Source organism: Eulemur rufifrons, chromosome 7 (assembly GCF_041146395.1).
Source record: "Eulemur rufifrons isolate Redbay chromosome 7, OSU_ERuf_1, whole genome shotgun sequence".
Lineage (NCBI taxonomy): Eukaryota > Metazoa > Chordata > Mammalia > Primates > Lemuridae > Eulemur > Eulemur rufifrons.
The window spans coordinates 13,958,254-14,030,342 of NC_090989.1; the positions used below are offsets into that span (position 1 = coordinate 13,958,254).

Consider the following 72,089-nt stretch of genomic DNA (forward strand, 5'->3'; position numbering starts at 1 on the left):
TGTTTTCACTTTTAACATATGGAATATGCAAATATTTTATTAGATTTTTATTTAAAGATTTAATTTTTGGTACTATTGTGAATGTTACTTGTCAAAACAAATAACAAATTCCAAGTGTATTTATATAATGATATTGTGTCTGACAACCTTCCTAAACTCACTTGTTCATTTATTAATTGTAGGAACTTTTATGTGTCAGTTTGTCTTTCTTTAACATAGACAATCACATAGTTGGGGAATTAAGACAATTTTATTTCCACCTTTCCATTCTGAATGTCTTTCATTCCTTTTCTTTAGTGCAGTGCCTAGGATTTGCATTATGACATGGAATATGTGGTGGGAGGACAGCCTAGCCTTGTTTCTGATATTCAAAGAAAAGCATAAAGTTTTGCAACATTTAGTATAAAATTAGCTGTAGGATTTTTTTTTTTTTTAACAGAATCTTGCTCTGTCACCCAGGCGGGAGTGAGTGTCATCATAGCTCCTGGGCTCAAGTGGTGAGTGTCACCACACTCCGCTAATTGTTGTGTTTTTTATAGAAATTGGGTCTCGCTATGCTGCTCAGGTTAGTCTCAAGTCCTGGCCCCAAGCGATCCTCCCACCTCACACTCCTAAAATGCTAGGATTACAGGCATGAGCCACCCCATCTGGCCAGAATTTTGTCATCTTTAATGGATACAGAAAATCTCTTCAATTTCTAGTTTGCTGAGAATTTTTAATATGCATAGATATGGAATTTTGTCAAACGCTTTATCTACATCTATTGAGGTGACATCTTTCTTTTTTAATCTGTTAATACAGTAAATTATATTGATTGCTTATCTCATGTTGAACCAGATTTGGATTCCTCAGATAAATCTAATGTGGATATGATGCACTATTCTTTCAATATATTTCTTGGTTCCTCTTGTTAATATATTGTTCAATGTTGTTGAGTCTATGCTTATGCAAGGTATTGGATTGTTATTTTTTTCCCCCTTCTCCTATGTTTGGTTTTAGTATTAAGGTAATGGGGTCGGTCTCAAAAAATAACTTAGGAAGTATTCCTTCCTGTTTTCTTTCCTAGAAAAGATTGTATAGTTTGGGTAATATTTACTCCTTGAATGTTTTGTAGAATTCACCAACTATATATCTGGGTCTGTAGTTTTATTTTTTGGAAGGTCTATAAACATGAATCCAATTTAGTTAATATACATAGAATTTTGTAGTTATCTATTTCAACTTTAGTGGCTTTGGATAGCTTGTATCTTTCAAAAAATTGGTCCATTTTATTTATGTTGTCACATATATGGACATTGAGCTATTTATAGTTTCACTTATTATTTTTTAATTTCTGTGGGGTCTTTAATGATACTTCCTTTTTACTTTCAGGTAATTTGTTTTATATCTTTTTTTTTCTTGGTGTATCTGGCCACATATTGATCAATTACATTGATCTCTATAAATCAAGGGTTTTTGCTTCCTTTTTTTATTTCAAAGTATTATGGGGGTACAAATGGTTTTGGTTACATGGATCACTTTTGTAATGCTCGAGTCAGGGTTAAAAATGTGCCCATAACCCAGATAGTGTTCACTGTACCCACTAGGTAAGCTTTTGCCCATCCCCTCCAACCCCCTCCCCCTGCTTGATTTCCTTGAGATTTACTTCCCTCCATGCATATGTGTGCTCATCAGTTAGTTCCAATTTAACAGTGAGTACATATAGTATTTGTTATTCCATTCTTCAGATACTTCACTTAGGATAATGGTCTCCAGTTCCATTCAAATTGTCGCAAAAGGCATTAAGTCATCTTTCTCCATGGCTGAGTAGTATTCCATGGTGTGTTTGTGTGTGTGTGTGTGTGTATACACATACCACATTTTGTTAATCTACTCACGAATCGATGGGCATTTGGGTTGATTCCACATCTTCGCAATTGTGAATTGTGCCACAATGAACATTTGTGTGAAGGTGTCTTTTTGATAAAATAACTATTCTAGAGTTTGGCCTAGGCAAAGAATTTAAGAGGAAGACCCCAACGGCAATCACAGTAACAACAGAAATAAATAAATGGGTCTTAATTAAATTCAAAAGCTTCTACACAGCCAAGGAAACAATTAACAGAGCAAATAAACAACCTACAGAGTGGGAAAAAATATTTGCAAGCTATACATTTGATAAAGTTCTAATAACCAGAATCTACAAAGAACTTGAACAAATGGCCAACACATACATTAAAAAATGCTTGATGTCACTAATCATCAGGGAAATGCAAAGTAAAACCACAATGAGATATCGTCTTACCTCTGCCAAAATGGCTATTACTAAAAAGTCCAGAAACAATACATGCTGGTGTGGATGCAGAGAGAATGGAATGCTTACACACTGTTGGTGGGACTGCAAATTAGTACAACCACTAGGGAAAACAGTATGGAGATTCCCCAAAAAACTAAAAGTTGACCTACCATTTGATCCAGCAATCCCACCACTGGGTGTTTACCCAAAGAATCAAGTTTTGATTTCCTTGTTTTTTTCTCTATTGATTTTCTGGGTTGTGTTTACTTAAACTCTGATTTTTATTATTTATTTATTTAGTTTACCAAAAACTTAAATTTTAGAGTTGAGGAATTTTTGTATTAATATAAGTATTTAATACAAATTTTCCTGTAAGTGCTGCTTTAGCTACATCCCAAATATTTTAGTTCATTATATTTTCATTTAGCTCAAAATCTTTTAATTTTCTTTGATTATTCTTATTCTCATTTGATTCATTTGTTATTTATATGTGTGTTGTTAAATTTTCAGATATTGGAGCATTTTCCAGATATCATCTTATCATTTTTAAATTTAATTTCATTAAATTTATTTAATAAATCTGAAAGAATATAATTTACATAAGCATGTCCTGAATGAAATTAAGGTCCAGAATATAGTCTATCTTAGTTAATGTCCCTATGCACTTGAAATAATGTCAGTTCTACTGTTGCTTGATGGAGTGTTCACAAGTGCCAATTAGATTAGGTTAGATTTTAGTGTTTTTCAGGCATTCTCTATTTTTGCTGATTTTTCCATTTACTTATTTTATTAATTACTGAGAACAGATTGTTGAAATCTAAAATTAAAATTATGGAATTCTTTATTTCCTCTTTCAGTTCTACAAATTTTTTCTTTACTAAATTCGAAGCTCTCTTGTTAGGTGGTTACATATTTAGAATTGTTATGTTTTCTCTAAGGGAAAATTAACCAGCATTTTATATTTAATGCTATTTATTCTTTTTTAATTTTAATTGACATATTTTAATGATATATAATAACTGTACATACATAATAATGTTTCAATACAGGTAATATTAGTGATCAGACCAAGGTAATTAGCACATCTATCATCTCAGACATTTACCATTTCTTTGTGTTGGGCTCATTCAATACCCTCCTCCTATATTCTTTATAATATTTCATGAATTTAAAGTTATTTTTTCTCACATTAAACTAGCTACTTCAGTTTTCTCTTGGCTAGCATTGATATGTCATCTTTTTTCTCTCTCTTAGATATGTCTTTATATTTAAGGTAAATTTCTTATAGACAACTTATAGTGGTAAATTGCTTTTTTTAAATCTAAAGTAATAATGTCTTTCTTCTCTGTAGTGCATTTATAATGTTCACTTTTAATGTTATTGGTATACTTGAATTAAAATCTATCTTTCTAGTTTTCTCTTTGTTCCATCTGTTCTTGGTCACACCACGTCCCACCACTATTTTTTTCTGTCTCCTCTTAGGCTAATTGTGATTTTTTTAATAATTCCGTTTTATCATACTATTGAATTTTTATTTATGCATTTGTAAAATATTCATTATTGTCCAACTGTAGTACTTGGATATTATAAAAGTGTACCTACAATTCCTCTCTCCCATCGTTGTGCTATGGTCAAATATTTAACCCCTACCTAAGGTATAAACACTGAATATGTTGGAAATATTTTTGCTCTGGAAAGTTAGGGAATATAAAGAAAAAATGAATTTTATTTTCCCTTAATCTGTTTTATTTTTAACACTCTCTTTTTCTTTTGCATAAATTCAAGTTTTTGTCCAGTATCTGTGATGTCTTCAGGAGGAGGTAGCAAGCTCATTAAGTCTATGTTCCTGTGTCAGGATTTAGAAAAACCTTTTGAGAGAGGATCCATGGAGGAACTATATGCCTGCTTGTTACCTCACACCAACGGGAGCAGGCAGAAAAGAGACAACAGGTGTGAGCTGCAACAGAGATATATGCCCTAGACTAAATTTGTAAGCATTAAAAAAAATACTGTTGGCTGCTTTACTTCCACTTTGCAAATCTCATGCACAATGTTTTGGTGGGTCATGATAACAAGGAATTAAGCAGGGAAGTGTACACTTGGAAATGTAGTAACATCTTGGAGAAGTTGACAAAATACTCACTATCAGAGATATGTTCCATATAAGGGAATATTGGGAATACTGTGGGAAAGAAAGGTAGTGTGGGCTAAATTGTGAGAGGCTTGACTACCCTCCTGTGTTTGCCCCTTCAGATGATGGTGGTTAGCGTGCTCACCTACAGAAAAATGAAACAAGGGAGATGGATAATATTCATTCCTTATTTTTAAATATATTCTTCTTTTGGATTTTAAATTAATTTTTCTCATTCACAATTATTTAATAATTGGTATGTCAGTCTATTAAATGCGAAAACCAAATGAAACATATATTTAAAAATAGATGATAATTCTGGATAAGGAATATTAAAGGCAACGTCACTTGAAAATGACAAAAATCTAGGCAAGAATGACAAGAATGATTTACCTGATGCAACGTAGCATTATACTCATATTTTAAACATAAAAATAGCTGTAAATATCAACTTTAAATATAGAAAGATTATTGAAAACAAAGGTTGATCCTATGAAATTATAATTGAATAAATTCAAAGAAAAAATATCTTCATGCATGTTTGAGACTACCCGTAATAACAAAGAAATGGCTTAATAGTACTGTTTTTCAGGAAAGTCGCATTTTCAAAGAGAATGAAGCTTGTGTGTTGTGGTTTGCCACACCCTTACCTGGGGAGTATAAACGTCCGGTTGCAGACAGTGACATTCATTCTCCAGAAACTCACCTTCAACATCAGACCAAATCCACAACCTCTGACACAATGAGCTACTATTACGGCAACTACTATGGTGGCCCTGCCTATGGCCTTGGTGGCTTTGGTGGCCTGGGCTATGGCTATGGTTCCATCTATGGCCTTGGAGGCTATGGTGGTTATGGCTATGGCTACTTCCGTCCCTCTTTCTATGGAAGATACTGGTCTTCTGGATTTTACTGAAAACATTGGTTATTTGTTTGAAACTCAGAATGTCTGTCTAATGTTTTTCATCTAATACTTTTATTTTTCAAAGACAATATCATCATGCATTTGGAACTTTTTGGGTCAGTAGGCATTCATGTCTCTGATCAAGAGTCTGATCATTCTGCCCATGTATAGTAAACTTTTCTGGAAAATAACTGCACTTTATTCTGTTTTCCTTCTGTGATATATTTTGGACTGACTTTTGAATAAACTTTCTTAATGAACATTATGTATCAAGTTTTTTTCTTTCAATTATTTTGAAGGACTAGGGTTTTCTTTTAATGTTTTCCAAAATTTTAGTAATATTTTTGCATTAAAAGATATTTTTCCATGGAATATATTTATATCATATTTATGTTTGCTTAGAAATGATCCTCATGGTTAACTCAAGCATACAACTTGTTCAGATGATTTTTTAAATTGATGCTATGTGTTTTATATGGCATCTCATAAAACCAAATAAATTCAGACATTCCTAGTACTTATGAAAATTATGTCTTCATCTACGATATTTTCAGTTTGCTGAAAATCTATTTTCTCTTTGGCCTAATGAAGTTAGTAAGACTATAGGCCCTATAGACATTTTTGGTGCTATAGATCAGATAGATATTGCAATTTTTTTGAGCTCAGCAAGAAAGTAATGTCCTTGACTTGTAGTTTATTATCGTGTGTTTCACTATCAGTTTCCTTCTTATATAATTCAAATGTGGGGAAACTTTTGCTTAATACCCTTTTCATGCTCCATAAAAGAAAGAGAATCTGAAAATTTATTGTATTTAGCATTCTTGGTTATCTTGTTATTGTAGCATATACAAATAAATTTTTGAGACTAGGCCCTTTTTACTTTATGCTCAGTTAAAACTTAGGCATTAACCCTGAATTAGTGTTTCTATTTTTCCCTAACTCTGGTTTGAGTACTGGTTTTTGTTCCTACTTATACTTTGATCTGAACTCAATTTCAGAAGTAGGTCCTTGATTTTTGCCTGTGTCTTGGTTTCCCTGGGTACTAACGTCACCTTTGAGTCTTACATAAAGATGTCCCCTGACATCACTTGCAATAAACTGGGTGAGCTCCACGGGCCTTTGTGAGTCTCCAGTGGCTCTCGCAGGTCCTGTCAACATTGTGCTTAAGATAAAAATATTTTTAGTATAAAGTTTGTTCTCAGTGCTTTTGATGCTCTTGTTAAATTAGGAATGCTTACAGAGCTGAATCACACAGATTCTACTGAGAAATTGAGCTTTTTAATCAATCCTAAAGTACAGCTAACCAGTGACTTTATTTGAGGAAACTCAATAGGCCTTTTTAAGGCTACTTATCGTTTAGAGATTCATATGAAAATATTTACAGATAAAATTATTTCATTTCTGAGATTTGCTTAAAAAGGATACAGTGTTTTTTTATTTATCTTTTTTTTAATTTTTTTATTATTTTTTATTATTATTTCAGCATAATGTGGGGGTACAAAAGTTTAGGTTACGTATATTGCCCATACAGTGTTGATAGGGAAGAGGGCAGGGGTATAGAGGAAATATTGGCCACAAGGCAGTAATTTCAGAACATGAGCTATGCATATGATGGTTCCCTTTACTATACCATCTATATTTTTACTTATTTTTTTTTTGTTTTGTTTTTTGAGACAGAGTCTCCCTCTGTTGCCCAGGCTAGAGTGAGTGCCGTGGCGTCAGCCTAGCTCACAGCAACCTCAAACTCCTGGGCTCAAGTGATCCTCCTGACTCAGCCTCCTGAGTAGCTAGGACTACAGGCATGTGCCACCATGCCCCGCTAATTTTTTCTGTATATATTTTTAGCTGTCCATATAATTTCTTTCTATTTTTTTAGTAGAGATGGGGTCTCGTTCTTGGTCAGGCTGGTCTCGAACTCCTGAGCTCAAGCAATCCGCCCTCCTCGGCCTCCCAGAGTGCTAGGATTACAGGTGTGAGTCACCGTGCCCGGCCAATTTTTGTACTTAAATGTTTTTATAATAAAATTATAAGACAACATAATACAACAACTAAATGTTGTCTTGTGTGGCATGGGAAATGTATAGCACAAGGCTTAATGACTAGAGAGAGAGAATCAATAGAAGTGACTTTGTAACAGAGGCTTTATCTTTGCTTCGAAAAAATACATTTGAACTAGTTAAATAAAAGAATATTGGATCAAGAGAACAGGATGGCATTGTTAGGGGTATGAAGAAGAGAACATAGCATTTATGAAAAAGTGGAGAAATTATTATTTGAGAAGTATTGAATTATCAAAAATGATACAACTTACATGAGGCTTTAACTGACTTGTAAAGAAATTTGTTTCCTTTCTATTTGGTAGATTTTGAGGAGAAAACAGCAAAAAAAAAAAACCCCGCAAAAAACCCTGAATTTAGAAAATCACATTGGTATTTAGACACATTGCCTCCCCACCAAAAAAAAAAAAAAAAAAGTCTTCAGCCACATGGTCCCAGTTGGAGTGTTTGTGTGTGTGTTTCAAATTTAAAATAATAAGATAAAACAAAACTATGCAGTATAAGATATTTTTTTTGCAAGGCCAAACTTTAGTTAAAACAAAATAATTTATTAAATTTTATCTAATTTAATTAAAATTAGAATTTATTCTTTTTTGTTTATTTTGAAACCAACAAATCAAGAAAATAAAATGATATACCAGTGTTATGACTTAGCAGCTGCATAATTTGTACCATCTACATATGTTTTATTTTTGCTTAAGTTCACTTATTAGCTAATGGGCAATAATTTATATTATACGTATTTCAATAAAAGAACATTTTCATTATCTGTGTTCCTGGTCATTATAACTATTTATTTCATGATCATTATTGACCATAATTTTATCATTTATGAAAAGGAATATTAAAATGATTCAATATCACTATCAGATATGCTAATTATACCACTCTTACATTTCAAAGTTAAGGTATCATGCAGGCAAATATTTTTTACCTTATGGTTTATAGGTATTACCCAAATATTCATTTTATTCACCACAAAATATCTCAAAATTGGCCTTGTGCAGCTGAGGAGAACATTTGTAATTGGAGTCAATAATGTTCCAAAACTGGACTTGGAGTGAAATATTTTTATCGTTAAGGTAACATAACTTCCAAGGTTGCCTTATGGTACCTTCCATTGTGAAATACAAATTTTTTCAAAATGTCTTTTTGTTTTTATTGTTCTTAAAAACTTTTCACTCCAAAATTATGGGCAACTGAATACATATCAAATGCCATGGACTTCTGTACAGTGTCAAAACACATATGAGGACCTTGCTCATTTTTTTAAAAAAAGGCAATAGTCCTTATGCTCTTTACGTTCAATAGGAACTCTTCCTGTCAACTTATACTTACTTCAAAAATTATCTTTAAATGATCAAAACAAAAAACACAGATTTGTAATGCTCCTATTTTTCTTTAATGGAACATAAAAGTGCTATTCTTTTACCATGACACATCTTGTGTCCATCTTTTCCTGTCCATACCTGTTAGTAAAAACTCAATGTCAGCCCATATCATCCTTTACCACAATTATTGCCAAAGTATCTGATTCATCTCTGCACTCTCCAAATCTCCACATACCAGCCAACCTTCACTCAAAACAAATATTTCCAAAATGTCCTTTTTTATACCCCTTTCCTGGCTAAAATTTATAGAATGACCTTCCCTAAGCAAAAACATTTTCAACCCGTAATTGGGCCTATGCCATCTGCTTTTTCCGTAGCAAGATGAAATAACTTTCACATACTAGGTATTCAATAAAAATTTGTTTGACTGAATATTTTCACTTACCTATAATCCATTCCATGTGCAACCTAAAATTAGAGTGTTCCTTTTTATGAGTAACTAATTCCTACTAAGTAAAAGTTTAGGAGTTCCAGTTTTAGCTGTAATATGGGAAGACATAAGAAGTTGTCACTCTGGTCCTTACCAATAAGACAGTGCCAGACAAACTAAAAATCCATGACTTTTCTAGGATTTAACAGAGAATTCAGTTTGCAGGGAAAACCACTGTTCTAAAATCTGAAGAGCTGGGAAAATCCAAGGAGTCACAGCTGGGATGTGCTTATCAAGAGAAGGATCTTCTGAGTCATAAACTGGTACAAACACCCCATAATATCCTGAATTAAAAAAAAAAGGTAAAAAAAATAAAAATAAATAAAAATTTGAAGGTATTGTTTACCTTTAAAAAAAAAAAAAGAATTTTGACAAATCGCTGGAGGCTAAATGTGGATTAACGAAAAAGTGAAAAACTCCCGGGGTCTAAGTCATAGGGAGGCCCCTATAATTTCCTGGGCTTTATCTATAGGAACTTCACTGGGTTCTCACTGTAAAGATTTGAAAAAAATCCCTTCTTTTCCCTGGCGGAAGCAGGGGAAGAGCATTCCTTGTAAACACCGAGAGCCTTCTCCCTAACTGCAGAGGTCTACACTGTAAAGAAAAAGACGTTATTAGAGCTTTGTCACAGAGCCTGGGGGGAAAATGAATTTTATTACTCCAGTTTCCTCTAACTTTCCCATTTCACCAAAAGCAGGACTGAGAACTTAAGTGTTTGCTTAATTTCTGTCTTCAAACCTTATGCAAAATATTTTTTCCAGCCTAAGGAAACCCAAAACTATGCAAAAAGGGGAATTCTTGGAAACCCACCTCAGCCTACCTACATTGTCAAAATCAGATCTCCAGGAGACATGTGTTTCAAAGGGAGGGTAATATTCTGGGTTCAATTATGTCCCCTAAAAAGATATTTTCAAGTCCTGAACTTGGGTCCCTATGAATATGAGCTTATTTGGAAATAGAGTTCTTGCAGATGTAATCAAGTTAAGATGAAGCAGTACTGGATTAGAGTGGGCTTGAAATGTGTCCTGTTAGGAGAGTGATTACACACACACACACACACACACACACACACACACACACACGGAGGGATGGATGTCATGATGACTGAGGCAGCAACTGGAATGGTTGGTTGCAGCTTTGAGATAAGGAATGGCAAGGATCGCCAGCAGGGCTGAAGAAGTTTCTTGGTTCGGAAATTCTAGCCTCTAGAACATTGAGAGAATAGATTCTGTTGTTTAAGGTATTCAGTTTGTGATAATTAGTTACAGCACCCCTAGGAAACTAATATAACTAGGATTGGCTATATTGTCACAAGGCTTGAGTATTTCCTACAAAGTTTGTCTTTATAAATTAGAGGATGAACTGTGGTCACAGAGGAAAAGCAAATAAAGAAATTTTTTAAAAAATCCCACCTCTTTCTGAATAAATTCTGTCTTTAGTGTTTTTGGATTAATTTTAGTCACCCATAAGTTTTTGAAAGACAAGGAGGTAGAAAGATGATATTTAAAATAGACAAAACCTGAGGGTAAAGAAAACTAAAGAAAGATGTCACTTGGCAATGACAACAATATCAGGAAATGACAGAAATAATCTACCTATTGCAGGAGCACCTGATAATTACATTTTAACTGCAGAAATATGTGAAATTATAATCTTATGACAACAGGAAAATGAAAATTGAAATATTTTCAAAGGAAAAATAAAACATTCCTTGCATCTTTGGCACTACTCTTAGTAAGAAAGGAATGGCTTAATAGGACTGTTTTTCACCAAAGACGCGTTTTCAAAGAGAAGGAAGCTTCTGTGTTGTGGTTTGCCACAGCCTTAACTGGGGAATATAAAAGTCCGGTTGCAGACAGTGACATTCATTCTCCGGAAACTCACCTTCAACATCAGACCAAATCCACAACCTCTGACACAATGAGCTACTACTATGGCAACTACTATGGTGGCCTTGGCTATGGCCTTGGTGGCTTCGGTGGCCTGGGCTATGGCTATGGTTCCATCTATGGCCTTGGAGGATATGGTGGTTATGGCTATGGCTACTTCCGTCCCTCTTTCTATGGAAGATACTGGTCCTCCGGATTTTACTGAAAACATTGCTGTCTGTGATGACTTGTCTCCCTGATCCAGAATTCATCACCCAAGCTGGCTGATTCCCTGATCCAGAATTCCTCACCCCTGCTGTGTTACCAACATGAAGATCTCTTTTTTCTCTTTTCTGTGATATTTTTGGGCATGTTATCCAATAAACATTCTTTGGGAACATTCTAAACCTTGTTTCTTTTATGTTGGTTCACCTAAATTCACTTTTATTCCCCAAATTTTAACATATCTAAGTAATATAGTTCATTGAAACATATTTTCCCCATAGAATTATCTACTTCCTTAAAACAAATCTCAAAAACCTGTAGCCAGTAACTTCTTCATTTTATGCAGTATGTGCTCAGATGTTGCTCCCTTTTTGATTTGATACTCTATAGAACCAAATATATTTAGACATCCCTAATTCTTATGCATATATGGACACTATATCCACATACTATTTAGTGTAATATAACATCTATTATAATATAACCCCAGTATTTCAGGAGGGGAATATTTTTGAGCACATTTGCCCTTTTAATATGGTTATTTTATGTGCTTTGCAAGGAAGAGCCATCCAAGCCTTATTGCTCAGTGTTAGTTCAGCATGTCCCTCTGCAAGGGGCCTTATGAAATGATGACAGGGATGGACATCGTTCCTCCAGAGAACCCCACCAGCTTCTATTTTTATAAGAGAGGTAGAGAGCTTGGAAATATTCTTCATCTATGTGCAGTGTTTCTTCACTCCTTTATCAACCTGACATGTGGCAATTAACTTTTCAGGCTTAACCTGTCTTTTCCTTCTACATTAGAAATGTTGAGAGTTAATTTTCAATGTTTCTATACTTTCCTCCAGCTCAGGTTAAGAATTGGTATTTATTCCTCCTTTAAAACTGGAAAGGGATTGTTTTGCAGGTCTTTTCTTTGAAGTCTTCCCTCAGACCTGGTTACTGACTTTTTACTCATGTTTTGACATTTTTGAATCCCTAATCTTCAGCTTTTAATTATATACAATGTGAGTCTCAATATAATGTTCACTTAATTAGGTTAGTGACAGGAGTCTTCATTGGATCTCAAGTAATTCTCACTAGTACTTTCCTAATGTGTTCATGAACTGACAGTTTGTACTGACTCTTTGGTGATTTAGTGAAGTGAAGAATAAACCTGGTGATGAGTCTCACTAACCCAAGCTAGAATTATGGCTCTTTAATAAATCATATAACAGTTATTTACATTTCACTAAATTGAACTTGACAACTTTAAATAAGAGAGGAAGGAAATAAATAATAATGTTTTAAAAACATACCTAAAACTGTTTGAAATACAATTGGCCTTGACTTGAAAATTCTTTAAAATGAATGGCTGCTTTATGGGAGTTCTTTATACCGTATTCCACCTAAATACACTACCCCCCAGGCCATTTTAGCATATCTGAGTAATATATGTCACTGAAACACATTTTCCCTATAGAATTGTCTACTTTTCTGTATTTACAAAGTTTTCCAAAAGCAGAATTTTAGGGAACAGCTAAATATGTTACTTTGTGGTAAGAACTATAAGACCTAAAGAACATGGAGAGATGTATCAAGTAGAACCATACTTACTGTCCTCCTGTGTTAGAATTTAAACGAATTTAAACACATTATAGAAAGACATAGCCAAAGATGAGGGCACATGTATATTGTCATAGAAAAGAAGAAAATATTGTCCATAAAACAAAGAAGAAATTTGAGCTTGAGGATTAGTTTTGGATTATCATACTGAGGATAGCATATGGACATCCTTAAATAACAAGTACAGTAGTAATAAGATTTTTATTTTATATTATAGTAAATACGAAAATCAGTAATGGCACAGGAAAAAAATGTATTTAAGAGAAAATAATTGAAAGGCAGATAAAATGCTGTAAAGTAATCCTGGCACTCGCCAAAGAAATCTCCAGGTATGGCATTTAAAATAGAAACAAAAGGAGTTTAAGGAGATAGAGTTCAAGAGTATCACACAGACTGATTATATGGGTAGAGATGAAGAAGAAGAATGCAAGTTGAGTCACGTCTTTAGGGTTAATAACCTGAATGAAGTTGCTTATCCTGGTTATAGGAAGAGACAAATAGAGACATATTTGAATAAAAAATTATTGAAAGTTCGATTTCAGATTACTTCAGACTCTTTGCATCTACATTGTCACTTTTGATTGCCAAGTGAAAATATCTTGTTGGTAGAATATTATTTGATTGATGTTTTAGGTAATTATAATTTTATATAATTGCTATTTATATATTAATTGTGGTTATCAAGAAAAAAAACCTCAAAATTTGCCTCTGAACAGTTAATAATTGCATATAATTCAAGTAAAGGAGTCAAAGTGATTTTTCAAAACTGGTTTTAGCACCAAAATATTTATTTTCTTCAGATTTTTAAAAAACTTATTATAACTAAGTTGCCATTGATGTTCTCACTTTTGTTTCCACATGTACTTCCCTTCCAACTGATTACTGATTAAAAATCTAAAGAAATGGATTTCATCATAATTATTTAACCTTATACAAAAAAGTATGAGAATTCCTGTAGCCTGATACTATTTATTTTTTACTTTTAAAACTAAAATTAACCTAAAGGGATAGAACACATTATATTTAAACAGAAAAAATAATACTTATAGTTTATAGGTTTTACACTTGTCCCTAAAATTCTGCACAAATGCTACTGATTTTGATAATACATCTAATGTTCCTCCTTTCCAGTCCATTTTTCTTATTTCATTCTAAAATAGGACATAATAAAAGCCTTCCAAGACATCTCCTTTTTCTCAAGAATTTGCCACACAAACCACTATGAGAGATTATACTATTCCTAAAACATTACTTCCCTGATGTCACTGTCCTAAATGAAAACATAAAATATGATCCCTGGCCCACCCTGACCTTAACACCAGTATTCTTCCCAACCATCACTTACTCTATTAAAACTCTATGCCCCAACTATGATATTTTGCTCATTGAGGACACACCTTTCTTATCTTTGTCTCTCATTATAAACTAGAACCCTTGTTCCTTGCTGGAGCCTCTTCCTCTCCTTATAAAATTCCTACACCTCCTTCTAGGTGCAACTCTTTATACCTTCTGCAGAATTCTTTTGCAAGACACTGAAGCTACTATAATAGTTAATTTCTTTAAATCACTCTGTAAATCAGTGTCATTATCTCTCCTTTTATTCTTCTGTATACTGCCTTACAGCATTTATATGAAAAAGTATATATATTCATTCACATGCATTAAAAACTACATGCAGAGATATACAACATGAAGAGATATGCACATATTGATGAGAACAATTAAGTCGTAGAATTGAAAGTCCATAGAGTGGTCATTTATATATTTATCATCTATCATCTTCCTGTCCAAAGGCCTATCCTAATCCTATACTTATGATACAATATTAACATGACTATTTTAATCAACTCTGTTAGTCTTAATTGTGATTATCTATTTTAGCAATTTTAAATATAAAGCACTCCTCCTTGTAAATCTTTTTCTATAAAGCAAACAGCTTGTGAAATTTATATTCGTATTTCAGAAAAGGAGAAGTTAAAAAACATCAACAAATATGTAATTTATTTTTACAAAGTATCCCATTAGGCCTCAGAAATATAAAGTTCATTCCTTCAAAGTGTCTTTAAAACAGTTCATATAACCCATTAAGAGATTTTTTAAAAAACGAATTCCGCAAGAGGCAATGTCAGTTTAAAGGAGCCATGGTACGTTAGATGTTTGTAGAATAAAATGATTGAAGGAGGTTCTAAAGACGAGTTATTTTAGACTGAGAAACAAAGTCTGTGAAAAATCTTAGAGTCAGTTGGCAAAATGCAGTTGTGGGGCACAATTTGAGAGGCCTCATGGAAGTACAGTGGTTGTCTAACATAAGTTGCAGTTGGAGGAACTTGAAAAACTTAGGCTTGGATTATTTTATGACAAGATGTGAATATCATCTTCATAAATAATACTTAGAACATTATCACGCTATAGGAGGTTGTCACACTAATTTGCAAACAAGGCAGAAAAGCCCATATGTTCTTTATGAAAAGTATGCATTCCTATGGTCCCCAATTAATTTCAGTCATTTGAGGTTATTTAATACTTTTCTACTAGTTTATTTGTTAATACATAGGAATAAGGCATCATCTTTAAGGGAAACCCTATAGGATGCAAAATAGAGATACCACGGACAATGGTAAGAATCTCAGGCTATCTGAAATAAGGCAGCCTGAGTCCTTACTCATAGATGCAGAAATATGTGGAAACATAAGTTTTGAGAACATGAAAATAATTATTCAATACCATCTGGTTCTCAGGAATGAAAATTAAACTAAATTTAAAGGAAAAATATGTCTCCATGCATGTTTGAGACTACCCTTAATATGAAAGGTATGACTTAATAATACTGTTTTTCACAAAGATGAATTTTCAAAGAGAAAGAAGCTTCTGTGTTGTGGTTTACCACATCCACACTGAAGGAGTATAAAAGTCCGGTTGCAGACAGTGACATTCATTCTCCAGAAACTCACCTTCAACATCAAACCAAATCCACAACCTCTGACACAATGAGCTACTACTATGGCAACTACTATGGTGGCCTTGGCTATGGCCTTGGTGGCTTCGGTGGCCTGGGCTATGGCTATGGTTCCATCTATGGCCTTGGAGGCTATGGTGGTTATGGCTATGGCTACTTCCGTCCCTCCTTCTATGGAAGATACTGGTCCTCTGGATTTTACTGAAAAAAATAATTTCTATTACTCACTCCTCATCTTTTAATATATATTTTCATGGATTAGTTCTTTTATTATGTTTAAAATCAGTAACAAATTTTAAGAGGGCACTGAAAAATATCTTGCATCGTAGACTGCACAATTGGTTTCTTAACCAAGTTTTATCTCTTGAGCTTCACCTTCTCATCCCTGAAACATTGCTGATGTGTAACCTCTTTCCTTATATAATCTATGATAATTGTGGGCATAGTCTTTAATAAATATTTTTTATAAGCATAAAACTTGGGTTCATTTCTTTAATTTCACCTCAACACAATTGATTTTCAAGTTTTGCAATATCTTAATAATATTTTTGTATGGAACATTATTTTCCTACAGGATTATTTATTTCATACCATGTTCCCATCTATATGACACTCTGTGATGCTTTGATTATCACTCTTTCAGGTGACATGGATTTTGCTCAGTTCATGCTTCCATTTGATTTGAAATTCCAAAGAACTAAATAATTGTAGACATTTTGAATTTTGATGGGGATATATTTTTCACTAGAAAATTCAAACCTCCATATAACACGTATTCTATTTTCAATGTCATTATGCATTATTAAGAATAAATAGTACTGAAAGGGGGTGGGGATCATTCTTGGAGCCATCAGATATTGTTAAATTACTAAGCTGTGCAAAAAGAGAGAGGTAGGTAGGTAGGTAGGTAGATAGGTAAATAGATAGATAGATAGATGGAGATAATTACTCTGTCTTCAGGATATTTTGGTGTCATGTGTCTTCCTAGAAGCCAAAGGCATTGTCATATATTGATTTACCCCCACTGCCTCTGTTCTCAATCAGCATAACTCTTGTACTCTTTTGTAGCTGTTTGATTACAGCTATGATCTCGTTATTTAAACCTTGACAGGAATTCTTTTCTAGATCTTATCTTTGGCCTTTTGCCTTCAACAACAGACTGGTGGGTGACTTCTGCCTCGTTTTCGGCTTCCTTGGCTCTCTCTTATTTATCCTTGAATCTCACCTGATGTTACCACTGACCTACCTCCCACTCAGCTATGTGGTGTCTCATGTTTTCATGTATTGCAATTGATTCTCAGTAGTAATTCAACAGTGCCTTAAAGAAGGAAATTTGTAGTACCAGTGGTGACTCTTTTCAGTAACTTAGAGAAATTAGGCATGATCATAAGAGTGACACTCACTGGTCACCCATGGAGAATTTAAGCTTTTGATTCAATTCAGTAGTAAGTGTTTATGCACTACTGCAGTGCATATGAGAAGTGACCCTACCAAATGCAGCCTGTATTACAAAAAAAATAGTAAAGCTAAGATTACAACTATAATTTGTTACATTGTTTTTAATATGTCCTTATCTTTTGCATATTATTTTCATATTTTATACATATCAAAATGCCTTCAAATAAAATGGTTTGATGTATGAATTATTTTCCAAGTTATAAAAACATGGTGTGAATATAGGTAGAGATGAAAGCTAATTCGCAACAAATTGATTGTCACCGAAGATGGGTATATTCAGCTAAGGGTTCATTATGCCATGTTACCTACTTCTGTAATTTTTTATGCCAAAAGTACAGAAGACTGCACCAAAATTCCAGTTCTATCATGGAAACTATGCACTATAGGACTTAAAGAACATGAGAAAATAGATACAACGAAGCTGATGTAATCAGAGATGAGATGAGATATTTCATCTGAACTTTGCCAAAAGGTTGGAATCTGATGTAGTTGATCAAAGACATAACAAATGAAGCGAGAAGCATATGCATTGTTTATGATGATGGAAAATAATACATTATACTGATGGAAAAATGAGTGAAAACTAAAACTCAACATTAAATATTGGATCATTGGACTGAATATAGCTTTTGAGGAGCTTCATGTAGTAAACGATGTTTCTCCCACTAAGTATATTTGAAGAGTGGAAAGAGAACAGTGGTAAAGAAAAAAAAGTGTTCAAAAAATTTGAAAAAATATTCTGTCACAGTATTCCTGACATTTTGTAAAAATGTTACAACTCCTCCTCTGTGCCTTGGTTTGGTGACTAAACTACAAAGGAATGGGTTTTAAGAAGACATATTTCAAAATAGTCAAGAACTGCCAATATAAGTAATGAGGGCAAGAAATGCAAGATGAATCCAAAGTTTGAATGTTAAGTGATAATAAAGAAAGCTAAAGATACAATAACAATTAAGCAAGTAAAAGTGGAAACATGTTTCAATGAAAATATGTATAAGTAATTTTGTCAGTTTGTATTAAGACTATTAGGTCTTGAAGTAAAAATGCTATCTAGAGAGATTATTTTTAAATTTATGATTCCATATAATTATTGTCTATATATTTATATTTACTAATATAATGTTTTATATTAGAAATTAAAGCAACTTTGAAGGACTTGGTTTGGCACCAAAATATTTCATTGTCATAGGGTTTCTGATTAAGTTGCCTTTTGATGGTTTTTACTGAGTTGTCCACTTTGCCCAGAATATACATTTTCTGGTTTTTTTTTAATAGCCTTCTTTCCAAGATGATTATGGATTGAATAGATGACTTAACCAATAGCATTTCATTTTAATGAAAGCACTGATTATTAGAGAGTGATGCTAACTTTGCCTAAAGTTAATCAACATTGGCTTAAAACATTGTCTTTAAAAAGCCAAAAAATCAGCTTTCTAGTATTCCCTTTTGTCTCTGATGAACCATGCAGCTATTATCAATTAGCCATAATGTATCTATATCTGCCATAATACTGCTGCATAACAAATCACTCCAAAATTGAGAGGCTTAAAACATTAACCATTTGTCACTGTTCATGAAGCTACAGGTTTGCTGGGCAGTTGTGTTAACTTTCGCTTGACTCACTCATGGGTGTGTGGTCAGCTGCACGTCAGTTATACAGGTGATTTAATATTTCCTTGGCGATGCTTACTGAGGCAATTGAAATTATTCCTCATGTTTCTTACACACTTGCAGTCAGCAAGCCTAGGCATGTTCTCATGGGGATGCTGAGAAGCAAGAAATAAAATGACCATTTGTGCAAGAAGATTATCCAATGCATGCAAGTGTTTTTCAATCCTCTACTCAAGTGGTCCCCAACCTTTTTGGCACCAGGGACTGGTTTCATGGAAGACAATTTTTCCACAGAGGGGTGTTGAGGGGGTGGGGAGATGGAGCTCAGGAGGTGACGCGAGAGATGGGGAGCAGCTGTAAATACGGATGAAGCTTTGCTTGCTTGCCCACACGCTCAAGTCCTGCTGTGTGTACCCCGCCCCCTTTCCTAAGTTTCATGGAAGATAATTTTTCCATGGACAGTGTGTAGGTGTGTGGAGGGGCGTGGTGGAGCTCTGCTGCCCAGTCTTTAACGGGTCTGGGTACCCAACCACAGCCCTGGGGGCTGGGGACTGCAGCTCATATTTGAGTCTCATTGACTTATTAGTCTCATGGCCTTATTAGTCTCATGGCTAAACCCAAAGTCAGAACAGTAGGGCACTATGAATGGGTGTAGACATATGGAAGCATGAAAAGTAGAGGCCACTAATTAATGCAACTGATCTACACGCTAACTTGTATCTAACTCATCCTGTCCATCCCTCTTACTAAGATGTTAATTTCAGTCCTTATCACATCATGCCAAAACCACATTATAACTTAAGTTTCTTTTATAGATCTTTATGTAAAGTTCATCCAGATATCAAATAATAATTCCTAAAATGTTATATATTTTGTGGCAGTACCCGAGATAAAATCGTAGAATGATTGATTCTTCATAACAGCAGGGAGTATTCAAAGGCCCTCCCTAATCTGGAAACAGCACACTTAATCTTCAGATATTCTTCTCAGGAGTTTTCTGTTCTGTCCACACTCACACCTTGCTTAGTTTTGCTCCTCAACATTAATTAAAACAATTGCCTCTTGATGGAATCTCTTCTACTCTTTTCTGTTGACTTCTTATTAATTTTTTTTGATGCAGTCTTAAACTATCCATGAAACCTCTTCTTGCAGGGCAATCTAGACCATGGTAACTTTTCCTCCTTGAAAAAACTCTCTATTTTAACTTCCTCTCACTTTGTACTTCCATATATTTAGTTTTGCATTTTTACACACAACCACATACACACATAGTAACATACACACAGACACATACATCTTGTCCCTATAATGAAAGACTAGGCTCTCTAGGAACGTGAAGAGATCATTTATTTATTTCTAACTTATCATCTTCCCATCTAAAAGTATGACAAATTGCCTTTTATATAATAGGGAATTGGGTAATAATACAGAAAGTGCAGGTCAATAGATGATTGTTCTCTCGAATATTTGAAAGAAACTATAAGGAAAAGAATATATTTCATAGGTACATAAGGTATAGAAACACAATATTAATAGAAAGGGATGAGAATAAGCTTGGAATATAAATACAAATTGAAGTTTTAGAAACAATTGAATGATCCTTCTGAATAGAGTGAATGCTTCATGTAAAGTGGTGAAAAAAAGTTGGGATGTGTTGTAACTGGACTTGCACATAATCTAATAGAATTTGACTGTTATAATATGCAGCTAGTTAGAATGTCATTATGCAGTGTAGACAAACAAAAGGATGGTCAAATATTTGTTGTTTACTCTGAGTAAATTCTGTTTCCTGACTCAAAATTATATAGTTATGCATGATGATTTTATAATTTGTATGCTAGCTTATTGAATTTTAAAAATAAAGAAAACATGATATTAGGCACAAATTGAAACCCTATCATAAGGAAAGCAAAGGAAATATCATTCAATTTCATAAAACTCTCAGGCAATTCCACAGATGAGGTGCCTAATGCAAGGGATTTGATTATTGCATTTTAAGTGTAGAAACACATGTAGTCATTAGCTTTGGGAAAGAAACTTATTGCTACATACAAAGACTGAATGTTAGACACAACAATCAAACAAATTCAAAGGAAAAATTGACGGCAGGTATATTTGAAGCTACTCTTAAATAATATAGGTATGACCTTCTGGTACTATTTTTCATCAGAGATTTCTTTTCAAGGCAAATTAAGCTCATGTATTGTGGTTTGTCATACCTTTCACTGTGAATATAAAAATTTACTGGTTTTTTAGTGTGTATCATGAGCATTATTCAGGTGATGGCACACTAAAAGCCCCAACTTAAACATTATAAAAGGTATCCATTTAACAAAAACATTTGTACCCTCTTAATATTTTGAAATTAAAAAAAAAATTACTGTTTTTTTTTGCAATCTTTGTTCTCAGGATATTTAGTTTACTATTACACCAAATCTTCAACTTCTGATATGATGAGTTATTACGGCAACTACTACAGTGGCCTTAGCTTTCATCTTGATAGCCTGGGCTATGGCTATGGCTCTAACATTGGTGGCTATGGTGGTTCTGGCTGTGGCTAACACCTTCCCACTATCTATGGGAGATACTGATCCTCTGGGTTCTACTAAAAATACTGCAGATTCCCTAGGGTCTTAGAAGCAGCACACTGTCATAGAAAAATTCTACTTTCATGTTATTCATGCATTGTAAGTATCTTACTTATCTTTTTTGGCTTGTAGCTAGGTACTTAGCACCCAATGTCAAGAGAAACAAGCCTGAACATTGGTTAAAGTCAGTAAGACATATTTTATTTAGTAATACCATAGTAGGGGGGAAAGAATTCAGAGAACTGAATTTAATTTTGTTCCCTGAAGAGGTGATTGAACATTTCAGAGGGAGAATGAAGGAGTTGGGAGGAGGAGTGAGGCAAAGGGGCTCAAACAGAGTCAGGGCAGTAAAAAAATTACAAAATATGGGAATACGGCTTGGTCAATGAGATTAGGCCATCTGAGTTTGTTTCTTGGCACTTTATCTGGAAGAGAAACAAACTTCTCATATCATCAGCATAAGAGGTGGTTTTGCAAATTGGAGCAAGACACTCAATGAATTAGGCCTTTACCCTTGTACAGAGTCTGGGAGGCAAGAGAGCAAGAGCTAATGCCCTGAAGGTTTGCATTTCGAAGTTTCTTCAGGAGACAGTTCTGTGTTGTAGAAGATACATCTCTATGGGCCAGAGAAGGAGCTTATGATAGTAATTTTTTAAAGTAAATGCTGTAAAGAAAATGGAGGACAGGGGCTCATTGTCAGGTTTTGGTTAGAAGAAACAGTAAATTCATTTGGCAACATTGAGCTTTCTCAGGCAGTCATTTAAGGGAAGGGACACTTAAAGAACTACAACTCATTTAAGGAGAGCTGCAGATCTTATAGGCCAAGGTTAAGGCTTAAATCAGAAAAGAGCTCAGAGATGTGTGATTAGAGTTTGGCCAAGGAGAGAGTCTTTGATGCCAGTATGACTAAGATGAAGAATGAGTACTTCATTTTAATAGATACAGAAAATCACTCAAAAAAAAATTCAGCATGTTGAAGGTTTTCATGATAAAAGCACTCAAGAAACTAGGTGTAGAAGGAAGATATCTTAAAATCATAGAAGCCACATATGACAACCCCACAGCCAACATCAGATTGAATGGGGAAAATTTGAAAACGTTCCTTCAAGAACTGGAACAAAACAAGGTTGCCCACTGTCACCACTTCTATTCAACATAGTGCTAGAAGTCTTAGCCAGAGCAATTGGGCAAGAAAAAGAAATAAAAGGTATTCACATCAAGAAAGAGGAGGTCAAACTATTGCTTTTCACTGATGATATGATGTTGTATTTAGAAAACTCCAAAGAACCCACTAAGAGACTCCTTGCTGAACTGATAAATAAATTGAGCAAGGTCTCAGGTTACAAAATCAATGTACATATTAATAAATCAGTAACATTTCTGTATACCAATAACGGTCAAGCTGAGAGTCAAATCAAAGATTCAATACCATTCACAATAGCTACAAAGAAAATAAAATACCTAGGAATATACTTAACCGAGGAGGTAAAAGATCATGACAAGGAGAACTACAAAACACCAAGGAAACAAATGCAAAGGACACAAAATGGAAAAACATATCTTGCTCATGGATCACGAGAATCAGTATTATTAAAATTTCCAGAATACCTGAAGTGATTTACAGTGCAATCCTCATCAAAATACCAAAGTCATATATCACAGATCTAGAAAAATTAATTCTGTGGTTCATTTGAAATCAGAAAAGAGCCCCAGTAGCTAAAGCAATCTTAAGCAAAAAGAATAAATCTGGAGGTATCATATTGCCAGACTTCAAACTACTAGGCTATAGTAACCAAAACAGCATGGTATTGGTACAAAAATAGAGAAATAGACCAATGGTACAGAATAGAGAACTCAGATATAAAACCATCTACCGACAGCCTCCTGAATGAATTCTAGTGCAAATAGTAGTAGGAGGACCTCATGCCACAAAGTTCTTCATGGATTGCACTATCTGAAAAATGTTCTATCATACCATCATTGTTTAATTGTTCTTAAACACAAGGTTTCCAGTGTGTAGTCTTTGTTAATAGAAGTCCCTAGCTCACATAGCAGAAAGTTTTTCATTTTTATTAATCTTTTTAAGTGAAATCTTTGGCATAATGGGCTTTAAATTACAATGCCATTTAAAAAGTTTTCATTTGAGTTTGTTTTCCTGTTTTATATAATGTTTTATAATTATTCTATAGAACTACTAGGTTTAAAGAATTCAAGTTAAAATTAACTGGAAAAAATATATTCTTGTTCCTCATATATATCTCTTGAATGACTCAATACTTATTCATTACTATTTTCTTTCTCTTAAATAGCTTGTCTTCTTTTCAATATCTACTGATCTTTTATACCTCTCAAAACATAGGTCAAATTCAGTTTTCTCAAAGGGCTCTAATTAAGCATTTTACTTATTACAAGTGACACATTCTTTATACTTGGATATGTTTCTATTTATACTTCTATCATGATACATACACATGATGCCATCTATTAAAATAAATTTTATCCTTCATTTATCTCTCTCAAGAATGAAGAAATATGGCTCAGATAGGACCATATTTCAGACATTTTTGTATTTTACTCAATTTAGTAGACATTTATTACATTTTTGGTAGCATTCTAGAGACAATGGTAACTACAGAGACTACTAAGAAGAAAAAGCTAAAATCTATTCCTTTGAAGAAAATTATGTATTATACCATTTTTGAGGAGAGAAAATACATATCTGAATAGTTAGTTTTAATATGATAATTCTCAAACTTAACTTTGTGTGAAATTCTTCACAGATTTGAAGTCTCACTTAAATACTGAAAGGTATATTTTATCCTTGGCAAATAAGAAAGGTGAAGGAAACTAATGTGCTTAGAGGCATGAGAAATGATGTCCCAGCATGAGCAATGCAAATTATTCTGTGGTATAGTACTTGTGGTATAGTATAACTTGCCTAATCAAAAACTGCACCATAAAATTAAAAATTTGAATAATGACAATATAAAGCCTTCCACAATCTGACACCAAAGCACCATCAATGAATAGTTCCATAAAGGTTAAAAACACAATTCTTATAAAAAGAGTTATTATGTGCAAAATTTTATTTAATACTTTAAGTAAGGAACCAGCAGGATGACAAACCGGGTTCAGAGGAAAATGTGAGAAACCAGGATATTTTTTATTAGTAAATGAAAGAAATGCTGAGATACCTAAGTTAGACAAAAAATGGATTAATTTGTAAATGTGCAATAAACAATAATCTTTGCAGTTTTCTATTCTCATGAAAAGGACATCATCACATTTCTTTTGTGTTGTAGCTGAAAAATGCTGGAACCAAATCTATTGTGCAAATAAAGTCTTATTCCCCTAAAAAGTCAGATGACCTTCAGGTGAGCTTATGAGAAAACGTGTCTAGCAGATACTAAAAGGTGACATACGGGACTTCCAGTTTCAGCTCTGGCATATAAAGAGGTTGGAAGTTATCACTAGTTTTCCTTAAACAAGAAAAATCTGGAAAACTGAAAATTAAACAATTTTCTTGGATGCACCAGAAAATTAAGGTTACTGAGAAAACTACCATGCCAAAGCTGGAAAGGCATACACATCCAGAAAGACACAGCTTCCAGAATATGCTTACCTGGAATAGAAGCTTCTCTAATCATAAACTGGTAAAAACAATTAGTACTGTTTTTTGTGTGTGAATTTTTAGAGGCTGAGTGTAGACAAGCCTAAGAGTAATAAGCTACTGGGAGGAGAGTGTGAGGAAGGCCTCCATACTTTCTGGCTTTCCCTATAACAACCCCACCAGATTTTCACTGTGAAGATTCAAGGGTCTTCCCTTGATTCTGGAAAGGGAAGGGCAAGAATAGCCATTGTGAAAAATGCACAGTTTTCTGGATTAAAAAAACCCTACTCACCAGGAGAAAAGACAAAAACCAAAAAAACTTTACTGGAGCACAATGCAGAAACTTTAGGCCAGTTTTGAGGAGGGCATTTCTCACCACTCCAGACCTCTTCAGACTTCTTGTCTCACCTACGGTACAGGAGAAAGGCATAGACAACAAGGGTTGAGGCTTCTAGGAAATTGATGATGAATGCTGCAGTCAGGGAACAGAGTGGGTAAAAACGGGAAAAACTATGTAACTGGAGAAAAACTTGTTCAAGTCACAGAAGTAAGATGGAGCTTCTGTTAAAAAAAAATGACATTTACTGTAGCCGGGGCAACAGGGTGAGACTCTGTCTCAAAAAATATATATATATTTTTAATCAGAAGATTGTAGAATGGTCCCTTTTCCCTCATCTTACCACCAAAACCAGGACTCAAATAAATTAAAGTGCACAGAGCTGAAAGAGCAGCAAGACACAGGCTGTCTCTTGAGAAAGAGAACTCTACTTATAATAGGGAAGATCAAAGTCAAGAAGAAAGTCTGAAAAAAAAGAAAGAAAAGGAAAAAGAGACTAAAACTATTTGAAATCCTCTGGAGTTACAGCGAACATTTAACAAGGCCAAACCTCTAAGCAGATTAACATAAATTCTTACACTCAAGCCCTCATTACCTTAATTCTTGTTACCCATTACATCATGCCCAGAGTTCAACAAAACATTGCAAAGCATTTTTAAGTGTCTTGAAGACAAGGAAAAAACACATTCTAAATAGATAAAGCAATTATAGGAATCAGAATCAAACAGGGTATAAATGCAAATCCTGGGCATGAAATTCAAAATAACTATGGTTAATATGTTAATGGTTCTAATGGTAAAAGTAGATGCCATATAACAACAGGTGAGTGACATCAGCAGAGAGATGGAAACTCTAAGAATCAAAAAGGTCATTTTTTTTCTTTTTATAAAATCTGTTACATTTTTATTTACTCTTCCTGAAAGATCTAATATATTTGTAATCATGTTTATAGGAAGTTCCCTTGTTTGACCCTCTCAGATATGAGTTACTTCCAGGATGACCAACATCCCAGTTTACTCAGGACTAAGGATTTTTCCAGCACTTGATATATTCAGTGCTCAAACTGGCACAGACCCACATATATATACATGTATATATATATGCACACACACATATAAACACATATGTGTATATAGCATTAGAAGGGGGTTAGGAGAAAGGGAGGAAAGGAAGAAGGAAAGAGGAAGAACAAAGGGAGGAAGAAAGGAATATATTTTAGTAAATAATCTATAAATGAAATAAAAAATTAAACAGAAATTTTGCTTTAAAAACCAAATAAGACTTATGATAAAATTATAAAATTTTTTTGGCCTTGCAAATGTAAAAAAAAATTGGTGAAAGCACTTTATTTACTTTTTTATTACTTTTCTCTTTTTGAGATAAAAATTGAAGTAGTATTGACAGAAGAATATAAAAAGGTACTATTTCTTTCTCTTATCTGAACATAGATCATAAATGTTAAATTGATTTTCAATATTAAATACACTGATTACATACTATTATAAAATTTGAAGCTCAAAATTCTGACCACTAAAATACTTTTACCAAAAAGATTATAACCTGATTTAGGAAATAAAGTTGAGCTGGAACCCCGAAATATTTTACAAAATTTGAGTGACATAAAATTTTATTAAAAAATAGGTTTGTTTCACGGTTAGAACAAAATCAGGCCGTGGATACTGATGACTGACTTGTCTTTTTCTTCTGTCTTTTCTATGACTTTATCTACTGACTCATGTTGATTTATAAGCAAAACCTGGAAAAGCTACAAAAATAAGTGTTTTGTGGTTTATCTAGAAATAATACGGAAAATATTGGTGTTATTTTGGGTGAAGAAAATAAATTTTGTATAGTTTATTTCAATCTAAATACAATGTGAATTTTGTTTAAAAAATATGTTTGTTACTAAACCATTGACCTCATGTTAAATGAATCATAACTTTATATGATATTTCTACTTTAATGACTAATGTATCTCAGAGGTGCCTTGGACATTGGAAAGATATTATGGAAATAATGCACATCATTTGATTTGGTGAAAAATAAATGGCTAAGGAAATAGACTGAATTGGCAGATACACTTCAGGTAATGTAAACAAATAAGAAGACTGATGTCTGGAAGCCTGGCTTAGAATTTAGAATTGCCTTGGAGGATTCAGTCATGGTTGGCTTTGCAGAGTCCATCAGCTCTTCTCGTTATGGGCAGAATAGGTTTTGTGGAAAGCAAGCTCAGTTGGAAAATCAAATTAAAAATTTAAGCTTCCTTAATTAGATCTCTTCTAATTAAGAAAACAATAGTTTAATTGGATATCTATAGCAGAACAGTCTTAGTTTTGAATAAACTTAAAGTAAATCAGCATGGTTTGCCACATCTACCACTGAGGGAGTATATAGGCCTCTCTGCAGGTGTTAGTTCATATGCAGAGGAAATTAGAAAACCTTCAACGAAACTCACACGTCTTGACACTATGAGCTACTATGGAGGCCTGGGCTTTGACAGGAGTGGCCTGGACTGTGGTACTGGTGGTGGTTGAGGAAGGCTCCAAGACTTAGGCAACGGCTTTGCCTAGAGCTACGAAGGTTGTGGCTCTTGCTCTGGCTTCAAGAGATGTGAATTTGACTTCAGCTGAAAAATCTCTTTATGTTTCTGGACACTAGAAACAGAAAGCCCAACTTTTAGCCCTTTTATTCCAAAGGGCTTTCTAATATGCTATTCTTGGATTCTATAGAAAGCCTTCATAACCCTTGGATTCTATAAAAAGCTTTCATAACAAGAACTAGGAATGTCAAAAGCTGCAGTGGCTACAGAATGAACAGCAAGATTATAAATTCTATAGTTGAAACCTGGATTTATCCGCAAACCATTCAATTACTAATATGTAGTCATTGCTTTCATTTCTGCAATGGTATTTCAATAAAGCTGTTTTTGATGAAATTACAAATTCTACCTCTCTCCACTGATTAAAAACAAAAAAATATATTCAATAGGAAAAATAAATTTCCTATCTGAGGCAGGATTTTTTTCCCCCAAGATTACTTCCTTGACCACGACCCTTTCTAGTGACTGAGGCAAGATATTCGGAATGTTTGAACTTTGCTCATTCAGTAGTACTTAAATTTTTAAAAGAGCTACAGATTAAGAGTGCTAAACTTTTAACGTGTTTGGAAAAGAAGTAATAGTAATATTTACTGTCCCTTATAAATGTACTTTAGGTTTCAGATGACTTTTTTTTTTCCAGTGTGAAATAAGGGCAAATGGAAAAATTGTGGCACTTAAAGAATTCCATTTTTGGTTCATTCATAGTAAATTTAGGGAAACATTTTAAAGGGAAATTTTGTTCCTTAGTAAGTTAGAAGCTTAAAAAGTAGGAAAGAAGACAGCAGCTGTTGAGTTTGGATGAAGGCATATTATTCGAGGAATGCCAGAGAAAGGAAGTTTGGGTTTTCCAAAGTGGAGCTTTAATGAACTTCTAGTTGAAAGGCAGAACCTCATTGCTTCTGTGAGTGCCAGATTCACTGCTATGGTGATATAAATATCTGTACAATCGTCCCTCCTTATCAGTGGTTTCACTCTCTGCAGTTTCAGTTACCTGAAGTCAACTGTGGTAGGAAAATATTGAATGGAAAACCCAGAAATAGGCAATTCATAAGTTTGAAACTGCATGCCATTCTCAGCAGGGTGATGAAATTTGGGGCCATCGCTCTCCATCCTGCCAAGACATGCATCGTCTCTGTGTTCAGTGTATCCACGCTGTAGACACCACCTGTCCGTTAGTCACTTAGTAGCCTCAGTTATCAGATCAGCTGTGGTGGCACTGCAGTACTTGTGCTCAAGTCACCCTTATTATACCTCATAATGGTCCCAAAGTACAAAAGGAGTGATGCTGGCATATTGTTATAATTGTTCTATTTTTTTTTTATGAGTTATTGTTGTTAACCTTTTACCATGCCTAATTTATAAATTAAACCTCATCATAGGTATGTATATATAGGAAAAAACATAGTATATATAGAGTTCTGTACTATCTGTGACTTCAGTCCTCCACTGGGGGTCTTGGAACATTCCTCTGTGGATAAGGATGTGGCGGCTACTGTATATAATCAAATCAAACGAAGGGGCATTCATTCACTCAGCAAAATTTATTGAACACACACTTTATGTGATGGGCATTCTATGGATAAAAAGGTAAATCCAACATAGACTCTGCTAGATCTACTGATCTGGTGCTTACATATAAATAGTAAATGCTGACTTGTCTTCAGATGTGTACAATAAAGCATGATCTAATCAACAGAAGAAAGGTAGAGAAAAATGAGTTTGAAATGGGTATTAAAATGGAACTGAAGAATTTTTTTCTAAAAGCAAAATAATATCATTCATGCAGTGAACACAAAATATGCCAATACATAAATTCAGGATTACCAGCAGCTTGGTGTTCTTGCCATCTGCTTTTTTTTTTTTTTTTTTGTCTTTTATTTTTTTTTTTTTCAGCTCATTATGGGGGTACAAATGTTCAGGTTACATATATTGCTCATTGCCATCTGCTTTTTGAGACATGTTTAAGATATCCCATCAGAAAATAAAAATGATTTAAAAGCTTAGCATCACTAAGCACTTGAAGACATCAAAAATATAAAGTATTAATATGTACTTACGGTGAATATGTTGTAAATAGAACTAAAATGTAAGAGCACTAATTAGGAAGTCATTGATTGATCCACTAAAACAAACCTGGTTTTAGTAATGTGAGGCCCCCCTCCTTACGTAAGGAGAAAACAAATCACTAAGATTTTTCCATGTGTGTTAGTTGGTATATATGTTATATAGAGAGTGCCTAAGACTTGTCACACTATCACTGAAGGCACTTAAATATCTTTCAACATCAAACTTCAACTCTACACCATGAGCTACTGTGGCACCTACCTTGGAGGCCTGGGCTCTGGTGTCAGTGACTTTAGTGGCCAGTGTATCGCTGTGTCTGTGGATGTGGCAGCTTCTGTAGACCAGCGTACAGATATGACTCTGGTTAAGGTGATTACAGATACAATTCTGCCACCCATTTGTTGTGGAATATACTAGGCCTCTGGTTTCTACTAAGGTTTGGGAACTGAGATTCTTGGGAAAATGATGCAATAGCAAAACCCAACTCTTCAAATATTTCACCCTACAAATATATCTCCTGCTCATAGCCGGCAAGGAAGGTGAATTATAGGCTTTTCAAGCTTGTTGGCATAAAATGTATGAGCTGTCTTTGTATAATATGTACAGCTGTTCAATAGCAATTTGGAATTATTCTATAAATACTGGATATTTTACCACAATAGTTATTTCTCCTTTGACTCTCAAGAAACTAATTTTTCACCTGAAATTTCCATGATGTATTTCACATTGGGAAATATCCTTATACTCATTTTCCAGTAAATGTATTCAATATGACATTGGAATATCATCTTAACTGTATTCATCTATCTTAATAAGTATTCCCTGTTTTCTGATACTTGAAATGAAGGCAACTGTTTTTCTTCCTGAGGATACCCGTTATTCCTATTATTAAATCAATGAAAAACAAATGTCATAGATTATGTTTGAGGTTTAGATGTAGCTGGTTCTTCCCAGTTGCTATTCTTCTTCCCTGTTCTGTATTTGTGAGTCAGAATTCAGATTTCCAGTCTCAAGAAGACCTATCAGTCGTCACTGAAAGTACTTCTTACACAGTAAATATGATTTATATGGCTTTTTGAGTTCATAATCAGAATTTATGTTGGTGTGAGCTTTAATTTATGGAAATGATTTGGAATGATTAAAATCCCTGGATTTTGATTATGAATAGTTTTGATCACAACTTTTATTTGGCCATGTGGCCTCTGGTTGCACCCATATTATTTTGTATCACTGAAGGGAAATTTATACAAAGAAGCTGTGTGAAGCTTCATGTTGCATCACTAAACCAAGGAGCCTATTAATACCGTCACATAGTCCCTGCTATTTATTCTCTTTTGACCAGCTGCCTTATGAGTTACTCGCAGGGTGAGGATGATATAATTTGCTCATTAGCCAGAGCTTTTGGGAACCATTTACCGCCCCCCCAATCTTTGTTATTCTCACTTTTTAAAAATTGCTTTAAACTAAACATGTTACAAAATATATTACAGTATAACACTATGTTCCAAAACCATGGATTTACTCTCTTGGGTATTTAGCATAAGGCCATAATTCCAAGTCAGGCATTACATTAGAAATTGAATTTATAATTGCACTAATATATATTAGAAATACTTTAAAATTAACCTGATGGGGAATTTTATATAAATCACAATTAATCTAAGTCATAGTTCATTGAGCAAGAAAAACATGACTTTTTTTTTTTTCATTTTAGCACTTCTAGGAGGTGAGTAGTGTTATCTAATTGTGGTTTTAATTTTCGTTTCCTTGATAACTCTGATAACTAATGATATTGATCACTTTTTTTTATTACTGGACATTTGTATATATTGTTTTCAATGTGCTCAAGTCTTTTGGATGTTTTTCTTTTGATATTTGAGTTGTAGGAGATTTTTACATATGATATCTATATCTATATCTGTATTGATTTATATATCAATAGATTTTTATTCTCCTAGTCTGTGGTTTGTTGTTGATGAAATCCCTTTAAAATTTTTTATAGTCAGTACCTTTAGTGTCCTAAAAAATATTCCAAAAGCTTTTGAATTTTATCTATTAAGCTTAAACCTATAATACATTTTGAATTCACTTTTTTGTATAGTATGAAGTATTAATCTTTTTTCTTGTTTCATTTGAATAGTCTATTGTTTCAGCACCATTTAATAAAGCCTTTTGTTTGCTTCAGAATCATTACAGGAAAAAAAGTCTAATTCTAGACTCCTTAATTTTTTCCATTGATCTATTTGCATATCCTCACATCAATATCACACTCTCTTGATTATTCTAGTTTAATAAGTCTTGAAATCAGTTAATATAAGTTGTCAAACTTTATGTTTTTAAAGATTTCATTGGATATTCTATGTGTTTGGGTTTCCTTACATATTTTAGAATATTTTGAAATATATAACGTCATACAGGCATTTTGATTAAGATTTTATTTAATATATAATTTTGGGAATATTCAGCTGTTGTCAGTACATAAACTTGGTATATCCTCACTTTAATGGTCTTTATTAATTTCTTACAGCATTAATTTGTAATTATTAAGGAGCTGGTCTTGTACGTCTTTCATTATATTTATCTTTATGCTTTTAATACTACAGTTAATATTTTTGCATATTATTTTCTAATTTTTTATATATTATTATACCATGAATTTATAGATTGAGTTTATGTTCTGAAAGAATCTGTGTAAAATTAGTATTATTTCTTTCTTAAATAGTTACTAGAATTCACCAGGAAAGCCAGGTGGACCTATTGTTTTCTTGGTTAGAAATCTGCTTGTTTTTTCCTTTTTTTATATTCAAATTCAATTCTCTTAAGAGATATAGTACTTTAAGATTTTCATTTTTTCTTGCATCAGTTTTAGTAAACGTTTTATTTTGAGGAATTTGTTGATGTCTTCCAAGCAGTATATTTCTGTATAGAAACCCATACAGAGTATTTGACTTCTAGCTTATTTGGCATGAAGGGAGCCTCTGGAAAATCAGACTAGTGTATTTTCTACAGTATTAGTTCTGTCTTGGGTGAGGCCAGTACTAATGTTTTGGTTGACTGAGCAATATGCATGCAACGAGAATTTTGACATAGTGAAATAGAATCCAAAATTGAGACTAAAGCAGAAAGCAATGACATGAGATCCTTTGTGACTTTTTAAATCATCCTAATTATCTTGAAGCTATGTGGTGATCTCTTCCAAGAGGAATTTCACATTAATAGCAGATTCTCAAAAATAAAACACATGGCTATCAGGCTGTGGAATATCAAACATCCTGTTAGTATCATGTGTAAACCCTTAACAAATATTTCTTTATCTGCTCATCCTTTCATGGTGGTGAGTTTTTAAAATGTCTCCAGATGAAAAAAATGTATAGATATGAAAGCTATCCTTAGGTTATTTTCTGGGAGAAATCATTATGAATTATCAATAGCAATCATTATTTTTATCATCTACGTTTTTTTTTCCTCTCCCCAATACCTGTACAAGAAGAAAAATAGGTCAAATTATTTCTTCATGGCATGGTACAATAATCCTGGATCTTCAAAAGTAGCCCTAATTCCTAGAATATACGCTTGACCTTTTGGAAGTTATCATTTTAAAGGAATACCAACATTTCTTTAACTGGGGCTGCATCTATTTTGACTTGGCTCAAATATAGGAGGGAACACTTATTTGTTTTCTCTCTCTTTCTTCTTCTCTTTCTTCTTATTCTCCTTCTTCTTCTCCTTCTCCTTCTCCTCCTCCTCCTCCCCACCTCTTTTTTTCTGAAACTTGGAAATGGCTTCTTTAAGGAGGTAACAATACTTTAAATGTTATCTTTGTGAAAACATTAAGAAAAAGTCTAAGCTATACAAAACATGAGGGATATCTCAATGAGATTAGTTTCATGTCAGCCTCAAACTGCACAGTAGTCAAGTAAAATTTGCCTGTATCTCAACATTTCTAAATATTTGACATTTAAGTGACTGCAGTTTTGAATGAAGCATGGATTTAAGAGCCACATTATGGCCCTGTTTGCCTCAAGTGATAAGGGGTAGTTATGAACGTGGAAATATGCAGAAACCATATGCAGCAAAGAAGTACCATCTTGATGTTGTCAGACAGCTTCTTGGCTGCACCATAGATGCTCTGAAGCCTAAAGGAGGTGGAGTTATCCAAGTCAAGAAGTAAGAAGAGTCTTTGAAGTTGCAAATAATATTTCTCATTATAGACAATCTAATCAGAGAAATCCCAATTGAGCTACAATGTTAATTTAAAAGTTTCACTGAGATGAAAGGTAACTCCATGCATATGAAACAAAACAAAAGAACGAATCATATTTGTTTCATGCAGTTTTATTCTGAGGAATGAAAATGTGGTAAGTCTGAATGATTTACCACAGCCATAACTTAGAGTATAAAACCTCTGCACAGGTGTTGAGATTCATACTCAAGAAACACAATTCCTGACCCTGTGAGTTACTACAGTGATTAATATGGGGCCAGGGGTACAGCTGAGGAGGCTTCAGTGGCCGGGGCTATCTCTATGGCTACAGATGTGGCGGCTTCTGTAGTCTGGGCTACGGCTCTGGCTATGGAGGCTACAGATACAGTTACTGCCATCCATCTTGGTATGGAAAACATGGATTCTCTAGTTCTTATTAAAATTCTTCCCAATAAATCTGATATCTGGTTCCACGAGTGAATTTGCTAAACCTGATTTTAATCATTGGGCCTACCTAAATTATTCTGGGTCTATTTGTTCAAAATAATTAGCACCTAAGACTTCCAGTACATTTATAATTACACAAATTTGTTTTCATAATATCTCTCTTAATTTGAGACACAGCAAATATAGCTTTTGTTTAATTTATTTGACTCAATTATACATGTTACTAATTATATACACTACCTAACTTCCCATGTGGAAATGAATATACTTTCTTTGTGTATGAAATGTGCATTTCATAGACACACTGATTGATATATATGGACATATAAAAAGGATAATAAATTTAAATTTAGCTGAATAATAGTCCCTCAAATATATGTGATGATTTTAATTTCCTAGCTTTTAATTAATCTTTAGATTTAAGCTCAACAATAAAAAATCAACTCCAACATTTTAACTATATATATGCTCATAAATAAAAGGGATTTACATGTTTTGACTTTTATACAACTATATTTATGAATGTAGTCCAAAATACATAAATAATCCATCCCTTCTTTCAAAATTTGTTGTTTATTCAGCTCTTATGTGGTAAGAAATGAACAGTGGTAGACTAAAATATTTCTCTAAACTTTCAGGAAAGAAAAATATATTTTTAACGAATTTCTTGGTAGTATATAATCTTCCTTGATCTATTCTCTATTGCTTGTCATTTTACTTGGCATTTTCATGAAAATAGTTGTGCTATAAAGTTACTAAAAGTATTTCAAATTAGGTAATTAAAATATGTGTAGTATTAAAAGTAGTTAGTTGGTTTAATTAGTTTTTTACGTCACAGTTCCTCTTTGGCATGCAATGATACTCTTTTTTACTTTCATCATCATTCTCATGACATTAAAGCTTTTTACAACTGTAAGCGGAAAATAAACACCCAAATAATCAAGAAACAGCTTCCTCTGCATTCTGCAGCTTTACTTAATGAGAATAATCATTCATCCAAAGGAGTTTTTTGTTTGTTTGTTGTCAAGTAGATTTTCAATCAATTCCACTCACCAAAAAGCAAGCATTCCACTGCTGGTATTTCACATGATAGAGTATATAAAAGATCTAAAAGTGCATTGCTTTTTCCAAAATTGAACGGTATACGCAGGTAATGTTATAAAGTGCAGAGGTTTGTCTTTTTTTTGTTGTTTGTTTGCCTTGGCGAAATTCAATAATACAAGGACAGTAATAGTAGTAAGAGCCGACCTAACATTACAGATAGTACAGTGCTGCTCCCATCCTACAGGCCAGGAAACCCCAGTTGAGGGACTTGCCTAGAGTCTCAAACAACATTAAGAGTAAGAATCAAGACCAGAAAGTAGTTCCGTGGAATCCTGACGCGCTGCGCCACCCTTCTGATTCTCTCTCATTGCATACTTCCAAATTTTCATGCCATCTGGAAAGTTCTTGCAATACTCCCGTGAATGGTTTCAATTTTATGTCACAAAGTTTATGGGGATTAGTTTCATCTCAGATTAACTACCTTTTGTTGTTTTTATTTTTTACATTTTTCTTAAATTTTTATTTCATTTTATATAATCTCCTATTTCTCAATTGCTAATTTAGCTGTACTTGAAGGCAAATGAAGAATAAATAATGTTAAAACTCAATTCTCAAAATCATGTGTTTTTACTAGAAAGAGTTGGATTTGTTTATATGGCATGAAGATATTAGTAGAAAAAAAATGAAGCTCATCCAGCTCTTGTCATTTCTCCTTTCAGATGTTGTATCTTCACAGAGCAGGGCAAGGTAGATATAAGTTTGGTAACTCCATTAAAGGGACTTTCATTCATATAACTAAATTTCATTTGAAACTATTCTGTTCATACTCAAGTTATACTTCACAGCCTAAGTATTACAAAGTTGCCCCCCAAAATTATCAATATAATTATAATGAGAAAAAAGTATGTGTGGCATTCCCAGTGTAATGCAATATTAACATATTTTTATAACCTACCTTTTCATATATTATTGATTTGTGTCTTTATTTACAGATAAAAGTTATTACTCCAAGGAAGAATGCATTTTCTTCTTCTCTAGTCATTATCATAGGGTTATTCCAGACATATGCTAAAGTAAACTTTTTAAAAGTGAAAGGAAGGAGAAAATAAAAAAAGATCATTGTTCAATCTGCTTTGGGTTTGGTATACTTTGGCTTTAGCAATCTATTTTGGGCATAAAACCAAAGCCACTACAAGGAAATATATGTCCTCATTTTACAATGGACATTTTCATCTTATTACTTTTTCACTTAGGAAAAAAGACAAAATATTTGTTCCATACAGTTTTATAGAACAACATATGGATCTATGTATTTTTTATATGTATCTTTTACAGCTAATGATCAGTTTTTATGAAAAAATATCACGTGCTTTATTTCTTAAAAAAAAATCTGGTTCTTATTTGGACATTAAGGTTTTCCATGTATGTCTTCCTCGGTTTTATATCTCAGGTGGATGCATGCTTAGGCATCCTGAACAAGCAAAAATTAGCTATCAATCACTCTTGCATTACCTGGCTGAGTTATATGGGCAAAATGTGATATCCTTAATACTGTTTGAGTTGTGATTCTATGTCTTCAAAAGGACTCACTGAAAATTAAAAATTCAACTTATCAACTATTTCAAGTTCAGATGAGAAATAAGAATGAAATAATATTTGAGTAAAAGCAATATGGCAAATATTGGGTTAAATCCTACTCTATAAATCAAAAGGCATATTACACCATTTTTTTCTGCCTTAGAAAGCTACCTTGCTAAGGGACAGAGTGTTGCACAGATTGTGGTAGCTATGATAGTTACTGTCAATTTACTTAGAATTTCTTCATTAGTTCAATAAAGAATATTTAATTCCCTAGTTGCTGTTTAGAAAAAATGAAACATCTGATTTAGGGAATTTATCTTTATAAAATAATTGTAAATCTCACAAAAACTCAGCAGGATGTTCAAAGTCCCGTAAATTCAATAAGTTTTTAGTGGTCCAAGTCAAGAGACAGGTGCTACATGGAGATTAACAAACGTAGAGTTAAGTTGGATCCAGTTGATTGGCTCAAAGAAGTTAACTGAGTGACTCCAAAAAGCCCAAGACAAATTTCCCCACATATTTTTCTCGGTTCTGTGTCATTTCATCATTGTGCCTTCATTCTGAAAACTTTAAGACAAGTTCAGTTTTAGAATACCCTTTTAACATTTCAGAAAGCCCTAGGAGATGATGTATGCTTTTAAAAATAGTACTTTAGTGAACTATTAATAGATGAGTTACCAGTTAGGGACTAGTTAGAAATTGCCTCCGGATAAATGAGTTCAAAACAGAAATGAAAAGCAGAGAGAAAGATACTATGGTGAAAATGAAGAGAAGGCAGAAACAAAGACGCATTGACTGGGAAAAGTAAATGAATGCCAGAGGGAGAAAAATATTGTCAACTTCAATCTTCTACTTGGCTGCTCCTGGTAGGTATTGAGAGAATAGGAAGAAGAATGAAAGGTGAAATGAGAACGAAAATAGAGGTCATATATATACACTACTGAAGGAAGGGTAAAAAATGGAGGACATTGCCTGGAGTATGCAAAAACAGAGGCAGATGCAATCTGCCATTTTGGTGAGACTTTGAGTAGAATCAATTATGAAGAAGAGTTTTAGGATTTGAATGAAACCAGAACTGCTATTCTGATAAGTCTGCATAGGAGATGGATTTTGTGCTCTCCATTTCTGAAATTAATTGTTACATGTTTTGCAAGCAAAAGGTTCTGAAGCTGGTGCATAAAGCCAGAAATATTATAAAGGTTATTATGATGAGAATACTAAAGATCAACATGTGCTCTCATTTTCTGAGTCCCTTGACTATTGTACACAGCCGGTCATTTAAGCCTTTTTTATTTCAAATGTTTTCCTATATTCTGAATGTAGGCACTTTCTTAAGCCCTCACCTTGAAAATAGGTTTGCTTTTTAAGAAAATGTAGAATTAAGATCTGTAAATTGATTAAATAGCTATAAATTTATTTGGATATGAAGTTACCAATTTGGAGGTTGACAGAACAGAGAACATTTTTAATTATAAGAGGAATACCATTAAATATAGATGATGTAATTCACCTGGTAATAGGCGATTCTATTTAGCGTTTGGAATGTACTTATTTTGAAAAGTCAGCTATTTCATCTCATAAAAGCAAAGCAATAAGTTCGTGGGCATCCTAAATAGGGCATTAAGTAAGCTGAAATATTTTAATGAGAGTGAGGCCCTCAGGAGACAGTAAATTAATGAGTTGTAACATGAAAGGTAATACAAAGAATAACACAAAGGGAGGGTATACACGTGATAAATCAGGTACGCATGTGATAAATCAGGAGGCTATACATGTGATAAATCATGCTCTGACCAGGGTATATAAGCATTCTCTGTCCAAGCTGCCATGCATATTCAAGATCTTGCCTTGAACAGCAAACCAACTCACTATCCCTGACACCATGAGCTACTACGGAGGCTACTACGGAGGCCTAGGCTACGGCTATGGAGGCTTCGGTGGCCTGGGCTATGGCTATGGCTGTGGATGTGGCAACTTCCGCAGGCTGGGCTACGGCTGTGGCTATGGAGGCTACGGGTTCGGCTCTGGGTTTGGAGGTTACGGATACGGCTGCTGCCGCCCATCCTGCTATGGAGGATATGGATTCTCTAGCTTTTACTGAATACCCTGCCTTGGGAACCTAATATCTGAGGCCATGAGAAGATTACCCAAATTTAACTGCAATAATTCAAACAAAAAGATCACCCTGGACCAAGCCAAGATCAAGAGCATTTAGCATTTAAGATTTTAAGAATATTAATCATTCCACAATTATTTGCTTCATATCTCCTGATGTCTCTTATTTGTGCTTTTATGGCTGTGAGATTACTATGTTCCTCATACAATAAATTTTCCTAACTTAAAACAACATACATGGCTTTTACTTTTTATTTAACTCAAAATGTCAAAGTGATCATTTTTAATTGACAATGAAGAAAATAAGCTACTATATGTGCTATATGCCATATATAATGAAATAATTATGTGTATACATTCACCTACCCATATAGCTGTATTTGTGTGTGCGTGCGTGTGTGTGTGTGTGTGTGTATACATTTGACCCTTGAACAACATGGGCATATGGGGTTTAGGGGCACCAAACCCCATGCAGTTGAAAAATCCACATATATCTTCTTCTTTTTTTTTTTTTTTTTTTTGAAACAGGGCTGGAGTGCAGTGCCATCATTATAGCTCGCTGCTACTTCAAACTGCTGGGCTCAAGTGTCCTCCTGCCTCAACTTCCTGAGTAACTGGAACTACAAGCATGTGCCACCATACCTGGCTAATTTTTCCATTTTCTGTAGAGATAGGGGTTACATATAACTTTTGACTATCCAAAAACTCAACCACTAATAACCTACTAATGACTGGAAGCCTCACTGACAACACAGTCAATTAACATATATTTTGTATGTTACATGTATTTTTACAATAAAATAAGCCAGAGAAAAGAAAATTTTATTAAGAAAATCATAAGAAAGGAAAAACATATTTACTTGTTTATTAAGTGGAAGTAGATCATTATAAAGGTCTTTATCCTTACAGTCTTCACATTGAGAAGGCTGAGAAGAAGGAGGAAGGAGACAGGGTAGGTCTTGCTGTGTCAGTGGTGATAGAAGTGGAAGAAAAGTCAGGTATAAGTGAACCCCCTCAGTTAAAGCCCATGTTGTTCAATTGTCAATTGTACATACATACACATATGTAAGCCATAACACTCTCTTTATTTATTTATTTAATTTCAGAATATTACAGGGGTACAAACACTTTGGTTGCATATATTACCTTTTCACTGCCCGAGTCAAAGCTACAAGCATGCCCATCCCCCAGAAAGTGTGCATTGTACCCATTAGGTGTGAATTTACCCATCCCCTCTCCCCCCAACCACCTACCTTATGTCCTATGAATGTTACTTCCATATGTGCACGTAAGTGTTGATCAATTAGTGCCAATTTGATGGTGAGTACCTGTGGTGCTTGTTTTTCCATTCTTGTGATACTTCACTTAGAAGAATGGGCTCCAGCTCCATCCAGTATAATACAAGAGGTGTTAGTTTACCACTGGTTTTTTGTGGCTGAGTAGTACTCCATGATATACATATATCAGACTTTGCTAATCCACTCATGTCTTGATGGGCACTTGGGTTGTTTCCACATCTTTGCAATTGTGAATTGTGCTGCTATAAACATTCAAGTGCAGATGTCTTTTTTATAGAACATCTTTTCTTCCTTTGGGTAAATACCCAGTAATGGGATTGCTGGATCAAATGGTAGTTCTACTTTTAGTTCTTTCAGGTATCTCCATACTACTTTCCATAAAGGTTGACTAGTTTGCAGTCCCACCAGCAGTGTATGAATGTTCCTCTTTCTCCACATCCATGCCAACATTTATTGTTTTGGGACTTTTTGATAAAAGCCATTCTCACTGGAGTTAAATGATATTTCATTGTGGTTTTGATTGGCATTTCCTTGATGATTAGAGATGTTTAGCAATTTTTCATGTTTGTTGACCATTAGTCTGTCTTTTTTTGAAAAGTTTATGTTCTTGTCCCTTGCCCACTTTTTGATATGGTTGTTTGATTTTTTCTTGCTGATTTTCTTGAGTTCTATATAGATTCTACTTATCAGCCCTTTATCAGATGTGTAACATGCAAATATTTTCTCCCATTCTGTGTGTTGTCTGTTCACTCTACTGATAGTTTCCTTGGCTGAGTAGAAGCTTTTTAATTTGATCAGCTTCCATTTATTTATATTTGTGGTTGCTGTGATTGCTTTTAGGGTCTTCCTCCTAAATTCTTTGCCTAGGCTGATGTCTATAAGAGTTTTTCCAACATTTTCTTCTAGAATTCTTATTGTTTTCTGCCTTACATTTTAAGTCTGTTATCCATTGTAAGTTGATTTTTGTGAGAGGTGAGAGGTGAAGATCCTATTTAAGTCTTCAACATGTGACTATCTGATTTTCCCAATGCCTTTTATTGAATAGGGATTCTTTTCCCCAGTGTATGTTTTTGTCTGCTTTGACTAAAGGAAGAGAACTGAGGATCCAGGTATAAAACCATCCTTATATTGTCATCTGATCTCTGACTAAGCAGACAAAAACATAACACTCAATTTAAAAGAAGCTTCTTTCTTCCTAACACTAGACCACATCAACCATATCTTTTTCATTTCAATCTTTTAGTTAGATAACATTGGTATTTAAATTCAGCATTAAAATATCAGCTGTATAAACTATCATATCTAAATTGAGACCAACAGGAAGAATAAGTACTTTTATGTGTTGTTCAAAATTTATGTTTATTTGGCCCCTTTAATGATAAGAAAAGTACTGGTAAAACAAAAATATCTCTGAATATACACTGAAAATGAACTTCTTTTTGTGAATCTTTTCTTCCTGGTCAACCATGGTATGACACTATGTTGTTGTTCAATATTATCAGCACATTGAAATATTCTGCAATTCACTGAGAAAACTTAAAAATCATTGTCATCACAGGTGAAGTCATTCATATTGAAGGGCATGGCTAACCTGCAGCTTCATAGACCCTAACCAAGTCTCTTGTAATGTTAACCTTCATTTAACAACCAACCAGCAATAGTGGGCTTTTTCTTGTTGGTAATTCAAATAAGTATTTGCCTGAGAAAAATATGTAATAAAGTATTACTGTTTTTCAAAAAGTGTAATATTTTTCAGTACTGAAAAGAAGGTGGATGTCTTTTGTTTGAGTTTATCAAATTTAATAATACCAGGGGAATAATATGATAGGATTGTGTAGCTGGCAGGAGTGCTATAAAGTTTACACAGTGCTTACCCTAATACTACCTTGATTGAGAAAGAACCTCCAAAAAGTGAAATGATTTGCCAAGGATCAAAAATGCAATGAGCAGTAAAGCCCAGACTAGAATCCAGTTTTACTGAATACCAGGCATTCTACTTCCCCATGCTCACTAACAAAATACAAAAAAAAAAAAAAAAAAAAACCCTACTATTCTGTTTGCTGTCATAGGAAACATTTGGAAAGTTCTGATCATGTATCTCTAAAGAGTTTAATTATGATGGCTGAACAACCACCTCTATTTATTTAGATTTTTAAATATCCTGTTGTAGAATCTTGAACTTAATCACTTTTAATTTAGCTTTATCTGTATTAAAAAACTAGTACATAGTGCCAAATCCAAAATCTATTTTTAAAAGAATTATGATAACATATTCTAAAAACTCAGACTTGTTTACTGAACATATGGATGAATTTGTTCAGCCAGATACTATGACCAATTATTTCACTCAATTCAAGTGTGGTGTCGTACTTTCACAGTAAATGGAGCTGGGTGGATATATCTTGGTGTTACCACTGGAGTTTTATACTATTTAGTTTGACTGAGTAAAACAGGATTTCAAATAACCATTTTATCCCCTAAATGGTTAATGGCATAACAGTGTGAAGAAAGACTTTGCATATCAAAAGAAGAACAATCATTATAACTATGTGAAGAAAGTAACACTCACAGTTTAACGCAGTTTTATCATATTATTATATCTCTAGTTGTTGGATTGTAATTGATTTGTGCTGAAATGAAGAGAACAGTTTCAGAATAAACTTCCTCCTGAGGAAAAGCTGTCACCTGGTCTAGGGAAAATGCATTGTAGGAACTTCATTCCCGCAACAGAAGAATGATCTGGTAAAACAAAACAGGCAGTGTGACATCATTAAACCTGTTTATGTGCAATTTTATATCTTCCAGTTGAGTTAATGAGAATTAAATATTCAAATGAACAACTGTCTTTCAATTTAGAATGCACTATAAAAATGGAACAAATTCAAAAGGGACCAAAGAAATGAAGAATAGGATGGGAGATAGTCAAAAGTTTCTTAATGGGGACAAAAATAAAAGCATTAATCATAAAATAAAAATATGAATAAATTGGATCTTATTATATTAAGAAATTCTGTTCATTATAAAGACAACATTTTAAAGTGAAAAACAAACCATATGCTGGTAGAAAATATTTTCAAAACAAAGATTTGACAAAATATCTGTACCCAAGTATGTAAAGAGTTCCTACAAATTAATTCTAGAATATTACAAACCCACTTAAAAATGGAGAAAATACTTGAGCAGGCATTTCAAAAAAGAAGATGTCAAAATGACCAACAAGCATATAAGATGGTGCATAAAATTATTACTCATCAGGTAAAAACCAAATTAAAACAAGAGTCAAATATTACTACATGCCCACAAGAATGGTCAAAATTAAATGGTCTGAAAATGAAGTGTTGTCAAAGATGTGGAGTAACTGGAATTCTCTTACATTGCTGATGAGACTGTAAATTTAAAAAACATTTGGAAAACAGTAGACAAGATCTTCTGAAGCTATAATTATGGTTATCTCTGCAGCGGTCTCCAAACTTTTTGGCATCAGGGACTGTTTTCATGGAAGACAATTTTTCCACAGACCAGGGTGGGTGGTGGGGAGGTGATTTCGGGATGATTCAAGTGCATAACATTTGTTGTGCACTTTATTTCTATTATTATTATATTATACTATATAATGAGATAATTGTACAACTCACCATAGGTTGGGGACTCCTGCTCTAGAGAATGATGTTAACCAAAAACAAGCAATGGAAACATTTTGGATATTAGGATATGGTTGGTATATAGGTAGTGTGTGCATATATACAAAAATGCATTGAATGTTAAATTTATATTGTGATATAATTCATTATAGCATACCTTATGCTTCAAAGAAAAGAGTTAATACAAATGAAATAAAATGAAGGTTATATGTTTTTCTGAAGTCATAAGCCCTGGGAGCTCACTTCCTCTTTAAATCCTTATTGTTCAGATGCAGAGAATTAGCCATACCTGGTGAGAGGCAGGATACTTACCTTTAAAGACTTCAGAATTCATCCATCCATTCAACAATTATTTATTGTGTTGCTACTATATGTTAGTTATTGCACAGAGGTAAACAAATCCAGTTGTGAAAATGCACCATTTGAAAATTTCTTATTGAACACTAAAAATAAGTGACTATATTTCTGGTCATATGGTGCTGGGAAAATTGGATAGCCACATGTAGAAGACTGAAACAGGACCCACAGCTTTCACCTCTCACAAAAATCAAATCACGGTGGATAACAGACTTAAACCTTACATGTAAAACGATTAGAATTCTAGAAGAAAATGTAGGAAAGACTCTTACAGACATTGGCCTAGGGAAAGAATTTATGAAGAAGACCCCTAAGGCAACCACAGCAACAACAAAAATAAATGAATGGGACCTGATTAAATTTAAAAGCTTCTGCACAGCCAAAGAAACAGTCATGAGAATAAACAGACCACCTACAGAATGGGAAAAAATTTTCGCATACTACACATCAGATAAAGGACTGATAACAAGAATCTATTTAGAACTCAGGAAAATCAGCAAGAAAAAAATCAAACAACCCTATCAAGAAGTGGGCAAACAACATGAATAGAAATTTTTCAAAAGAAGATACAAGAATGGCTAACAAACATATGAAAAAATGCTCAATGTCCCTAATCATCAGAGAAATGCAAATCAAAACCACAATGAGATATCACTTAAGCCCAGTGAGAATGGCCTTTATCAAAAAGTCCCAAAACAACACATGTTGGCATGGATGTGGAGAGACAGGAACACTCATACACTGCTGGTGGGACTGCAAACTAGTGCAACCCCTGTGGAAAGCATTATGGAGATACCTTAAACAGATTCAAATAGACCTACCATTCGATCCAGCAATCCCATTATTGGGCATCTACCCAAAGGAACATAAGTCATTCTATGACAAAGACACCTGTACCCGAATGTTTATAGCAGCACAATTCACAATCGCAAAGATGTGGAAACAACTCAAATGCCCATCAATTCATGATTGGATTAGTAAATTACGGTATATGTATACCATGGAGTATTACTCAGCTATAAGAAATAACAGTGATACAACATCTCTTTGATTCTCCTGGAGAGAGTTGGAACCCATTATATTAAGTGAAGTATCCCAAGAATGGAAAAATAAACATCACATGTACTCACCAGAAAATTGATTTCCCTGATCATCACCTAAATTCACATCTGGGAATGATACCAATCGGATATCAGACTGAGGTGGGGGAGAGGGGAGGGGATGGGTGTATGCCTACATGATGAGTGCCTTGCGCACCGTCTGGGGAATGGTCACGCTTGAAGGTGCTGACTCGGGGAGGGGGTAGTGTGAGGAGGGGATGGGTGTATACCTACATGATGAGTACAATGCGCACTGTCTGGGGAATGGACACCCCTGGAGCTCTGACTTGGGGTGATAGGCGGTACATGGGCAACGTATGTAACCTGAACTTTTGTACCCCCCATAATAAGCTGAAATAAAAAATAAAAGAAAAGAAAAGAAAAAAAAAGAAAAAAAAAGAAAAAAAAAGAAAAAAAGAAAAAAAAGAAAAAAAAAGAAAAAGAAGAAAAAAGCAAAAAAAAAAAAAAGAAAAAAGCAAAAAAGAAAAGAACAATGTGGAAAAAAGGAAAGAAAGAAAGAAAAAAGTTCAAGGTTAAAGTTAAGGGCACAACTTAAGGAACTTAACCACATATGGAGTCAGCTTTGGCTGTAAGTCACTAACTGCTTAGAATCAGCTGAGGAACTTTTATCCTCAGTTAGTGTTTTCTACCCGTTATCTTTTAGTATCATACCTATGTTGTGGAGATTCTGAAAACATTTCTAATGTTAATGATTATCTTTTTGAATTTCATAGAGCCCTTGAATTTAAATTATCTCTTTATATCTAATACCTTGAACATTTAACAGCTTAGTAGACTAGTATGTTATTTCCTGAGAAGAAAACTTTTTTAAAAAATCACAGGATAGGCAAAGAGAACACGTCTGAAGCTGTTGTGGTAAAAGTGAAGATACAAGACAAAGGAATTAATTATAGATTGAATAAAACTTGATGGTGCCAAAAAGAAAACTTGCCTATTTCACAATTTCACCTAGCAACCATAGCCTAATGAGTAATGGGAGGACAGAGGCTGAATACTATTTTTAAAAAGATTTTAACATTCCTGCTAGAATGACTGAAATTCAAAACACTGACAACAACAAATACTGGTGTGTATACGGAGCAAATGAACTCTCATTCATTGCTGATGCAAATGCAAAATGGTACATCAACTTTGGAAGAGCAGTTTCTTACAAAGCTAAACATAATTTTACCACACAGCCCAGCAATTGTATTCCTTGGTATTTACCCAAATGAGTTGAAAACTTATGTCCACACAATAAACTGAAAACAAATGTTTATAGAAGTCTTATTTGTAATTACGAAAATGTAGAAGCAATCGACATGTCCTTCAATAAATTACTGGACAAACATTCTGTGCATTCACAATGGAATATTAGCAAGTGATAAAAAAGAAACGAACTATTAAGGAAAAAACAAAGGAATCTTAAAAGCATATTGCAATTGCAAAGCAATAAGAAGTCAATGAGAAAAGGCCACAATACTGTATGATTCAAATTCTATGACACTCTGGAGAAAGAAAACTCTAGAGACAATAAAGGGATCAGTGGTTTCTAGGAGTCTGGGAGAAGTAAGGAAAGAGTAGGTGAAGCACAGGGAGATTTTTAGGGCAGTGAAACTATTCTGTATAATAGAGTAAATCTGGATACATGACTTCATGAATTTCTCAAAACTTATAGAACTGTACAATACAAAGAGTGAACCCTAATGAAACTATAAACTTTAGTAATACAATACATAATGTGATATAATAATAATGTACCAATATTGGTTCATCAGTGTTAATAAATAAACAAAACTAATGCAAGATGTTAATAATAGGGGAAACTGTAAAACTATTCTAAAAAAATCTGTTAATTAAAAAAAATTTATAAGATATCATATGTGTAGGTAAGGAAATTGTAAAGACAGAGAGAAAGATGCAATGTACATTTTTGGAAGCTTCTTGGGTAGATATAATATTAGAGAAAAGGGTCAGGATTTGGGAAGAGAACTTCTGGTCAGTTTCTAAGCTGCTTCTGAAATAATTTTTGAGTACTCTGTTTGACCTCAGTTTCTGAACAGTTTTGTCTCATGGCTGATAAAGTCCATAGAACTATATAACACAAAGAGTGAATTCTAAGGTAAACTATAGATTTTAGTTTATAATTATTTATTGATATTGGCATGTCAATTAATAATTTTTTTTATTTTGCAAAGTAATATGCAAAGAAAAATAGTAGTTATGATTATCAATGTTCTAAAATTAAAGAAAAAATAGACTTTTTTGTTTCTAGAGTTCTTTACTGGTGTTTACAACAGCTGAGTTGATGCCTCTTGGCTTTCAGATGTTTCTGTTTCCTTATTTCCAAAGGAGATAGATAATTCACTTTTTAGGATGAAAAGTAAGATACTTTAAAAGGATATGATAGATTCTAGAGCTTTGAATTTCACTCATTTCTTTAATTTTTATTAAATTCGTGAGGTTACCAATTCAAGGAAAAATCAGATATGAAGAAATATTTAACTGAAGCATGCAAGAGTATCAAATATGATTGTTATAACATGCTTGGCTATGAAGAATTCTATTTGTGGTCTGGTATGTCCAGACTTTGAAGATACAGCAATTCCTTCTCATTAAATGATGCAATAATTTTTAAGGGCTGTCTAACTTGGCAAGAAAGCAAGCTCAAAAGCTTAATGAATGTGAGGGCCTCTCCCCGTGTCAGGGGACAATGAATGAGCTTTGCTAAGTAACTGTAATAAAATGAATAGCACAAAAGGAGGGAATACATGTGATTTATTACATGCTCTGACCAGGATATGTAAGCCTCCCTCTACACATGTTGATATTTACACTGGGATCTTGCCTTGGATAGCAAACCAAAGTCACCACCCCTGACACCAAGAGCTACTATGGCAGCTACTACGGAGGCCTGGGCTATGGCTGTGGAAGCTTCGGTGGCCTGGGCTATGGCTATGGCTGTGGATGTGGCAGCTTCCGCAGGCTGGGCTATGGCTGTCGATATGGAGGCTATGGATATGGCTGCGTCCCATCATGCTATGGAGGATATGGATTCTCGGGCTTCTACTAAACTATTGTCTGAAACCCAATGTCTGAAATTCTAAGAGGACTTTCCAAAGCTGATTTAAATCATTGGACAACTGAGATTTATTTGCACAAAAGAATTTAGCATCTCAGAATTTCAGATAATTTTTCAAGGTATACTCATATCTCCATCTCCTAGTATCCTCTACATTTGTTTTTTATAACTAATTATATGTTTATCTTTAATAAAACATCCTAATTTGAGAACACAATCTGGTTTCTGTTTCGTTCATGAAACTCAGTTATGCGTAAGGATGATGGTTACCTTCTACTCAATTGTCAATGAGGGAAGATATCTCCTGGACTGAGAATCTATTTTTTTTCATACACCTCACAAACATGCATGCAGATAAGACAAATAAATAGATAGTTTCAAATAATAATGATTCTAGATTGAAATGAAAATAAGAGCTTCAAAAGGATTATTAATTTGATATATTCTTTAATCTTTTGCTTTTATTTAGGTAATATGCATATTTAAGTTAAAAACAAAGCAATGCCAACTTAACATATGCATATATTTATATATCAAACATATATGTTTCATTTAAATCAAGTCCCATGTCTCAATTCCCTAGAAATGCATCATGAATACTTCTATACTTTCAACATGTGTTTGTCTGGCTTTTTTATTATAAGAGCAAGCAAATGATAACAGATGAAGCCATATCACTAGGCTAATTACTCAAGTACACCTTCTTTCTAAGAATTTTTGTATTTTGTATAATCTCACCCTGTCATTTTCTTCTGCACACTATTTCATTTGACATTTTCATTGAACAGGAAATCCATAAGTCACTAATGAATTGGTGTAGAATTTTTTTCAGATGAAGTTAACTAATATGTAACTTAAAACATTTTAGTTTTTTTTTTCAGTTGACTTTCCCATGGCATGATATGGCATTCTTATTCGCCATCATCATTAGATTGAAAATTCTGCAATTTAACAAGGGAAAAAATAAGTCTTTATCGTGAACTAATTTATTTTTTAGCTTAGGCTGATAACAAGCACAGTTCAATCCAAAGAGCTTTCTTACAAAGCTGATTTCAGTTAAACCTCTTTCCTGATAACAAATAGGCAAGAGTGGGTATTTTATTGATGAAATAAGAAAAAAAAGCATAAAAAATTAGTGTTTTTCCTAAAATCAAATTATATACTCAGCTAACAATATAAAATTAAGATATTTTGTTTAAATTTGTCAAAATTGGTTAAACACGCTTGATTTAGTCACATAGTAGTATTATAAAGTTGCTGAACTAGAACAGACATTAAATGACAGCAGTGACATTCATCTCATCTTGTAGGTTAAAAAAATAAACAACTCTCAAAAGTTATAGCAGCTCTACTGGCAGAATCAGGATCAGGTCTATGGCCAAGGTCTCCCGAATGCAGGTGCCATGAGGCAGTCTCGTTTCCCAGTCAACTTTCCCCCTGCATGCAGCCAAAGAGAGTATTTTGAACGTTCTGCTCAGTTTCTGGGGATTGAAGGAGGATTCCCTTTCTTAGAATCACTATTTCTATAACAATTTACTGTCCTAATATAGATAATTCAGAATCTTAAATTCAATGTTAACTTTATCTAGATTTCACCTAGATTTTTTCCATATGCATATCTATTCATATAGATATACCTATAGTTATCTGTTTATGTACGTCTATATCAAAAGATCAAAGTCTTTATTTGAAAGGCACAAAGTTAAATTTGCTCTACCATCAGGAATCATCTATCCTTCCAGTTGTTCCTATTTGGGGGTTATAAGGTCACGATGTACAGTGAAATATAGTTGTGTGGTCCCATTACTTTGCCGTTAGTCATTCAGGTTAATATAGTTCCAAAGCTAATGGACATGCCCTTAAGTCTAAAAATAAAAACAATCATCAATGTCTTTAGGTTGAGAAGCATTGTGTATGACATTCATAGTAAAATACATTATCAAATTTCATTATAGCCTATTATTTATTTAATTATTGTTTATCTAAGTGAAGAAAATTTTTTTGACTTTACAGAAAAAATATCCTTAATTTCCAAATAAAAACTATCATTTGGCCAATAGAAGACTTTATTTTCCCCATTTCACACATCAACACAGGATCTCGGCTTCATAATCAACTCATCATCTTCTGGTAGAAGTTTCTCAAAAATAGAATAACAAAGAAATAATTGTCCAAGTTTTTGAGTCCACTGAATTAAGCAAAAACAACAATGTCAAAAGAAATATACATTTCTCAGTTTCCAAAGGTAATCAGTATCCAAAGGATGTTACCATTCTTCTATTTTTTTCAGTCAGGAAAATAACCAATAAAAAATAATCGGCTGTTTTGGTTCATGCATTTCAAGATATTATTTTCTAATTTATACTTGATCATATACATATATATACACACACACACATATGTATTTATAGATGTGTGTATGTATATCAAAGTGAGATATTTATATATATATCATTATTTTCTTCTTTGAAAATACATAAATAAATCAGGGCACATTTCATTGTTGAGCTTTTATTTAATTTGTAAAGTCTATTGTTTTTTATTTCACATGGAGACTACACTGTGCAGACTCTCTTTTTATGTATGTTCTCCTTGAATGTTTTCAAATAAACCGTTGTGAATGTTCTGGCCATAGTTACAATAAGAGTTAAATTATCACAACCGATTTTATGAAGATTGGTCCCTTTTCTCAGACTAACACTTGTATTTCATTTTTTTTTTTTGTTGTTCTGATACAGAGAATTGAGCCAACCAATATTTATTAATAGTTTCTCTGCTTCTGAATGTAACTAACCAGGAAACAATGTAAAAATTCAATTCTGGGTTAAAAAAATACATCATGACTTATTTCAATTGATGCTGTTGGGGGGTTCTGTGTACTAACACAGTGGGCTGAGCAGAGGACACAGAGCTAAGTAACTCTAGGGAAGGTGGAGCTATACACACTGACCCAGTAGAACAGGATTTCACAGGAAGCATTCTTCTCTCCTTTGGGTACTATCTCTAGGGACAGTTTCTATGGAGCTGAAAAGTAGTAATCACTATAATTATTATGACATTGATATTCTTAGTATAATCAATATTCTCATAACCTCAATCTGTTTAAGGTAATATTGATCTATATCTGTGGTGAGAGAAAGTGTTTTGAATTTATAACAAAAGAGTTCTTTACTTCCAGGAAAAATGTAAGAGCACTTTTTATCTTCCATCCATCAACATGAGTAGAAACTTGGATCAAGAGTTAAAACTTCCTAAAAAATAATAGTGGTGCAAATCTGCTTTTGATCCAATAATAAATAGACAGAAAAATAATAAACCCTTAAAAAATCCTATTGTTACTTCTTTCACTTATGCATACAGGGAAAAAAACAGATGTTACATATTCTTCAGACTGATTTTTCTTTTTCTTACAGCTAATGAGCAAATAGGTTATGCATATCATAAACCATATCACGTTTTGTTCTTTGAAAATACATTTAGTATTTATTGTATTATTGAAGTTTTTCATTTATATTCCATATTAACTAGACACAGTCTTAGGCATTAAAAATAAAAAAGTAGCATATAATCATGATCACATGTTCTGACAGAGCTACACAAGAATATGAAATTCTTTTTTTTATTATTTCAGCATATTACAGGGGTACAAATGTTTAGGTTACATACATTGCCTCTGCCCCACCTGAGTCAGAGCGTCAAGCATGTCCATCCCTAGACAGTGAGCACTGCACCCATTAGGTGTGAATATATCTACCCTTCTCTTCCTCCCACCTCCCACCTGCCCTTCACTTGCTGAATGTTATTACTATATGAGCACATAAGTGTTGATCAATTAATACCAATTTGATGGTGAGTACGTGTGGAGCTTGTTTTTTCATTCTTGAGATACTTCACTCAGAATAATGGGCACTAGCTCCATCTGGATAATACAAAAGGTGCTAGATCACCATTGTTTTTTTTGTGGCTGAGTAGTACTCCATGGTATACACATACCACATTTGATTAATCCACTCATGTATTGATGGGCACTTGGGTTGTTTCCACATCTTTGCAATTGTGAATTGTGCTGCTATAAACATTCAAGTGCAGATGTCTTTATTACAGTATGTCTAGAATGTCTTGTTTTCCTTTGGGTAGATGCTCAGTAATGAGATTGGTGGATCAAATTGTAGTTCGACTTTTAGTTCTTTGAGGAAATTCTTAATGCTAGGTAATTTATTCATAATTCAAAATTATTCGTTAAAATAAAAATTTTCATTTTATCAATTGACTGATTTTCTGAAATGGCAAAAACAAAGGAATTAAATTGGGTTAGAATAGCATGGACATTAAAGAGCTAGTCTAGTGTTGGGTTAAATGCTACTCTCATACCAGATTGTTGGAACTCATGTCCAGTCTTAAAACATTTCCCAGAATAGCCAATGAGTTGCTCATATTATGGCATGCATGGCCATTGCTTTGATGTCAGTTACAGTCATAAAATTTATTCAAATAAATTTTTTGAGTGCCACCTAAATGTTAGGCTTTGTTTTGACACCAGGAAAGTCAGAGAACAAACACTTTGTCAAAAAAAAAAAATGTGTCATCTGAACTGGATGTCATCATATTAAGTGAAATAAGTCAGGCACAGAAAAACAAATACCACATGTTCTCACTCATATGTGAGAACTAAAACAATTGATCTCATGGATGTAGAGAGCAGAATGATAGATACCAGAGGCTGGGATGTGGATGGGTGGGGGGGATGAAGAGAGTAGGTTAATTGGGTACAAACATACAGTTAGATAAAAGGTATAAGTTCTATTGTTCAACAGCTGAGTTACTACAGTTGGCAACAATGTATTGTATATTTCAAAGTATCTAAAAGAAAAGACTTGAATTGTTCACAACACATAGATGTAAGTACTTAAAGTGATGGATACCTCAAATAACCTACCATGATCATTACACATTCTATGCATATAACAAAATATCACACGCACTCCATAAATATATCAAATGCTATGTATCAGTACAAAAACTAAAATAAAATAAAACTTTTAAAAGTATGTCATCCAACTACTCATTAATCTCAACAAAAGCTTATCAATATGATTTTAGTTATATACAACCAGTAAGTCTCTGGAGTCCCAAGTTTCAAGATAGAGAGAGGCACATCTGGGTGAGGTTTAATCAAGTGTGAGGTCAGCCTTGCATATTGCTAACTCTCTAGGCTGAGCTAAGGGACTCTGTGAATATCAGACCAACTGTTCCTAAAAAGCTTCTTCTTATCCCTTGTCTTCTTCACAATTGTGACTTACATTTAGAGAATTTCTTAAGTTATTCTAAGCTGTACAAATCTTTTTGAAACTTCAGATAATTTGAACAGTTGAAATATGTTTTAAACAAGAGACAGCATTATCAACATCATGGAAAGATATGGTTGATATTTTAGGAAAGGCTAACTAGATATTGCCTGAAAACAAAAAACTAGGCACAGAATAGGCAAAGAGAAGACAAGGACAAATGTATTATATTGATTATGAAGATCTGAATGGAAGGAATACAGTGTTGATTTGAGTAAATAGGTTGTAATCAAAATCATATTACTTGCTTCACACTTTGGTCTGGGTATGCATAATGATGCATAGTGGAGGAAAAGAAGTTGGGTAATTTTTGAAGTGAGATTTGAAAAACATACAAGATACATGGATTAATGACAAAAGGTAGAAAAAGACAGGAAAATGGTGTATGGATGCAGGTAAAATCATCATTTGTCATAGTACTAAGGCTAGAACTTACTATGTAAAAGGAAACCAGGATACAAAGAGAGAACTCTGACAAGGCTTTGCATTAATGACCACTGTAATAGTCTCTCCACTTATGACTCCAATTGTGCTATATTGTTAAACCAGAGCAAATATACATACAACATGCTGGTTTGTATGGTCAAATATACATATAATGATTGTGCATGGTCAAAGTTCTCAAACTCAAGAAATTAGATGATGCTTTATTGTTGCTTTCTAGTATGTACAACAGATGAATCAAATCTTTCTTGCTTCTCATGCTACAAAATGTGTGTGGCTTATGAAGAAATTGATAGATTTAAGCATCTTGACTTTGATTATTTCTCAAAATTTTGTAGAATCAATTATAACAACCCCCAAAATGCTTGTGATTAGAATGTATTTAATTAGAAATTCAAGAATATTTAATGTGACTGATGTTAAGGGACTGGTAATAATTCTATTTAGCATTTGGCATGTATATCCTATGAAGAAACAGCAATTTCTTTTAATAAAATTAAAGCAACAAGCTCAGGGACAACCTAACTAGGTAGCCAAACAAGTTCAGACATTCTTAATGAGTGTTGTCAGGGGACAATAGATTAATGAGCTGCCTCAGGCAAGATACTTGTCATGTGGAATGATACAACAAGAATGGGCACATTTTTTATCACATGCTCTGAGCAGGGTATATAAGCACCCCTCTACAAAGGCTGATATTCATATTCGGGATCCTGATTTGAACAACAAATCAAACTCAGTACTTCTTACAACATGAGCTACTACGGCAGCTACTACGGAGGCCTGGGCTACGGCTATGGAGGCTTTGGTGGCCTGGGCTATGGCTATGGCTGTGGATGTGGCAACTTCCGCAGACTGGGCTATGGCTGTGGCTTTGGAGGTTATGGATTTGGCTACCGCCCATTCCGCTATGGAGGATGTGGATTCTCCAGCTTCTACTGAATGAATTGCTGAAATTGAAAGCAGAGGGGAAACTTCCAAATGTGTTTTTTCCTATCCTGTGCTTTCATTCCAGAAATATCCATCCATCCTGTTGTCTTCAGCATCAGTCGACAGATATTTATCAATGGTTAAGCTGCTTCTATGAATATTTGCTATCTTTCTACCTTCAGAACTCATCACCTAAATGCATATTCACTATGTGTAACCACTCTAGTCTGTGACTCATTTTTGGTTTGTTTTGCTTACCACCATTACCACGATGTTATCTTTCTATCAAAATCCTAAAGACAACTTTCATTTTGCTTTTATCTAATAAATGGATTACTTAAAATATAAATATTTTAATTCTTTTCAATGCTTGTATTTTTATTATTTTAATATCTATTTTGGAACTAATGTAAAAATTATTTATGAAGCAGTGAGACCTGTGGTTATATAATGGAGTACGATGAAAATATTTCTAGTTCACCACTGCACAATCTTGAGAACATATAAGGTGTCATATTAACAATAAATAAAAATAACTTTTTAATTTTATCAGGTCCCATATATTTTTGTTGTTGCTGTGATTGTCTTTGGGGTCTTGTTCATAAATTCTTTGTCTAGGCCAATGTCTATAAGAGTTTTTCCCACATTTTCTTCTAGAATTCTAATAGTTTCATACCTTAGGTTTAAGTCTGTTATCCACCGTGATTTGATTTTCCTGAGAGGTGAAATGTGTGGGTCCTGTTTCAGTCTTCTACATATGGCTTTCCAGTTTTCCCAGCACCATTTATTGAATAAGGATTCTTTTCCCCAGTGTATGTTTTTGTCTGCTTTGTCAAAGATTAGATAGCTATATAACGATGGTTTTATATCTGGATTCTTAGTTCTGTTCCACTAGTCTGTGTCCCTGTTCTGGTACCAATACCAACCTGATTTAATAACCACAGCCTTGTAGTATAGTCTGAAGTCTGGTAAATTAATACCTCTCATTTTGTTCTTATTGCCTAAAATTGCTTTTGCTAAACGGGGTCTTCTCTGGTTCCATATGAAGCGTAAAATTATTTTTTCTATATCTATGAAAAATGATGTTGGTAATTTAATAAGAATTGCATTGAATGTGTACATCACTTTGGGAAGTATAGACATTTTAACAATGTTTCTTCTGATCCATGAAGAAACTGTCATGAGAGCAAACAGAATGGGAAAATAATTTTCACATTCTACACATCTGATAAAGGGCTGATAACTAGAATCTATACAGAACTCAGAAAAATCAACAAGAAAAAAATCAAACAACCCTATCAAAAAGTGGGCAAAGGACATGAACAGAAACTTTTCAAAAGAAGACAGAAGAATGGCCAACAAACATATGAAACACTGCTCAACATCTCTAATCATCAGGGAAATGCAAATCAAAACCACAATGAGATATCACTTAACTTCAGTGAGAATGGCCTTTATCAAAAAGTCCCAAAACTAGAAATGCTGGTGTAGATGCAGAGAGATAGGAACACTCATACACTGCTGGTGGGACTGCAAACTAGTGCAACCTCTGTGGAAAGCAATATGGGGATACCTCAAACAGATACAAACAGACCTACCATTTGATGCAGTAATCCCATTATTGGGTATCTACCCAAAAGAACAAAAGACATTCTATAAAAAAGACATCTGCACTCAAATGTTTATAGCAGCACAATTCACAATTGCCAAGATGTGGAAACAACTCAAGTGCCCATCAATACATGAGTGGATTAATAAAACGTGGTATATGTATACCATGGAGTACTACTCAGCTATAAGAAACAATGGTGATATAGCACCTCTTGTATTTTCCTGGATAGAGCTGGAACCCATTCTACTAAGTGAAGTATCCCAAGAATGGAAAAATAAGCACCACATGTACTCACCATCAAGTTGGTTTCACTGATCAACACCTAAGAGCACATATAGGAATAACACTAATTGGGTGTTGGGCAGATGTGTGTGGGGGGAATGGATGGGTGTATACATACATAATGAGTGCGACATACACCGTATGGGGGATGGACATTCTTGAAGCTCTGACTCAGGGTGGGGGGAGGGGGGATAAGGGCAATATATGTAACCTAAACTTTTGTACCCCCATAATATACTGAAATAAAAAAAGAAGACCTATAATAAATAAAGATTAATCAGTACTCAGAAAAAAAATAATAACTTGCCCTGTCTACTCACTTAGGATATTAGCCCCTCTCAAATGTCCCTCAAGTGTTCCCACAATTACTAAGGAGAATGTCATTCTCATATTCCGCTGTGCAATGCTGCTGTTAACTGATATGTTCTGGTACCACTGTTCTAGTCAGGCATTTGTTTGCTTTTTTCCAACTTCATCTGATGAGAAGGGAGGAGATTGGGAAATATCACTCATTTCTTGGGTGGAACTAAACTCTGCATTAGGGATCTACTTAGGGCCACTGTCCTCATAAGGTTGATCCGCCTACCACTGCCATGATGCACTGGAACCTAGTGTTACAGTGTTCTATGGAAAATAGAGGGAAGCAATTACACCCTATTAGAGAGCTCTTCATAATCTATAGACCTTCTCATGAATGGATGATGACACAAAGTTAAATGTTAGTAACACACAAGATGCTTTAATAATAAGAAACGCTCCTAGCTATCAACTCTGGCTCCGTTACTTAGACTTTTCTTCCCTAGGGATTTCTTCTCTCCCAGAAAATTCCTCAGTCCCTCCAGAGTGACTTTTTTCCAGGCTTGCTCCACAAGTTCACCAGTCCTGGACAAGCATCCTGGAACATCAATGGTGAACACAGACTGAACTCTTCTCTACTAGGTTTCATAGTCAACTTCCAAAGTGGCCAGCGAAGCCTGTTTCACCAGCTTGTCTGACAGGAACAGACATGCCTGAATCCATAGACATTCAAATTTAGACCCCTACTACTTATCTCAGAGAAACTCATTTTATCCTTCTGTAAACATAAAGAAGGAACATTATCGTATGAATAATTTCTCATAGAAAAACTGTTACCTTTTTACCTATATTATAGTTTTGACTTCAAATCAAAAAACTAAGCAAGGGAAGCAAAAGAAAAAAAAAAGAAATAGAAAAGAAAAGAAAAGAAAAAAATGAAGAGAAGAATTCATAGGGCAAGGGCCCAGTCACTTAAATAGAACACCTGCCATGTTTTATTTTATTTTTTAATTGACACATAGTAATTGTAGATATTTATGGGTACATCTGGCGATCAGCCCAGGGTAACTAGCATGCCTGTCTTGTGTGAGGATGAAATGAGAACCAGAGATAATACATATTCAAGTGTTGTTAATCTGAAAGTATCAATTCAAAAACTCTTCAGCAGATCCCGTTTGCAAGTATTTAATTTTGCTAGTGAGGTTTTGAAACCTAAAGCTTTGTACATTCTAAATCCCTTGGACAAAATAGAAGAGTTCTTCAGATAATTATTTTATGCTTTAAACAACAAGTACAGTAGAATGATCCCTGTAGATTAATAACAGCTGTAGGTACTATCTTATATGATTTATAGCTTTGATTTGTCATTTTCCATTGTCAACTCTAAAATTTAATAATATGTGAATATCTGAATATTTACATTTTCTCTATAAGGAGTGTAAGTATTTACAAAGCTCACCTTAATAAACATATAAAAAAATGGTGGGTGCTTTTAGAGAACAATTATTTGGAATACGTAATATGTTACTGCTCAACATTATTTTCTCCAGACAGGCATTATTTTCTACTAAAAATGACCTTGTATATAGAAAAATGTTACCTTTTTACCTAAACCACAGTTTCAATTTCATATCAGAAAACTAACAGAAATAACAGCAGAAACAACAACAACAGAAAGCATGCTCATTAGGTTTAAGTGCTGGCCTTAGCTGAAGGTCTTTTTGATTTCTGAACTGAACTGTCCAGATGCTATTAAATTTGATTTGTACCTAAATATAATTAGTGCTTCTCCTGAATGTCATGGCTTTTAGAAGCACATTGCAAAAACAATGTTTACATTCTTGGTTAGATTGTTCAAGGATTGGAAGCTGGGAACATGAAACAAGTTTCTAAATTGCAATAAAAGTTCTGTTGGGAGAACTGAACTTCTGTTTATGCCTATTACAGCATATCAGTAAAGTATTAGAATATACATTTCTTCTGAATGCAAGTAAGGGGGAAATCTGATGGAAAATATGGGTCCTAATTTTGAGGAAGGCATAATATTGTTAGCAGTACCCACGCATGCTAGTGAAGTGATTGTATAATTTAGGACCCAAGATTAATATTAAAGGATAAAACTGGTGGGTGAATCATTTCTTGAAACATGGATACAAAAAGCAAAATTTATTACATCTACTGAAAAGGGTTTTAAAGAATGGTAATCATGATCACATCTTACTATTGAGCTCACATTGGTCACAGGAAATCTAATAATGGAAATCAATATAAAAACTCTTTAATGAATTAAAAATGCTCTATTGATATGAAAGCTCAGTTTAATGTATATTTTGTCACCTATGTATAAAACAAAAATTTGGGATACCAACCAATTTTGTAAGTATGAATGAAAGTCTTTTTGTGTATGTGTCCTTTTATTATAATAATATGATTCTATTGATAAAAATAAAAAAACCTTTATTTTTATGTTAAATTAATGTTTATTCGTCTTCTCTGCAGATGTATATTAACCACCTACAATATGTTAGACATTCATCCTAAGCACAGGAGTACAACCATAAACCAACTTCAATATAACTAATAATAATAGCTCATATTAACTAAGCTCTTACTCTGGTTACATGCGTTACCTAAACTTCAGATGTTATGAGGTAGATGCAATTGTTATGCCTATGTAATAGGTGAGGGAATTGTAGTTTATAGAATTTAAATAACTTATCTCAAATTCCACAGTAGGAAATTTTGAGGTAATGATAACCTATAAAAATTAAAAAGTAAAGGAGCTTTTGTGCATCTGAGCAAATGAAGGTTAGGAAAATGCCCCTAAAGAAAGCCCTATGTTTTAATCATAGGGTGTCACTAGCCACATTTAAGAATTAGTAGCTCCAGTGAAAATCCTTCCATAGTATCATGAAGAGAGATATATCTTATTCTCTCTCTTTGACTTTCCAGATTTATATTCACTCACTTTTTTCTCAATTGTCTCAGAAACAAGTGAGAAGTTTGCTTTCTCCCTTGTAAAAGGAGATGCACCTATTTTTCCTATTTTTCTACTTCTTATCTTCTGGCTTGCTTTTTTTTTTTTTTTTTTTTTTTTTTTTTTTTTTTTTTACTTGAAATATATTATCTTAGTCCAAGGATCTTCAAATGTTTTGCTTACATAACCCCCAAAGGAATTTTTTTTTTTTTTTTTTTTTTATACCTCAGCAGCTAATTTATTTTTTTTTTTTTTTTTTTTTTTTTTTTTTTTATTTTACAGAATCAAAGAGTCTAACAGTATATCTTGTTAGATACAGTATGTCCTCATAATGTATACATTATTTCTTGTACAATGATATGAAATAATATGGGAAATATTCATGATAAATTATTAAGTGAACAGTGCAAGTTAAAAACAATAGTTTCATATTTTTTTCCCCCACCCCCCCTTTCCCGAGTCAGCACCTTCAAGTGTTACCACTCCCCAAACGGTGCGCAATGCACTCATTGTGTAGGCATACCCCCATCCCCTCCCCCACCCCCCACCTCAGTCTGATGTCCAATTGGTGTCGTTCCCAGGTTTGTATTTAGGTGATGATCAAGGAAACCAATTTTCTGGTGAGTACATGTGATGCTTGTTTTTCCATTCTTGGGATACTTCACTTAATATAATGGGTTCCAACTCTCTCCAGGAGAACCATAGAGATGTTGTATCTTCATCATTCCTTATAGCTGAGTAGTATTCCATGGTATACATATACCACAGTTTACTAATCCAATCATGTATTGATGGGCATTTGGGTTGTTTCCACATCTTTGCTATTGTGAATTGTGCTGCTATAAACATTTGGGTACACGTGCCTTTGTTACAGAATTGGCTTGCTTTTAATTTGTTTCATCCATTATTCCCTGTCCTTATATTTGTACTCTCTCCTTGGTGGAGGAAACCTGGAATTGATCTCTCTGGGACCATCATCCATGCTCTAGTCTTTTAAAACTCTTTAAAGTATTTGTGTGTTTGAAAAATAAAGCTCAAAGATGTTAAAAAAAATTCCCAAAGTTAGTTTTCATAAAGGCAAAGCTGAATTTTTAACTCAGGAAGTCTGACTACAATACACTATCTTTAGACATATATAAATTTCTATCAAAAATACAACCAAAGAAACCAAGATTAGGACCTCAGAGTCTTCTTTGTCTACCCTTAAATCAACTGTCTTCTCTTTCCCTGAATGCCCTAATGGAATAATTGCACTCACTTTTCATTCTCTCACTTCCTCAGCACCTCACTTTCCACTGGAATCCTCCGTCCTCCCCCAGTATGCAATCACTCAGTTGTAGTTGCTACTGGAAGTGTTTCAAACAGCTCCTTAATTGTCAAATTCCGAGTTGTCTTTGCAGTTTTGCTGAGACTCAGTATCACTAGGTGGTTAGGCATGAACTTTCTGCAGGCGTATTTACCCACATTAGACTGCCAGCAATGCCACTTGCCCGGGTGACCCTGGAAAGTTATTTAAACCCATTGCATTTCAGTTTTCTCATCTGTAAAATTGGGGTAACAATAGCAACGACTTCATAGGGTCTTTCAGAGGATTAAATGAGTAACACATAAAAAATTGCTGGGCACAGCTTCTCTGCCTGTAATCCCGGCACTTTGGGAAATTGATGTGGTAAGATTGCTTGGGGCCAGAGTTCAAGGTTACAGTGAGCCTGTTTACAGTGAGCTATGATTGTGCCACCGCACTCCAGCCTGGGTGACAGAACAAGACCCTGTCTCAAAAAAACAAAACAAACAAACAAACAAAAACTTAGAAAAAACATTACAAGTTAAAAGGCAAAGAGAGTAGAAGAGGACAAAGGTGAAGCTTTATACTCTACCACAGACCCACTGTCTGGCCCCTGTTTTCTTTTCAAAGGTAGTCTCGTCTACTGTAAACAATCAGTTGACGATACTCAAATCTATATTTCTAGTCTGTAGGGATGTAAGACAAAATAATGGACAACACATGATATTTGACTTTCACATAAATGACAAAAACATTTTTAGTGTAAATATGTCTAAAATATTAAATGGAACATGCTTATGCTAAAACTAATGTTTTTTACCTAAAATTCAAATTTACGCCCGGCGTGGTGGCTCACGCCTGTAATCCTAGCACTCTGGAAGGCGGAGGAGGGTGGATAGCTTGAGGTCAGGAGTTCGAGACTAGCCTGAGCAAGAGCGAGACCCCATCTCTACTAAAAATAGAAAGAAATTATCTGGCCAACTAAAAATATATATATAGAAAAAATTAGCCGGGCATGGTGGCGCATGCCTGTAGTCCCAGCTACCCGGGAGGCTGAGGCAGGAGGATGGCTTGAGCCCAGGAGTTTGAGGTTGCTGTGAGCTAGGCTGACGCCACGGCACTCACTCTAGCCTGGGCAACAGAGGGAGACTCTGTCTCAAAAAAAAAAAAAAAAAAAAATTCAAATTTAACTGGGTGCCCTGTATTTTTATTTGCTGTGTATAGCATCTCTCTCAATCTAATATTTATCTGCCTGAAGAATATTTCCAAATGTATTTCTATATAGACATTTGAAACACATGTTCTAATCAATACATTATTCTTCCCACACACGTACCTTTTCATCTCTTCATCAGAGCACTCTCTATTAAGGATTTTCCTAACTCAACTTTTACTCCATTTACACAGTAAGGTGCCATTCTTATTGGTTAGAAACCCAAAATTTAGGTCAAGCTGCTTGAATTCCAGAGTCAGCTTGAGTGCTGATTAACTCTATGAACTTGGACAATTTATTTTATCTCATCAAGTCTCAGGTTTGTTATTTGCAAGTTGAAAATAATGTCACTGTTTTTCCTGTAATATGGTAAGGATTAAATGATCTAATGTTTGAAAAGCATAAAAGAATGGCCAGCACAGAATAAATGATAGACATTAGCTAAGTTAATAATAATTACTATTACCATAATACTTTTATCTTTTTATACTACCTTTTTTCTTTATTTTATACCATTGAAACACTTTCTCATCTTGCAAGGTTTAGCATCTAAAAACTTCTTTGACATTATGGTCCATAAAAAATGAACAAAAACAGTCTGTCTTCAACTGTATTCCTTCCACATATTTTCTTTTTTTCACAACCACTTTTACCATATAATGTGATATTTGCTTATCTTTTTCTCCTGCTCAACAATGATCCCTTCCTTGAAGTCTAGATTTGCTCAATTTTAATGCATTTAAATTTAAATTCATTACAGACTCATACAGTTAAATGCTTCACTCTCTTATTTTACTCATGGTTATAACACTAGATGGCTATTAAACTTGATGTGTTTCCATTTTAAGTTGTATTTCTTTTAGGCTATATTTTCATGTTAAAATAATAACTGAAATAGTTTGCCAAAAATATCTAAACAACTCATATGAAACACCTGGATTATTTCCTAGGCAGACAGTAAGTGCAAAATGCAAGTATAATAGTTTGTTAGAACCCCCATTTCAACTGTCATTTGTACACTATAAAGAGGCCTCAACCCACACTCTCTCCACCAGAGAAACTATTTAGTAAGCGCGGAAGTAGTTAAAGGAAAGATTATCAAGCCATTATAATTATCTTCTCAGTCTACTTTTTGTTCTAGAAAAAAAGAAATTGAGGAGAAATATGATGTGTCAGATAGTGGTCTTGATTGAAGAAAATGGAAATCACTGGCAAAAAAGAACTTCACTGAGACTGTGGTAGCTTAGAGAATCTGTGGGAAACATGGGAGATTCGGCTGACAAATGGTACAGGATCCAGGGTTGTCAAGACAGCTGATATAGCAACCAAGGCAATGATACAACATAGTCGTGTTAGGGTATTATTTTTGTCATTGCAGCCATTTTTGCTTTTAGCCACCATTAGAGTGTGTTGCTGCTACTACTGGACATTGCTAATCCCATCTCTTCTGTTTTTGGATACCACTATTCTAGATGAATACTTTTGCCTTTGTGTCACTTTGTTAAAAATTCAAGACCACATGGGACACTTGATTAGCCAAGCCTAATTCACATGCCTGAGATATCACTATTGGTAGTAATGAAAATAATTATCTAGTCCCCTTCAAGGTCTACGTTGGGAGCTACAGCACTGCTTCCTCCTTTTAAAACAGGAACAAGTCGTAGATACTGAGTAGCTTTACAGAAAAGTCATAAATATCAAGGACATAGAGCTAAGTTAGAGTGAACCTTCTTATTTTCTTCCATACCAGATTCCACCCAGAATATAAATAAGTACATGGTCCCCTTAGTTAAATAATAAAAGTACTACTCAAATCTAATTCATTCCTTAACTAAACCTCCCAAATAATTGCTCCAGTTTTCTAAACCTCTGAATCAAATATTCACCTAGCATTTAGGGTTAGAACATATGGTCACAGTGAGAATTGTAAATTCATTTCCTGGGGATTTGGGAAGAGAACAGTACAATACATTATTACCCTTTACCTCGGGACCTCTAGGCACACAAATGTTGGGAGGGAAAGGGGAGACGAGGAGGGGGAGAAGGAGAGAGTGGAGGGACACATCTGGAACCAGAGATGCAGCGTCAAGGGGAAAAGCTCAAGCGGACAAATCAGTGAGGAACCTGACCTCTAAAGGATGGCAGGAAGTGATGAACCTCTCCAGGATGGATGTGATGGGGCCAAAGGTGAAGACCAAAAGGACATTGTTAAGAAGTCAACAAAGATTAACTGTGTCTACAAAAATTGCACCCCACATTTTCAGGTAATCTAAGTGTGCTATGGGAAATGCCATCAAGAGGTGCCTATTTTATCCCCTTTCTGGAGGAGGATTCTCTAAACCAGCAGTGCGGCAAAGTGGAAAAACAGAGGCTCTGGAGTCTGCTTACCTAATTCATTCAACTTGTGCACTTAATAGCCATGGTGACTTGGAGCATGTCATTACTTAAGCTCTCTAAGCCATCTATAAAAATGAGGGTAATAATAGCATCTACCTCATAGGGTGATTGTGTTAAATGAATCAATACATCTGAAGTTCCTGGCACATAGTAACTATTAATAAACACTTGTTATTATTTCTACTGTTATTACCAGGTTGAGAGATGTGTCTTTCTCAGGGACTCAGTTGAAGTGGTTAACCCTTTAATAGAGGTTGGTTTGGAATAATGGTGGACAGACTATGACGTTTACATAAATATATTCTTACAGAGAATGTCAGAAGCAGTTATGTGTAATTAGTGGACCAAAATAATCTTTTGAAATACAGTTGAGGTATTACCTCATGCCAAGGAGTAAATTTATGGGAATCCCATCCAGGGTCAGATAAAAGGCTTTGAGGACGGAAAAGTACTTCTAATAGGCACAAAGTTGATTAAAGGAATACTAAATTAAAACATGTTACTATGCAGGAGGCCCTCCCTTACTGGACTCAAGGGAATATTAAAGGGTTTTGGGGGCTCAGGAGCTGTCTGAGATGTAAAGGCTACAGGCTTTACCAGCCTCACTTCTGAGGGTTTATAAATTCACTGTACAGAGAAGAGAGTGACATTTAAGCTTAAGTAATGTGGCTTTTACTAGCAAACTGAATTTATTCTTCTAATAGCTGCAGTTATTGACAATCTAGGCTTTCACAGAAGCTTTGGAATGAATACTGTGACCTCAATCATTTAAATCACCATTCTCTTTTTGGCTGTGGGGATAAGGACTTTGGCAGACGGTACAAATAATATTCTTGTCTCTCTCTAGTCACGGAAGGTATCTGGTCTCAGTCACCAATTCAATATCCATTGACGTTATGCTAACATTCTGCATTAATTGAGTGAGCACCATTTTTGTGACATCACTGGAACCTATTTGATCATTTGTAGACCAGAATCTTTATTTTTTTTTTTTTTTTGAGACAGAGTCTCACTTTGTTGCCCTGGCTAGAGTGAGTGCCGTGGCGTCAGCCTAGCTCACAGCAACCTCAAACTCCTGGGCTTAAGCGATCCTACTGCCTCAGCCTCCCGAGTGGCTGGGACTACAGACATGCACCACCATGCCCGGCTAATTTTTTCTCTATATATTTTTAGTTGGCCATATAATTTCTTTCTATTTTTAGTAGAGACGGGGTCTCGCTCTTGCTCAGGCTGGTCTCGAACTCTTGACCTCGAGCGATCCACCCGCCTCGGCCTCCCAGAGTGCTAGGATTACAGGCGTGAGCCACCGCGCCCGGCCCAGAATCTTTAAAGCATGTCTTTTTTTTTTTCCCCCTCAAACTATTTTGGTGAATGACTAGTTTGGTACTTAATGGTTGTAGAATAAATCTCAATTTGATATCTTATGTATCATATTGCAGTTTTCTAATCTGCTTAATTTCAACCTCAGATATTATGTGAAAGGAAGTTTCTATGGGAAGGAAGAAATAAACTCACAAGTGTCTCTCAATGGCTGAGATGCAGTAGGATAGCTATTTAAAGGACCTTATTCTTCTGGTGGATTCTTTCATGGAGGGTTATATCACAGTTATGTTCTTTCTAATGAGAACATTTGGTTGCTATGGACAGTTTTCTCTTCCTTGTTCTGAGTGGTAGAAAATATAAAACACCATAATATTTAAAACCAAAAAAAGCAAATGTGTAACTAGTACTCAGGAGCAGCATAGGATGCAATTTAGGAGCTGAGTCTGTATCAATCAAAACAAGTCAGTTCAAGCAAATGATCAAATTGGTTTTTCACCGTGTACAGCAATATTCGTTTTTTTTAGTTTTTATTTTTCTTTAATATTTTTGTTGTATAAAAGTTTCAGTCTCTGGCAAAAATATCTATATGATGACAAAAGACTTAGAAAAAATGACAACCCGATCTCAATAGATATTTAACTGCAAAGAACATCAAGGTTATGGCTTCATGTATACCCCATTTAAACCTTTTGATTGTACTATTTCTCCAGTTTAGAAAGTTAGTTATACCCAGGGCTCATTTAAGATGGTGGTTGTGCTGGTTTAATCGCTTTTTAACATCTGCTTGACCTGAACTCCGATATTTAATTTATATCTTTCATAATGACCATGTGAGTCATTATGTTTTTCTCTCTTTTTTTCATTTAAATCTACTTATTATTGTCTCAAAAGTAATAATTTCTAAGAATTATGCTTCTTTGGTGTTGACTGGACCTTCTAAATGAGCAATGATTTCTTATTTTTAGTAATAATATATGTTATTCCCATAGTCACTTGATTATTATGCCTGGGTGGTTTTCAAAGTGAATTTAAATGATGTAGCTGATACAATAATCTTTTGACTTCTAACAAAAACAACAAATCTCTTTTTTCCTTTTGGAAACACCAATAAATTGACTTTGGTAGTGTTTTTATCTGTGTAATTATTTTTTTTTCAATTTTTATCCCAGAGTGGTATAGTACAAACATCGTACATCATTTACACATCATGCTCATGTCAGGCATAGGTTTCTATAGTTCATCAAACTCATTCACCGCATCTGTAAAATACAGGTGTTGCACAAGTTTTATGTACAAGATATTTTTACATTTTATGATCTTATTTTTACTATCATTATCAAGCAGAATTTCTTTTTAAATATTAAAATTTTATTTAGAAATAAAGCCAAATACCTTTTTAAATATTTAAGCTCTTTTGTTTTAAGACAAGTGGCTAAGAATTCCTATTATTACTACAAATTATTACATAATATATGTATTTTAAAAATTTTTTAATTTTATCATAACAGAATTTCCTGTAATGTTGATTACTGACCTTTATTAGTCGTCAGGTTATCTAATAGATGATTTATAATATCTATTAGAAAAATGCTACAATTTCAAGACAAGTACATGTCTCTAGCTCTACATACAGCACAAAACCATAAAAAATAACTGCTTTTTAGTGTTTACTGAAGACTCTAATAGATATTAAAATTTATGCCTTAAAATGACTTGGTTTAACTGATTTTTATTTTTAAGACATTTTCTTTCCCCTCATGAATTAATGTTTATTGTAAAACAAGTGAACACATGTTTTTTGATTAGTTTGAATTATAATACTTAGCAATTAGTTATTCTAGCTGGCCTCAAATCTAATCACCTGGGATCAATTCCTTTAAATTTAATAAAAATTCCACCATTTAAATGTGCTTCACACTATATATTCCATCCTCATCATAAATATATAATAGATATATGATGTGTATATAAACACACACACACACAAACATACACACAAATAAAAATAAGGAAGGGAAAGCAAGAAGGCCCCTCCACTTCATGAGATTACTTAAGTTTCTCATCTCTTTCATCTCAAGTCATGTACACCCTTGAACATGTAGTTATCATGTACACCCTTGAACAAACCAACTTTATCTGCCCCATTTCTTTCTTCATTATACAAGCTTTAGGTCACTTTATCTTATCTCCTTTTTCCGAATTTCCCATTCCTTCCTCTAAACTTTCCATTAAATACTTCCTTCGCTAAAACAAAGAAACAAAAATACCTTTCCAACGTGTTTGTCTCCCTAAATTCTTTCTGCAGTATGGTGAATCTCTATATTAAAGGAAAATGATAGAAGAATATACAGAATTGATAAAATATTCTTTGACAGATGGGACCAAAACTACAAGTGGCAAAAATATCCTTCTTTGTTGTATAAATATCAAGTATAGTGTGTGCATTTGAACAAATGCATATGGGTATATATATTTGACTTCGAAGTCCCTTTCTTTTATGTGGAGACTACCTCTGCAGGTCATTTAACAGATTTCTGTTAATATTCATCTGCATTAATATTAAGAGGAATATATTCCACAATGGATGGGGATAACACAGCTGAAAAGTTTTTGGGAATATAACTTAGAATTGGAAAAAAATAAAAATGAAAGTACTTTTTATACGATTTAAAAAGCATTAAATTCAATTGTTTTAGCTTAAGTGTTCATCAGTTAGTGTCACCGAAATGCTGAAGATATAATTTCTAATGCATCCTCTCCTATGTATTTTCTTTGCGTCTCTAAAGGAAGAGAATTGAGTCCTCAGAAATCAAAATGGTAAGTGCAGAGAAAACAGAAGAAATAATTTGCTAAATTGCTTCCACTCTTGTCATACAAAGGCTGGGAAACAGCACCATAGTAGGAAGGAATTGGTTAGTTTCTCATACGTACATGATTGCTCGCTGGGAATTAATCACAACATTCATCTTCCAACCTGTGTTTAAATATCAGCTTCTGGTAAGTTTAATAAACTCCTGTTTTCACCATCAAAGTTCTTATCAAACTGCGAAGTACCATAATTAGGGTTTGAAAATATGTATAAATTTGTATATCTAAGTAAAATTTTATATAATTCTGTCAGTTCTCATTTGGTGCAATTCTTCCCTGCTTTGCTGTTTCTATTTTGAGTAAAAGGTACTGAAAGTTCCATAGATGCCTTTATAAAGTATTGAACCTACAAGAGAAAATTAATATGGAGAAAAATATAATTGCAGAGAAGAAATGAGATCAGCTGGCATTAAGAATGCTAAGAGCACTAGAAGTGGCAATAATAATAATAGAAATATTATGTACCAAAACAGTATAGCCATTCATTACCTAATTTAAGCCAGATACCTTACATAAACTCTGAAAATATTATTATCCCCATTGTAAAGATAAAGAAATTAAATCAAAGAGGTTGAGTAACTTGTCCAAGATCTCACAGCTAGTAAGTGGTAAAGTTAGGATTCAAATCTTAATTCCAAATCCATGTTTGTTCTTTTTACACACTCTGCTGTTGCCAGAAAGCAGGCATTAGGAGTGATATTTGCTATAAATTGTGCTCTGAGAGATACTGAGAGAGATTGAGTTGATAAGTCTTCACCGGTTAATTAGCATAATTCACTGATTGAGCATATAGGTTGGTAAAACTCAAGAGTTCTTGGAGCCAGAAGAAAATAAAAACAGAAGGTGGATCTTAACTAAGATCACTAGTTTTTTACTGGACCATATCTGGGAAAATCAAGGAGACAACTAGTATAAGCCGATTGTGAGCAGTTCTCTGTAGCATTTTTAAAAATATTTGTAATTTTAGGTGGAGTAGGTACCAATAATACTTTGAGCGTGGCTGCTCACGAGAACCATAATTCTAAGTAAGCAACTGACAGAGAAGTCATTTTATTAGAGGAAAATTCATAAGATTCAGGATTATGATAATGGGACTCAATCTAGTAGAATACGGTGGGTGACAGGAGAACGTTCAGTAAGCAAACACGCAACTTCTCTCATCTTTCTCTTACCGTTCTCTCTTTCATCATAGGATATATGATGCCTCAAATCCTGTCTGCTGACTTTTAATTTAGGGAAGGCAAATTTGGCAATAATGTCCCAGGGAGAATGAGGTATTTCATGGGAGATAGGCTACGTGCTGGGAAGGAGAAAATTTAAAAGGACAGTCTAACAGGAGGGTAAACTCCGAAAAAGGGAAAAAGCAGCCTCCCCTCCACAGAACATTTTTTTCCTAATTTGCAATATTGCCTGGAACATAAAGTCTAGCTTCTCTGTACCAGAAGTGGTTGGACATTATTAGAGAGCAGACGATTTGAATAGCAAAGGTAACAAATGAGGTGTTTATTAAACAGAATTATAAAAAGGACAATATTTGAAGCCAAAAAATCATGATTGTAAAGATCAACTGTACAATTTTCTTACCGTTCAAGAACTTTTAGAAATCTCCCTTATAGATGTTGACATATTTTTTATCATTTTCGTTTTGTTGATCTAAGGCTGCAGTGATTCCTTCTGTACACCAGGGGGCGATGTATAATTGTTCGCTTTCACCACTTCTGAAGTTTCTATTAATAAAATCATTTTCAGAACCCTTCCATTCACTCCCTCCCTCTCTCATCAACCCATTGATCCCACAGCTATTTTTTAAGACTCTTCCTGGTCTGTCATCATATTATTCTGGAGCCCAAAGACTTGAAGTTGGCTGGGAGTTTCTACTTTAAGTATCATTGATAAGCCAGCTGAGAGCCATTTTATAAGTGTAATAAAACTCTTCAAACTTCCAGTTCATTGTCTCTAAGCCTAAACTCTTTGTTCTAGTAAGCCTGACATTTTTGTTGAGGTAGAAACTGCTGCAAATTAGGATGAGCACGACCTAGTTTTCCAAGACATACATGCTTTGTGTGGTTGTACTCCACTACTAGTTTGCTAAGATCTTTTGGACCTCACTAAGAACAATTCCCATTACAATCAATGAC

At 34.1% G+C, this 72,089-nt stretch overlaps 4 protein-coding genes across 4 annotated transcripts; all 4 read left to right on the forward strand.

The window, feature by feature from the left end:
• Positions 1-15,873: 15,873 nt before the first annotated feature.
• Positions 15,874-16,047, forward strand: LOC138386131 (keratin-associated protein 19-9b-like). Its single transcript, XM_069472377.1, has one exon. The coding sequence runs from the start codon at positions 15,874-15,876 to the stop codon at positions 16,045-16,047; it is 174 nt and encodes a 57-aa protein (XP_069328478.1).
• Positions 16,048-39,267: 23,220 nt separating this feature from the next.
• LOC138386132 (keratin-associated protein 19-5) lies at positions 39,268-39,486 on the forward strand. The gene has a single exon (XM_069472378.1). The coding sequence runs from the start codon at positions 39,268-39,270 to the stop codon at positions 39,484-39,486; it is 219 nt and encodes a 72-aa protein (XP_069328479.1).
• A 6,981-nt stretch (positions 39,487-46,467) lies between these two features.
• Positions 46,468-48,969, forward strand: LOC138385685 (keratin-associated protein 19-7-like). The gene is made up of 2 exons (XM_069471943.1): positions 46,468-46,485; positions 48,754-48,969. Exons 1-2 carry the CDS (start codon positions 46,468-46,470, stop codon positions 48,967-48,969), a joined length of 234 nt encoding a protein of 77 aa, XP_069328044.1.
• Positions 48,970-55,520: 6,551 nt separating this feature from the next.
• LOC138386133 (keratin-associated protein 19-8-like) lies at positions 55,521-55,709 on the forward strand. The gene has a single exon (XM_069472379.1). It carries the CDS (start codon positions 55,521-55,523, stop codon positions 55,707-55,709), a length of 189 nt encoding a protein of 62 aa, XP_069328480.1.
• Positions 55,710-72,089: the final 16,380 nt, after the last annotated feature.

Excerpts from the sequence above, each read along its gene's own strand:
- LOC138386131 (XM_069472377.1), top strand. The coding sequence starts at position 15,874 with ATGAGCTACTACTATGGCAACTACTATGGTGGCCTTGGCTATGGCCTT.
- LOC138386132 (XM_069472378.1), top strand. The coding sequence starts at position 39,268 with ATGAGCTACTACGGAGGCTACTACGGAGGCCTAGGCTACGGCTATGGA.
- LOC138386133 (XM_069472379.1), top strand. The coding sequence starts at position 55,521 with ATGAGCTACTACGGCAGCTACTACGGAGGCCTGGGCTACGGCTATGGA.